Source organism: Ambystoma mexicanum, chromosome 3p (genome assembly GCF_040938575.1).
Source record: "Ambystoma mexicanum isolate Mex_15411 chromosome 3p, UKY_AmexF1_1, whole genome shotgun sequence".
In the NCBI taxonomy this organism is placed as follows: Eukaryota; Metazoa; Chordata; class Amphibia; order Caudata; family Ambystomatidae; genus Ambystoma; species Ambystoma mexicanum.
This window is the reverse complement of record NC_090925.1, coordinates 645,692,587-645,764,675: the sequence shown is the minus strand read 5'-3', so window position 1 is coordinate 645,764,675 and position 72,089 is coordinate 645,692,587.

Here is a 72,089-nt window from a genome sequence, read left to right as displayed (position 1 = left end):
ATAAGCTAGCTGTAACAAGCCCCGCTCAGAGGACAGCGCTGCTGGGTGCCGTCAGAGCTCCAATTCCGGGCACTTGATCTTGCTCGAACCAAGTCCACAGGACGATCTCCCACCTGAGTCATGTGAGCATGCATATTTTATAATCTTGTGCTGCCCATCCATGACGCACAGTTCCAGAACTTTCCCTGTGCAAAATATAGGCTGGCTCATGGAAAAAACCCAACTCTGTTAATTTCCACTGTGCTTCTTCTGAGCCCCTCCATGGCCCATCTGCGCGAAAGCTCAGGAATGTCTTATCAGTGCCTTCCCAGAGAAAAGGAAGATTAGCTTGGGGCCATGCAGGGCTACCGTTAGTGAGGCAGAATATTCTAAGGGAAGCAGGGATGTATTAACCCCATCTGCAAGCTCTAAAAGGCATGCACTCATAGCTTAGTGTTCATAGCGCTTAAGACTGGCTATCTAAGCGCTATATAGGTGCCATAATGTTCCAAACACTCCAAAAATGTCTATTAGCTACAGAGCTAGGGCCCTCTCCCTGCCTGTCTATCAACAATGCATAATGTGACCTATCACTCATACTAGGCCTGCATATTCCTTGTAGCTCACTACTGCATAATGGAAGTGCTACAACAGACTACTGTCAGCATTTTTGGCACATACTTTGAATACACTATTGGCTTTCAGCGGCTAATGCTGTCATCTAAAGCCCTGATTGGCAAGGTTGCAATTTTGTGTATCACTACAGTGGGAAAGGTGGGTGATTGGAAAGAGGGGGGTTCATAAACCATTCTGTGTGGTACAATGACTGAAAGTAAAGGTGGTTGTTTAAGTGCCCTTTTCTTTCAGTGTGTTTCTTTCAGTTTTGGTTGTACAGCTGTAAAACACAGTGATGTGGGTGAAGTGGAGGAAAGGAAGGACACAGTTATGGGGTTTGCATTTCCGCAGGATAAGGGGATGTAGGTGGGTTTAGGGTCAGTGGGAGAAGGTTGGGAAACGAAAGGAGAGGGAGTGTGGGACATTAAAGGGCTCACTTTAAAGGGCCTCATTACAATGTCAGTGCCTACCGCTGACCCCATAATGCTGTTTTCACTGCCTGATATCCCGGTGCTACCCGGATATCAAGAGCGGTGGCAGAATGGTAGATCCCCATTCCCGTGAAGGGAATGGGGACACTGCAGCACTAGCACTATTACTAATGGGGCCAGTACTTGAGTGAGAACTCTCTCAGTAGGGGCGTGAGCTCCCGACAGGTCACGCCTGCCAGGAGTTCTGTGGACTCCACCGGCAGAATCGTAGTTTGGCGGTCTGGAAAGGGTGTTGGAACGTTGCTACCCGCACCTATATATATATATATATATATATATAGTCAAACCGAGATATATATACATATATATTCGGTCAATTGTGAAAAGGTCAATTGTGACCCTTTAAATTCGGTCAATTGTATATATATATATATATATATATACATATATATATATATATATATATATATATATATATATATATATATATATATATATATATATATATATATAGGGGTTTTGGGGGGTTTGGCGTTGGGTGGGGGGTTGTGGGGGGATGGTACAATTGACCTTCACAATTCGGTCAATTGTAAAAAGGTCAATTGTCATTCGAACAGTTGTAAAATGAACAATTTGTATACAGCCGAGTCCAGCAACCCCTTGGGAGAGAACGGGATGTTGGGGGTCCGTGGCACACACTGGAAAGCAGTGGAAGAAAGGAAGGAGGATGTAGAGGCCAATTAAGGGCAAGCTGGGGGGAAATCCCCAGTGGAGAGTGAACACACGACACAAGTATCTTTTTGGATGCCAAACCTGCCACATTTTATTATCACAGTAAACATAAATACACTCCAAAAATGTGACAATGATCAAATATAAACAGTTCTTTAATAATCAACACATATTTACGACACTTCCACCTGGTAAGTTGTGCAGGCAGACCATGGATCTTTGCCCCTCCTCACCATGCCCTACTCGGGAGGGGTTACCGGGAGGCAGCCTCCTTTCTTACCAGATCCAGCTGCCATTTGCACCCCCACCCCTGTCCTTCCTGGGAGCCTCGGACACTGTGCCTCATTCCCTCTTCTGAGACCCCCAGAGAGGGATCTCAGTGTTCCCATGGTTCTCCCCCACCTGCACCCCTCTCCCCTCCTCCTTAAAGAAGGGTGGGTGGGATGGGAAAAGACCTTCAATGTGGTCCGGGATCCCCAGACAGGCAGGGCAGGCACAGTTGCGACAATCCAGAGGGGACCAGGCAGAGAACTGAACTCTCCTCGTCCCCAGGGGCTCTATATAAGCCCCAGATTGGCTCCACCACGCCCGCACCATGCACTGCACAGAGCCTGTGAAACTGCCCCGTGGCACCCCGCTGGGGGGCTGGTTACAACCGGCATCCACCTGACCCCACCACTCCAGCTGCCACCAACCCGCCCAACCATGCAACCCTGTTAGGCAGCGTTTTGCCTTTGTGGGCTGAGCAGGGGGCAATCCCCAATGGAGACTGAACAAACAACACAAGTAGATTTTTGGATGCCAAACTGGACACATTTCACTATCACAGCAAACATAAGTACACTCCAAGAATGGTACAATTTTCAAATATAAACAGTTATCAATAATCAACACATATTTATAACACTTTCTACTGGTAAATGTTCCAGGCAGATCATGGCTCTCCGCACGCTGGGGCGCTGCATGGTGAGAGGCTCTGTCCCCTCCCACCATGCCCTACTCGGGAGGTGTTACTGGGAGGCAGACCCCTTTCTTACCGTGCATAGCTTCCCTCTGCTCCCGCCACCGCCTCCCTCGCTGGGAGACTCCAGACACTGTGCCTCATTCCCGCTCTGTAGTCCCCCGAAAAGGGATCTCAGTGTCCCCATGGTCCTCCCCCACCTGCATTAATAGTTCCATCCCAAGCAGGGATAAATGCATGCCGTTCTTGTAACAAACTCCCAGACCCCTCAGCAAGCCGTTCTTGATGACTTGAAAGTGTCCATGGCCCGCGGATATCGGAGCTAGATCATTGTTCATTTTTCGTGCCAACATGTGTAAACCACGTGCCAGCCCCCCAATTCAATCTAAGGATAATCTGAGACCCGGCGAGCACCGCCTGCAGGCAAGTCCGTCCCAACCAGGAAAGTACAGACAACAAGCTCCTGATCAGCTCCCTTCTCCCCAGCTGCATCAGATTGTTACCCCCGATGTGGAAGATCACCAACACAGGGCTAGGCATCCCCATCCTTTTTCGTCCTTCCACCAATGAAGGCACCTTCCACACTTGCAACCCCCTACGATAGATAAATCTAGTGGTTATCAAAATCTGTCATGTTTTCCAGCCATCTCTGCCGTTCTAACACCTTCTGCTCAGTCCTACTTATGAAAGAGTGTTCTACGACCCACAGCCCCGGTTTCACATTCTCAAAAATTGACAAAAGAACAACACGTTAGCCATCTCATGGTAAACTACCTAATTATTAAAACCAAAAAAGTGATAGGTGGAATGTTATGAATGAATTTGACCCACTGGCATTGCTCTGGGCAACCATCCACACCACTGTTTTTTTAGCCTGTCCGTGCCATTGCAAAAGGGGCCCAGCCTTATACAAATCAGTCAGGTACTGCCACCAATGGGAGCAGCGCTGCCTGAACTGCTAGGCCAGGTCCCCTCTGCATGGAAACACAAGCAACCCCAGACATGTTTCGACGTTGTTGGGCCTCCTCAGTGAGGTGCAGCTTGGTTGTCTATGGTGCAGCGAACAAGGGACCCATCTCTGGGCATACCCTCTCCCACATAGGGAGACAAACTGAAACCAAAAAAGTATTTACATTTTTTGCATAGTCATCACTCTTGCTCTTCTCCCCCTCGCTGTTCTAACACAATAAGTGTGGCCTGATGTAGCCCTTATAAGCATGAGATTTCCAATGCCCCATTGCCTCGATCTGTCTTTCACTGTACCCGTAACCTACAGCTGTGGTAGCTTCCCAATTTTGAAAGAGTGTGGGACTAATCCCATCCCCCCAAACCCTGCTTTTTCTAGTGTTTTCTGAAAAATCTTCTTCTGGGCAGATGTCTGCCATGGCATGTATCAACATGATCACCCTGGCCCCTATTCCCTCGTGGTACGTTGTTGGCCTCCTCAGCAATATGTGGGCCAGTCTGCCCCCTTCAAATGACAAGTTGTCCCTGGCCATCCCTCCCACAATGTTGGTTGTGGCTGCCCCCACCATCTCCCCTATCCTGAAGGCACCAAAAAATGCTGTGACAAAGACGGCCCTGAACAGAGCAAACTCCCAATCTTCTCCGCATATCTCCCTGAGTGCCCGTACTAGTACTGTTAGTTTATTCAGGTCTAATGGTCTCCTACTAGTCCCTCCTGCTACCAGCGTCCTCATCCAACATGATAATACCTTCTTGAAGGCAGAATTAGCGGATGGCGGTAACTTTCCTTGTAATCCTGCGAAAAACCCAATGGCTGACATCTTTGTTCTGGCCATCCCCATTGTTATCCCCTCTGTATGCAGCTGACCCAGGAATTTCCTCATTGCAGTTTCTATTAGAAATTTCTTCCAGACCCTGTCACTCACAGAATTCCCTGAATTCCCCAAACGCTCTTTCATAAGCCCTCTTTGTCTTTTGTGACACCGAGACCTCTATTAGAAAGGCTAATTCCTGGGCAAAAAGTTCCCATAATATCTCGAGGAATGAAGATATTGCTATATCCGCCCCTTGTAGCTATCACTGGAAATCCTATAGTTTAAAACTCGACAAAGCACCAGCTGATTTGTTAATTACACCTGGTACATGTTTAGCCTGAAAGTACAAATTTCCTTTTAAACACAGTGGGCCTCATTACACGGATGGCGGTAAGGATTTACCGGTACCAGTAAAATACCGGTACCGGTAAATCCTTACCGCCTTACTACGAGGTCCCTTTGCGGGTTGGGGGATTTAACGCCTGCTTTTTGCGGGCGTTAAAAACCAACCCGCAAAGGGACCCAGGGAGCTAATTACGGTACCGCAATTTGCGGTACCGTAATTAGCGCCTTCCCCATTCCCATTGAGCTCTATGGGGCAAAAATGGGAATGGGGAAGGGCAATGGTGGAAGGGGGAATTACTTCCCCGCCAACCTTGGAATGGGGTGGTAATTCCCCTTTCCGCCAAGGCGGTGCCCATATTTTACCGGCATGAACCATGGCGCTAATAGCGCCATGGTTCTCCGCCATCCGTGTAATGAGGCCCAGTAACACCAATCTCTTGAGTAATCTCAGCACCATTGGGCATGCCGCCCTCTGGCTATTGATTGAGCAGACCACAGACACACTGTCTGACTGAAAACTACACGTCTGCCCCTCAACTCATCAACCCCAACTAGTTAAATGCCACTATTATTGGAAAAAGCTCTTAAAATGTTATGTTTCTGCACAGGCCCTCCACCTTCTGCACAGGCCCTGGAACCCTCACCAGTCCTCTCGCACTTGCCTCCAGTCCTGCACTTGCCTCATCGCTACTGCACTTGGTCAATGACCCACAAGAGTGGCATCCCTCAGCAGTTACCTGTTAAGTATTTCAATCAGGCAATACACCCTGGTCTCAGCCTAGTATGCAGTGTACAAATTAAATACATATTTTATTATGTCTATAGCTTCAATATTCTGAGTGATATACCATTAATATCACACCCCTTCTCAAAATACCCTCAGGTCACAATTGACAAGGATTCGGGCTGGTTGGTAAAGTTAATATTTATTTATTTATTTACAATTCAAATCACACATATATTTTGTAATAGGGAGCAGCAATCACCAATGTGGTGACAATAACAGATAGGTAGGTATGTAAGGCAGTTAAATTCACTTTTAGCAACACAGAATATAAAACACAGAGAAATTAACAGTTTTGGGTTGTTTGAAAGATAGCACTTAAGTTAAGATTTCCCCATGCAAAATTCCTTAACCCTCAAATAAGCAATTCTAAACAGATGTGAGAAAGCAGCAGGTATCCAGGAATAAAGAACAGGAAACAGAATTAGAATGTAACCTCCCCCCAAACAAGAGAGAAAAATGGGATGCAACACCTTTAAAATGACATTCGAAAATGGCTTAGTAAAAAATGAAAAGTGTGCAAAAATCCTTAAGTCAGTATACATTTCTATGGGAGCAACAAAGACACGATTCTAACAACCATAAGCTATAGGATGAGCAAAAGTAAACAATTTGGATCTGAATGGAAGTTTGCAAATAAGTGAAATTGAAAATCGCACATGTAAAACTTTGCAGAAATACGAATTCCCGCCTAAAATTCACTAAACTGTTTTTAAGATTTTAAGAAAAACAGGTGAAATATACAGATACAATGTTGTGTTGGGATGTAGCCATGGGTCTTATGTATAGGTCAGAGTTGAAATGAAGGCTCTAGCTATTAAACTGAGGAAGATATGCAATGTTGAATGAGAGGAGTTTTTGGAAAATAAAGGCGCGAAAAATAAAACAGAAATCAACATTTACAAGGATAGTTTATTCTACACTAGGGCATTCATGTTAGGTTACCAGATTGAAACACAGTAAGCTCTAGAGTTGATCCGAGGTACCAACTTCAGCACCTCCATGCCCACCCTGGCTGACTCAGTCCGATTACCCGAGGGAGGATTTAAGGGTTTGGGATTTCACAAGGCAAAATTATTTAAATTAATTTAGCACTAGCACAAATAATCAAGGCAAGGTTTCAAGAATGGCTGTGACAATATTACAATTCTAAGGTAAGGATAGGATGACTTAGAGATTGGGAAGGAACAAAACAACGTATAGTATGATTTTCTATGCTTCCTATTAATACTTACAGTCCACTTTAATTTAAGATTTTGGACCGTCAAGGGTTCTGGTCAGCACACAGATAAGTCTAACCAAGGACAGCAGGGCACATCTGGTGGGATCGGGGTCAGCTGGGTGGTTCTGGTCACCGGACTGGCACCTCGGACTGGAGACTGCACTGGTTACTGGAGATGGGAGATCAGTGGGATGGCGAGTTTGCTGCAGGCAAGCCTTAGTAGTAGGAAGCCAGACTGGATCAAAAATGCTTCCCTTGGATTTTTGGGATTGCTTCAGAATTTGGGCCTAGCTGAAAAAGGAGTTCAGCAATGCTGAAGCCTTAGCTTGGTAAGGAAAATCAGGACTCAGGAACAAGGATGGAGAATTCAGGAACAGGGTGCCACGCCGAAATCAGGATGAAGTCAGGAATCAGTACATATGTGCTGTGAGGTTCCCTTATTTATCATGTCAAATGACATCACTAAATTATATGACAGGGGCAAGCCTAGTGTCCAAACCCCTAGTGCTAGGATTTGGTCAAAGCATAAAGTCTGCCTTGCTTTTCACCGATTGGATGACAGAAAGGGATGTCATGTTTTATGAGATGATCTGGAAACCTCCCATAGCTATTGGGACCAACATCTAACTTTCACACTAATACATATTTATGTAGTTATGACCTCTAGGAAAAGCAGATGCACATGTTCCATATCTCGTGGGTCACATTTTACTTCAAGTCCCAACTCTGTGAGACGTGGTTTAGGCTTTCTGAGACATTTTGGCCATTTTAACCATGAAAGATTTGGTCTAAAATTTCCCAATTGTGTACATAGATGTGAAATTACCCCAGGGATATGTGTACAAAATGTCAATGTCATGTGTCCATACTTTCCCAACAACGGTTATTCTTCACAACCTCTGTTCCTTATGCAGTACAGGGTTCAATCACATCTTCAAAGAAAGAGCATAAAATTAGAGTTAAAACTATCAACTTTCGGATTTCTCCTCATTCTTTTGGCAAAGTTACATGTCTTTAAAGTTCAATTACAAATAGGCACTTAAACACCAAATTGTCCTTATCAGTTTTTTCTTCTTTTCTTTTAACTGGCAGCAGCTGTCAAATTCCTTTGAACAGGATGGAGCCTCTCTCTGTTACTTGAAGTTTCCTGTCCCTCCCACTTGAAGGGTGAGTGTCTTATCCTGCTATTGTTTTGGCCTGGGGCAAAGACGAATGTATAATGAAGTCTCTTTGTCCTGGGATTCAAACCCCCATGCTCAAAATTAGCATTTACTGTTCCAGCAGTGGAGGTGTCATCCTTTCTCAGGGTCAGCAATGACAGAGCGAGTTTTTTTATACAGTTTATTTAACTCAGACTGAATTTAGCTTTGAGTTTCACCTTTAAATCTTTCCTTTAAACATATCAAATTAAAACAGGTTATAAGTGTGTCTTTACCATTACAAATCTTTTACAATTCTAAGTAATCAAGCCTTGACACAATAATGTACTTTTAAAATAGGTGATTTTCCCCCTTCAGTCAGAAAAAAAGCCCATTTGACTTATTTCTTTTAAATTTGGTTTCCATCTGCAGCAAATACCCATTTTAGTCAACTCAGTCCCTCCCTTGAGTGCTGGAATGGTTTGCAGCATGGATACATGTACCATGCCTTTGTTTAGAGTCTCTCTTTGCACAGCTGATTCTGATATTTGTTGCAAAGTTTTAGCCACTTTCCCATGGAAAAATGAAAACACAGTCCCTGGTTTGCTTTTACAAAGATACTGTTGTCAGGAAGCTTTCATTCAATGAGGCCTGGTTCCTCTGAGCCATAATGGATGATCCTGAGCATTTTAGAGCCTTTTTGATCATAGTGGTTTATGAGAAATGAATGGATTTGGTACAAAAACAGCACTTTGAAGGTTGACAAATGACATTTAAAAGAGGTATTTTGGGTTTTCAGTACAATGATGCTGTTTCATTCACTTTGCACCATGTTGACTTGGCAGAGCCCACTGGCATGCTCCTGCAATGAGGACTCTGTTTTCACCCCACCTGAACTTTGTGTGGCAGGGTGTACAGCCTTTTTCCGGTTGTGACTCAAATGCAGTTTTAAAGATTTTGGCACGCATAGGAGCCAGCGTGGTCATTTTGAGCTGTTTCTTTCACCATTGCAGTGAAGTGATGTAGTGAGGCACATTGGAGTGGGTCAAAATATCCCACATACCCCAGTTCTTGACCAACTGGGTGTACCTGGACTCCCCCCCTTGCACTTGTCCTCCCCCTTCTCCTGTACCATCTGTGCACTTGCACGAGCTGAACGTTCCATGCCCTGAAGATCGTTTATCTATCTTTCATGTCTCCCTTCCCTGCATGGTGACACATCAATGCACTTGGAAAAACTGCTGAATCGTTGTCAGACCTATTTGCTGCTATCTACACTGGTAACTTTATTATATGCACTTAATGCGGAGACTTGTTTCCTTCATAAATTCAAGCGCTTTGAAATACTTGCCTTGTATATAGGCGCTTTACAAATAAACATTATCATACTATATTAGACCTTCCAGCTGTTACACCATTTTTGGGCCAGAATGGCCCCGAATCATATACTCCCTGCTGCAACAGTGAACTGTACCAACTGGTTGTAGTTCTCCATTTCCTTTGACCAAACTTGTATGTTGAAATCCTTCAAAAACGTATCCCAGATGACTATGAAGACAAGGGCTCAACTCCTTCCTTGATGGCATCTGTGGATCAGGCATGCAGAGACTGGAACCAGGAAGCAGAGGGGGAGACAGGAACCTGGAATGGATTTCAAACATCCGTTTTATTCAAACACCAGAAAACAACAGCTCCGAGTTCCCAAAAATACTGCTTTTTATACATTTGCATTTGGCACAGTATTACATTTCCTGATGCAGTTCATTCGGATTGGGCTAGATAATTAAACACAAGCCCTTTCCCCTTGCAGGATTGGATGGCTGTGCTGCCACTCACCAGGTCCCTATGTCATAACTAGGCATGCTAGCTAATTGAATTTGTGTGAGATGCTCTTGACCTTTATTATGATTCCTTTGATGCCTTGAGAAAGAACATCCTTGGTATCCTCCTTGAGGTAATTTTGGCAGGCAATAGCATGCTTCTCTGCCAAGAAAATCTAAATATGGCATCAGCTGTAGTGGGCTGCCCTTGCGCTCAACACAATTGTTGCTATTTGAACAGCTGTCTGCTCTAATTACAACCTTCCTGGAACACTGCCTTGTCTCCCCCGGCTTATCAATGACAAAATTGCTGCCAGGAAGTCTGAACAAAATGTCCAAATATGTCTTGGTCTATTGCAAGAGATATGGCAGGGCTGACAAAAACCCATCACGACACCAGGCTGTCTAAAGATCAAAAGCAGGACCTAGTTGTAGAGTAGGGGCTATACTTATTTTTCCAGCAATATGGCTGCAAATATTGTGAACCCAGCTACCCAGTTGTCAAGAGATGTTTCCACAAATAATTTGTTCTGTTTCCCTTAGCTCTTACCTTCCTTATTTTTGAAATTATGGTTCTTTAGTTTCGTACATGCAATGGTTGGGGGTTGCAGAATAACTCTGACTCCAGATAATCAAGCCATCTCAGGAAGATGGCAAAGCTTGCTGTTTTATTAACAATGATCTAAAACAGGGAGGTTACAACAGACAACGGACATTCGCCCAGTTCTCAAAAAATGTCACTTAAAAACATCAGTGTATGTAAAAAATACGCCAGGATTGATGTTATACTATGTGGCAAATAAGAAAAACCTATGAGGGATTGTGATACGTTCAAGGGGAACATCTAAGTATACTTTCTATAAGGACTGGGGGTGTGATTGCCTGTCTACTGTCAGATGGACAACTTATGTCTACTGCTAAAATATGTCATCTTCAACACTATTAAGTAAACAGGATATCATTGGCTCTCAAACTATAAGACCCTTCATTATACAGCCCTCTACAATTGGTTGGCATGCTTGTGCCATGTCAGGAACATTTGGTTCACTTAGCAGCACATAAGCTCATACCCAGGTTCCAGGAGGTGGACTTGACTTCACCTCCCCACCCAATAAGCCCAACACCTCCCATCACACATGCCTTCTGCCATGCAGATTGTCTTTGAACTTGGCCTTGCAAAGTATCCTTGTCTGTGGGAATGTAAGGGAGTACAGGCGTTCATTATCGTTGTTATTTGCCCCTTGATAAGTGATGATTCACCCTGCTAATATGTATTGCTTTCAAGAATAGCTAACCAACATTTGTTAAACCATATTTGCATAATAACATCTGATGATTATGAACATTGGCCTAAGCACATTTGCATTGTACAGAAAACCGTGTTTAAAATGCCCTGAATAGAATTCACTAAAGCCGCCATTTAAGAAACATCTGCCATTTTTATTCTAACTCCTGCTTTCTGTTCTGAACTGATTAACTCTGTTTCCAGCTGCCACTGAGCAGAGTGACCTTTGAGCCCATGTCAACATTAAGGATGCCAAGAGCAGGATGTTTGTTCTGTGCAAAGAGACCTTGTAATCAAGATGAACTGCCATTCCAAGTGTTATCTGTGTCTACAGCCTCATCCTTATTCAAACAGTGGCACACAATGCAACAAAACTAAAGCAGTGTGCTCTGGGAGGAATCCTTTGTGCACATCTCTTGGGACAGGACTTGCCCTAAAGCTCAGTGAACAAGGAAAGATCCATACAGCTGACTACAACAAAGTTTGCCAGCATTGTATCTTTAAGGGCAAGACAACATGTCAAAAATGTAAACCAATATTGTCATATTTGCCATGTGAACTGGGCATGGACCCTATTTTGTAACTTATTAGTTTGGAGATGGGCTGGGCAATGACCAGGACTGGGTATAAACAAGGCATACTTTTTAATGTTTAGACCTCTCTCTCCTCACGGTATCTGCTGGTACACACTGCAAGGCACTTGAGAGCCAGATAGCTATCTGCTTTCATATTTGTATCTGTACAGAATAAAAGTTATACTTATATAACTTTGACTTTGTGACTGGCGGATTTCATTTTTGGTGGCACTAAGCCTCGATATTCCTTGCTGATCTATCAGATGGCGCCCGGATAGAGACCCTGAAGATTGATGTCACCTCGCTGATCAAGGACGCGGCTACCGGAATGGGATTAGAGTGTGAAAAGAGGCCCCTTTTTGTATGAGATGTGAAATCTCAACAGTACTGTACGATCCGATCCTTGGACAGTGAGCAAGCAGTTTGAGAGGACATTTTGACGAGGGTCCCCATATCGAGGCGGGTATTTTTGCCGAAATCACCAGCCACGTCGATCCTTTGTAATCCGATCGGACCACCTTTGTTTGAAATCAGGTGAGTCATGCCCCGATTCCTAAGAATCCACATATTGGTTGTAGATATGTTCTCGCGAGTACAAACAACACCAGGTAACACCAGTAATCTGACATGTCTGGGAAATTGTCTTTCTGTTTCAGGGTTTATTCCGAAAAGAGATAAACAATCTTTGGGACGAGGTCAACCGCCGCCACCCGTTGGGTCGCTGGCTTGTTTAATGTACTGTAAGTACAGCCTAAATAGAATTGTATTTAATGATATTTGGCACAGACAAACTAGACAAGCTCCCGAATTCCAGTTGCCAGGCTATGGTAGTTTTGAAATTGCTCACATAGAGTATTTCGAGTCTATATTGTTGAAGAAAAAGGCTAGGCCTGCAGTATTTGATGTAATTAAAGATTGGAGAAAGGAAGTTATGTAGCAATTTAAGAGTAAAGAAAAACATGCACGTAGACACATGTCCAATACTGAAAAAGCATAATTGTATGATCAACAGAATTGTATGATCAACAGAAACAGTCAGAATCCATTAGAAGTATGGATAGGGTTTTTCAACTTGGAGTACAGAAAATATATCCGTCTCAGGATTTTCATACCTCAGATGAGCTGACTAATAAGCTATTAAATGAGCATAGAACTGTTGCAACTGCACCTCCTCCTTCTGTGTCTCCTCCTGCTGTTGCACCTCCTCTTGTTGTTCGTCTTCTTCCTGCTGCTACTCCTCTTCTTGTTGTTATTCTTCCTCCTGCACCTCCACCCTTACCGATAGTTACCATTCCCATAATTCCGTCTCCACCACCAGCGGTAGCGTCTCCACTACATATTGAACAAGATTTGTCTGAACTTTCTTTTCCAAGTGGTTCTGCTCCACGTGTAGTGATTGAAGGGTGTTAAGTATTTCAATCAGGTGATACACCCTGGTCTCAGCCTAGTATGAAGTACACAACCAAAATGCTTATGTTATAATAAATATAGGTTCAATATTTTGAGTGATACACCACTCATATAACACCCCTTTTCAAATACCCCGGGTCACGATGGACCAGGAATCAGGCTGGTTGGTAAAGGTAATATTTATTTATTTATTTAAAATTCAAATCAAACATATGCTTTTCAATAGGGAGCAGCAATCACCAATGAGGTGACAATAACAGTTAAGAATGTGAATAATGTACTTAAATGAACCCTTTAGCTGTGAAAACAGAGAAATTGATATGAGGCCGGGGAGCCCAAAAGAAACACACCAACACAGGTTACAAAGAACATACAAAGTGCTATATTCAAAAAGCTACAACAATTACCAAAAAGTCAATTGACAAACGGATAGCTATTCGGCTCTCAGAGTAACAGAACGAACTTCAAAGAGAGTTCACTGCGTTAGTGTGAGAGCCCGTACATTGGGATACTCGTGTTTTTATACTTTTTATCCTGCTCTGGCCAACCCCCCTCGCGGGTTAACCATTCTTAGGACCAGGCCTAGGGTTCCTTGCCAGGTCAATCCCATAATGTATGCATTTTGATCAGTTCCGCTGATTCAGTTGTTCATTTACACATAGGTCAGGTATAGGACAAGGTCTCAGTTTGCGACCCCAACAAGCGGCCTCCAGGCATATTATTTATTCATGTGTGCGGAGGTCACAACGGCCAGAATCCCACTCAAAATGTCATTCGGCCTCCATGTTGATGTTCAGGGTGACTTCCACATTACAAGAGAACCTAAAATGGCAGCTAAATCCAAGATGGTGATTTACACAGTACATTAAGCTCAAGACCTTGCCGCGGAATCTATTTACACAATGTTTTTAGACAACTTGGCGTAGGCCAACACAATTCAAACAATGCAATAGGAGGTATAATATTATTTCGATTCCAACAGACCCTCCTTTTGGCCTATGCCAAGTGCTAACATCATTCCTAATACTTTTGAAAATAACTCCATGTGTTACCATACATAGATTCCGCATCATTGTCTGTAATGTCTATAGCCATTAGGTCGTTCATGAAAACCTCTTGTAACATGAATTCTTTAGATGCTGTATCTGGGGCATATATGTTATGCCCTATTGTGCTCACTGTTTGGGCACAACATCCCCCTAGCATTTCACATATACTTGGGAGGCATTGAAAACAGCAACAAAGGAATAGCAGGATCCCTAAAATAACCAGAATAACAGAAAGCACTTTCCAACCCCAAGATCGTAGAGAATCCCAGAACCAAGTGCTAAGATTCCAATCTCCTACAGGGATATGTATTTCAGAACTAAGAGTATGTAAGTTCTGTATTGCTTTAAAAATTGTTGGCGAGGAGTCTGGAACGAAAACACAACAAGCGGACCCCACTAATTTGCATACTCCACCTCGTTCTGCCAAAATGACATCTAATGCCATCCGATTTTGGAGTGCTACCAATCTTATTGCTTTTTGCTCTAAGGTCATATTGTAGAGTATGTCCGTGGTCCGGTTGATCGTTCTCTCCAGTACCCTTGATAATCCCCTAATGTTCTCTGAGTTTGTTATTTGTCCCCAAAAGGGCACAACTGATTTTGCTATGTCTCCCAATACTTGCCCAGGGGTATCTCCGTTCTCGTCTCGCCGTGGGCAAGCCTTAGAAACCTCCAATGTACTAGCTACAAATCCCCCGGGTAACAATATTCCTAAATAACAGGTTCCCTGCCAATCCTGGGCAAACAGGGAACTGCTAAACTACCACAAACAAAATAAACAGGCCCCCCTAAGTACAGAGGCCTGTTTTCCCCAATCAAATTTACAATGTTTTTACAACCTTCAAAATCTCCCATTGGCCTAGTGCCATTTCTCTGTACACAGAAGGGAACCGAGTCAGGACTATGGTTTATAGAATAAGAAGGAGGTACAGCTTCCTTATTGCCTTTCAGAGCCCTTTTAAAGGAAATCAGAGTTTGAAAAGGAAGAGATAATTTATCAGACGGCCTAATAGAAGCGACGTTAGGTTTACTCCTATTTGCGAAAAGCGAGCATCCCAGGGGAGTCAATTCACGTTTCCAAATTCATTCAGATTAGTTCCATCAAAGTTCCCTGAGATGCTATCATTCCATCGGCCAAAGAACAGTGCTCTAAGAGAGGCATAGCAAGCAGTCGTTAAAGGTAGAGGATGTATATACCATCCCAGTCCCTTGTTCCCATGTTGCGGTAAATGAGTACAAATCCAACAATTACTCTTATTAAAAATGGCATGAGTAGCATTCATTACTATCATCAGAGTGTTATTATGATACTTTTGTCTATGTTGGGAGTCTCTAGGGGACAGAGTGTGAAGGTGTACAGAGGGAGTCAAAGCAGTTGGTACAATCTCGGTCGGTAGTAAAGGTTTCAGAGGATAGATTTCTTCGAAATACCAAAGTCCTACAGCAGCGGTTGCGAAAATAACAATTATCATTATCAACACACAGCAGTACTTTTTCGGGGCCCAGGCACATTGTTCATTGTTCGATTTGGTCACCCCCTTATTTACAAGTCCGGTGCGGGGTGCAGCGGTGGAGGTGGCAGGCATCGTAGTTTCTCAATCGACGGCCCCAATGTTCGTTGCTGGCGACACTACGGTCGCGTGATTTCTTAGTCCTTCCCAACCCTAGCCAGCAGAATCCCTTTTGTTCAACAAACCTTTCTCATACCAAGAGAATTTCCAATCACTTCCTTTTTTCCAAATGCACGTGAAACTTGTGCCGTAGTTCTATTTCCTTGGTCGAAGGTTGTACCTGGTGGTACCCAAAATTGTCTGGTCCGGAAATAAAGTGTCGTCACTTCCTGAGGGGAGCGACGTCTCGGAGGCGACGGAAGTCGCAGAGCTTGAAACAGTGCTTTCCGGAAGTGATTTTTCAAGAGAGTGTGGAGACGAAATGGACTGTTCCCCAAGCTCCTCAGGCTCAGAGAAATTCTTCGACGCACTCACAGCGCTGTTTGCTACTCCAAGATCACAGACTGTAGCGTCAGCGAGGGGTTCTGCTTTTTCTGTAACGTGTGGCGTCGGGTGAGGAAGTTTCTTGACATGCGTCGCGTGGATCCAATGCTTCTTTCAAGCCACCCGCACTGCTGTCCTGGTGACCAATAACACCTGGTGGGGTCCCCGCCAGCGAGGCGCGAGACAGGAAGACCTCTCGTAGGCCTTCACTAGGACCCAACTTCCAGGCTGTATATCGTGTCCTGGGCCCGTGAACCGTACAGGTAAAGCTGAGTGCACCTGGTGATAAATGAAATACAGGTTTTTAGTTAACTGGTTACAGTAATCTACAAGCAATACATTTTCCACCTCTCTCAGGGCTTTAGGTTTTGGGAGACCCCAAATGTTAGCAGGTCTCCCCATCACTACCTCAAATGGAGAAAGCCCAGTCTTAGACTGAGGTGTGGTACGCATAGCTAATAATACAATAGGTAAGGCATCTGGCCATTTTAGTTTGGTATCAGAACATGTTTTTGCAAGTTTATTCTTTAAAATACAGTTGTGTCTTTCCACCAAACCAGCGCTTTGAGGATGTCTAGCTGAGTGAAATCGTTTCTCAATACATAGGGCTGTGCATATGTGCAAAATTACTGCTGCAATAAAGTGAGGACCATTATCCGACCAAATTACCCTCGGGAGCCCAAATCGAGGAAAGAATTATTTTACCATAATCTTTGCAGTGGTCATGGCGGTAGCATCTTTAATGGGGAAAGGCTCGACCCATTTACTGAAGGCACAAATAATTACAAGAACATATTTTAGATTATTACATCGTTCCATCTCAATAAAATCAACGTGAATGACCTCGAAGGGAACAGAAGGGGGCCCAAAGCTTCCCCTTGGAGTCACTGTCCCCTTACCCACATTGTGCTGTAGGCAGATCATGCAGTTCTGGACATGCCTCTTTGCAGTCTCCAGAATCTTGTGATTTACCCAAACGTGTTCTAACATTTTCGTGATCTGCTGGGCACACACATGCGTAGGACCGTGTGCCATCGTAACCATTGCCAATACATATGAATCAGGGAGCAACCATTTCCCTTCGGATGCATCCACCCAACACCCTTCATCATCCAGTTTCCCCATTCCTTCAGCCCACCTTTTAGATTCTTCTATAGTGGCATCAGTTTGAATATCTCGCACAGACCCAATACCTTCATCCATTATGTAAGCATCTCTCATTTCCCTCGAGGCATACATGTCCGCGCTAAGGTCTGTGGCCGTATGTCTGGCTATCAAGTCCACAAAAACGTTCCCTTTGCCCACATCATCTATTACCTTCCGATGTGCTGCACATTTCATGATCGCTAACTGTTTAGGGAGTGAGAGTGCCGAAAGTAATTGCACTATCAAGGGGCCGTGCTGGATCTTGGTCCCATGTGAGGTCAGGAACCCTCTTTCCGACCAGAGCCTTCCAAAGTTGTGAGCCACCCCAAATGCGTACTGGCTATCAGTATATATATTTACTATTTGCCCTTAGGAGAGTTCACACGCTCGGGTCAACGCTATTATCTCTGCGGCCTGCGCAGAGTTATGCGAAATTCTCTTAGTTTCGACAACTTTGCTCAATGTAGTAACTGCATAAGCAGCTGTAGATGTACCATCCGAAAGTTTGAAGCAGGAGCCATCGCAAAACAGCTCCCCTTCTGCATTCTCCAAAGGAGTATCTATGAGGTTTATCCTGCCCTTCGTTTCTTGTTCAGTGGCATACAGGCAGTCATGTAATTCCTCGTCACTGCAAACAGTGTTTTGCGGGAAAGGTAAGAGTTCAGCCGGATTAAGAACACAACACCTCTTAATTTGGATGTGTGGGGCAAACAGAATTAGTTCATACCTTGTTAACCGCGCAGAGGTGAGGTGTTGCGTTTGAGTTTTGTTTAATAAAATATCAACAGAGTGAGGTACCATCAAAATCAAATCATGGCCTAGGACCATCCCCTCACTCTGTTTTACAGACGCGGCAGCAGCAGCGACAGCGCGCAAACATCTTGGCAAAGCGCGTGCGACAGGATCAAGGGCGGAGGAGTAGTAGCCGCACGGCCTATTCTTCCATCCTTGTTCCTGTGTTAACATAGCCAAAGCACATCCATCACATTCATGCACAAACAACACAAAAGCCTTGTCATAATTTGGAGTACCCAGAACCGGTGCCGAACATAGCGCGGTTTTGAGAAGCTCAAATGATCGTTGATGTTTCGATTCCCATGGCAGTGGCAGAGAAATGCCTTTCTTCGTCAGAGCCAACATCGGTTTTATCACTGGTGAGAAGTTCGGGATCCACAACCTACAGTAAGAAGCCATGCCTATTAGGGCTCTGACTTCCTTCTGTGTATTTGGAACAGACATGCCAGAAATGTGTTTTATTCTTTCAGGTGTCAATCTTCTCCCCTCCTTTGACAGGAGGTAGCCTTAATAGGCAACCTCCGGACAACAATATTGAAATTTTTTAAGCGAAGCTTTGTGACCATTTTTAGCTAGATGAACAAGCAACAGTACAGTGCCTTCTTTACAAGCACTCTCAGATTCTGCAGCCAAAAGCAAATCATCAACATATTGGAGCAGCGTACAAGTAGGTGGCAAGTCAAGGGTGTCGAGCTGCTCTTTCAAAGCCCTACTATAAATGCTGGGACTTTCAGTATACCTTTGAGGTGCCCTTGTAAATGTAAATGAGCGTCCCCCCAAGGTGAACTCAAACAAATATCTACTTTCTTTATGTATAGGAATGCTAAAGAAAGCGTTTTTTAAATCCACAACGCTAAAGTGCGTAGCCGTAGCAGGGATCATTGTTAATATCGTCGTCACATCGGGCACAATTGGAAATTGTGGAGTGACCACTCTGTTAATAGCACGAAGATCAATTATGAACCGGTATGGAATTGCATTGTCGCCTTTCTTATATATAACTATTACACAAACTACCTATAATCTCCTCGATCACCCCACGATGCACAAAATCGGAGACAATGCATTTCAAAGCACGTTCGCCCTCAGCTGATATTTTATACTGCGGAATGCGTGGCAGTTTCACCCCATGTTTCAGTACTATTTTAACAGGCTCAATCTGTAACACTCTGACATCATTGTCGTCCACCGCCCACAAACATTCCGGGACAATGCTAAACTCAGGAGGTAAAGGTCGAATCAAAAACTGAGAATTAGGAAGTTGCTGTGGTGAAACCATCAGCCGTACTGCATCAGAAGAACAATGAATTACTGCGTTGAATTTCTTTAACAAATTCAACCCCAGCAAGTTCTCTCCACAGTTTGAAGTGAGAAGAAAAGGACAATGGTCCGTAAAGGGACCCAAAGAAACGGATACCGGTGCAGAAACCGGGCAGACAGTTGGTATACCAGAAAACCCTATGGAAACATTTGTTTGCCCTGACAGTGGGATGTTTGGAACCCGAGAATGATCAATGGAGCACTTCTGCGCTCCAGTGTCAATCAAAAACTGGTGTTTCCTATTCCCTACTAATAATTCAACGCAGGGGCCTTTCTGATTAACGGGAATAGGTGAAGGTTCCAAACCCTGCTTCGGGCAATCCTAATAAAATAGAGCCTCATTAGAAGGAAGCTCTTCAGAAAGGTAGGCAGCAGAAGGGTGATCAAACATGTTCCTCGAGTCCACACTCGAGGTCTGATTTTCCCGTGAAAAAGGTTGCTGAGGATCTTGTAAAAGCTGACCTCTATCAGGGCCCCCTGCTCCAGGGTGGCGTCTACCCATACCCCCAAACGCACTGTTTGACCTCTGGCGAAGGACGGGGCACTGTGCCCGCCAATGACCTTCCTGGCGGCAATAAGCACATTGATTATTATTCACAGGGCCTAAAGGAGCATTTCCTTTCGGGACATACTGACCTCTAGTCTTTGGCGTGCCTCCTCTGGGGTTTCTAACAATTTGCTGTAATAATACTTTGGTTTTCAAATCTCCCTTCCTCTTTTCAATCTTTTCTTTCTCATTATTAACACGGTTCTCATAATACTGAGCCATGTGCAAAACCTCAGATTGAGATTTTGCCTGCCAAGCGCTCTCAGAGGACATAATCTGTGACTGGATGTCAGGTAACAATCCACGTACAAATTTGTCCACGAACAACCTTTTCCCCGACTCTGTACCTAAATCCTGTCCACTGAAGTCAGAAAATACCTGCTCGAATCTATTAAAAAATTCGGTGGTGCCTTCAGTTTTTCCTTGGACACAGGCCGTAAGCTTGTCCCAAATAATTCTTTTCTCTGGAATTATAGTTTTTAGTTTTGCAACAATTTTATCAGGCAAAGTAAGTATTACCTGTGGTGGTTTCTCACCAGCTGGTCTTTCCCTGTCAATTCTAATCATATTAGCCCACGTATCTCCCAACCCCGGCACATTGTCTATTGTCCGAACCTGTTTCCATACATCTACGGGCAGGAGTACAAGAAATAACAAGTCAACGTCACTCAAGGTGAACACAGAGGACTGCAAGACGGACTCTATTTCTTTGTAAAACCCCGTCGGGTTTTTCCTGATATCGGGAACTGATTGTCTAATTGTGTTCACTTCCTGACGTGAAAACGGGACGTGAACGAATTGCGATACATAATGTGCAGGGATATCCACAGCGGGGGCACCAGTCCCAGCTTTGGCGGGGATCTCAACTTTCGGGACAAAGGTCAGAGGAACCTCTCTCATAGGCAACTGAGATATTGGTACCTCCGGCCGCTTACTAAGCAACAAGGCCAGGTCGAGCGCTAAGGCAGCTGTAGAAGTATCGGGCGAAAAAGCCCTTTTACAAATCCCCAACAATTCTATGGGACAACTAACCCTCTTTCTTACACATTTTTCTTGCAGGTGCTGTACCATCACCTGAATTACCTTTCTTTGCATTTCTACTGTATACTGACTATACGTGTCATATACTTCATCTGGCGGAATCGATGAATCCGAGATCCATCGAACCGCATCTTTAGTACAAATTCGTATTTCCTCAGGTGCCGATCTACGGCACGGAAGGAACCGTTTCTGTACATATATTCTATCGTCTTCGTCATCCTCATCTCGTGACTTTTCAAAGTCTTTCCTAAACTCAAACAATTTTTCAACATGCCCATATACTTTCTGCTCTGTGTCCCTCGAAAGTGCCAAAGCATTCATATTTCTCACCCCTTGTGGAAGATCCGAATTTTGTAATCTACCCCACATTACACACAAATGAGTCCCCAACCCTTCGATAAAAACATTTTTCTCGGGAAAACTATTCAAATTAGATAATGTGGAAAAAACATTAGCTTGATCACCTTTCTCCATGCAATGCTTAGCCCATGCAAACAATTCCTGTTTCTTATCTGCAGAAACAGTACTACGAGTGACAATCTTCGATCCTGCACCTGGATCGACTTCAGTCAATACGGAGCCACTCGGGAGCGGAGGTATAGGTAAATTTAATAAAGGTGCAACTATCGGTGTAAAAGGAAGGGGCAGTGCGATAGGTGGAGGAACTACAACCAGAGGACTAGGAACAATAGGTTGTACAGGGGGAACAGGAATAACAACAGGAGCAACAGCAGGAATGGGCAGAGCGGCCAAAATAGGAGCATACGGAGGTAGCGCTGAGGCATCAGGCCTGTGTTCGTTTAATAACTTTTCGATAAATTCCTCAGAAACATGGAAATCTTTAGAGGGGTACATTTTCGGATTCCGAGTGAAAAAGCTCTATCCATATTTTTAACTGATTCTGAACGCTTTTCTTTATCATATAATAATGCTTTTTCGGCGTTTGTTTTATTACGACGTGCATGTTTATCCCTACTTTTAAGCTGCTGTAATGCTTCTTTTTTCCAATTCTGTAACACATCAAAGGCTGCTGGCCTAGCCTTTTTCTTTAACAAGATCGATTCTAAGTATTCAATACGGGGGATCTCAAAACTACCGTTGATTGGCCAATGAAATTTGGAGGCATTTCTGGTCTGTCTGTGCCAAATATCATTAAATAGTATACTTCCAATGCCATACTTACAGTACATAGTACACGCCGGCGACCCCTCCTGTGATGCCGGGTGGCCAAATTCCAAGGATTGTCGATCGCTGCGGAACAGAGCCCTAAAGGAGCTAGACAATTTCCCAGGCATTTCACAAAAAATTGGTGTTACCTGGTCAATAATTGTGTCTGCAGATACAATACGCCAAATTCAAATTGTCAGGGTTAAATTAAGAGCCGGGTCACGACTGCACCTGACCAAACCTAAGGAGGACTGTACGGTTTATCAAAGAACTTACCTAACGAATTTTACCTTGTGTTTGGTGGTTTCGGCAAATCTGCCCGCCTCAAAATTTGGAACCTTGTCAAGATGCCGTGTCAGACCACACGACTATCGTCCAAGGATCGGATCGTGCAGCGCTGCCGAGGAATCGCGTCTCGATCAGTTGGGCCCGCAGAATCACACCGTCCGATCCCGGTTCGATAGTCTGCGTCAACCTTCAATGATCCGGCATCAATCTTGAGGGTCCCTGTTCGGGCACCAACTGTGAAAACAGAGAAATTGATATGAGGCCGGGGAGCCCAAAAGAAACACACCAACACAGGTTACAAAGAACATACAAAGTGCTTTATTAAAAAATCTACAACAATTACCAAAAAGTCAATTGACAAACGGATAGCTATTCGGCTCTCAGAGTAACAGAACGAACTTCAACGAGAGTTCACTGCGTTAGTTTGAGAGACCGTACATTGGGATACTCGTGTTTTTATACTTTTTATCCTGCTCTGGCCAAACCCTCGCGGTTAACCATTCTTAGGACCAGGCCTAGGGTTCCTTGCCAGGTCAATCCCATAATGTATGCATTTTGATCAGTTCCGCTGATACAGTTGTTCATTTACACATAGGTCAGGGATAGGACAAGGTCTCAGTTCGCGACCCCAACAAGTGGCCTGCAGGCATATTATTTATTCATGTGTGCGGAGGTCACAACGGCCAGAATCCCACTCGAAATGTCATTCGGCCTCCATTTTGATGTTCAGGGTGACTTCCACATTACAAGAGAACCTAAAATGGCGGCTAAATCCAAGATGGCGATTTACACAGTACATTAAGGTCAAGACCTTGCCGCGGAATCTATTTACACGATGTTTTTAGACAACTTGGCGTAGGCCAACACACATTCAAACAATGCAATAGGAGGTATAATATTATTTCGATTCCAACATAGCAATACAGATGGAAAACACCAGAGAAATGAACACTTTTGGATTGTTTGGAAAGATAGCACTTAAGTTAGAATTTCCCCATGCAATATTCCTCAACCCACAAAGAAGCAATTCTAAATAGATATAAGGAAGCAACCGGTAATCAGGAATATGGAACAGGAAACAGAATTTGAATCCAACCTTCCCTCACCAAACAAGAGAGAAAAACAGATGTGAAAGCCTAATGTTTAAAATAACATTCGGAAATGAATGTGTGCAAAAATCCTTAAATCAGTACATATCCCTATGGTAGCAACATTGGAAAGATACTAGCAGTCATGAGCAATAGTTTGAGCAAAAGTAAACAATTTGAATTTGAATGGAAGGTTGAAAATAATTTAGAATAAAAATAACACATGTAAAACTTTGCAAAAATGTTGATTCGCACCTAAAATTAAGGAAACGGGTTTCAATAAAAATGGGTGAAATACACTGAGTTTGGTTTGGGATGTAGCTGTAGGTCTTACGTATAATCCAGAGTTGAAATGAAGCCAATAGCTATTAAACTGAGGGAGATATGCAATGTTGAATGAGAGGCATCTTTAGAAAAATTGGGTGGTTAAAACAGAAAAGAAACTCAGTTTGGACAAGAAAATATTTACTATAGTTTACTCTAAACTAGAGCATGCAGGCTAGAATACAAAAGAGGCACACAGTAAACTCTGGAGTTGATTCATGACTTCAACCCCAGATCCCCAGCGCCCACTCTGGCGGAACCAGACCAACCACTCGAAATAGGATTGATAGTTTAAGATTTACACAAGATAAAAATGACTAAAGAAATGGCGCTTAGCAAGATAAATGCAGAAAAGGATTGCAATAAGGATTCTGACAAGTTTACAAGTTATTAAGGCAGGATAGGATGGTTTAGAGATGGGGATAGGGCAAGGGAAGGTATGCTATTGTTTTCTATAATTCCTATTAATACTTACAGTCCACTTTAATTTAGGATTTTGGACCGTCAAGGGTTCTGGTCATCACACGGATCAGGTCTAACCAAGGACAGCTGGGCAAATCTGGCGGAACAGGATCAGCTGGGCAGTTCTGGTCACCGGACTGCACTGGACTGGCCCTTCTGGTTACTGGATAATACAGATCAGTGGGATGCCAAGTTTGGAGCATGCATGTATCTATTAGTAGCAAATTAACAAGGGGGGTCCTGGGAGTCCATCTGCCAGACATTAGTCCTGGTTACGAGAGACTTACCCAGAGTCTTTAGCTCACTATCTTTCACAGAGAAGAAATATCCCAAACATATCAATCTTTGTCCTGCCCTGGGGCAGTCCAACACTGAAATGCTAGGCAATTCTCCTCTGAACAAGAGTACCAACAGAAACCACAGACACGTGTTTCAGTCTGGTTGGACCTCATCAGAAGGGTGGATCTGTGCCTCTCTAAGAATAGTGAGCAAGGGGTCCACGTCTGGATTCCCCTAGTAACTTAAGGTGAGACCCAAAGCTACTTAAATATGCAAATTAACAAGGGGGGGTCCTGGGAGTCCCTCTGCCAGACATTAGCTCTGGTTACGAGAGACTAACCCAGAGTCTTTAGCTCACTATCTTTCACAGAGAAGAAATATCCCAAACATACCAGTCTTTGTCCTGCCCTGGGGCAGTCCAGCACCGAAATGCTAAGCAATTGTCCTCTGAACAAGAGTACCAACAGAAACCCCAGACACGTGTTTCGAACTGGTTGGACCTCATCAGTAGGGTGGATCTGTGCCTCTCTAAGAATAGTGAGCAAGGGGTCCACGTCTGGATTCCCCTAGTAACTTAGGGTGAGACCCAAAGCTACTTAAATATGCAAATTAACAAGGGGGTCCTGGGAGTCCCTCTGCCAGACATTAGTCCTGGTTACGAGAGACTTACCCAGAGTCTTTAGCTCAATATCTTTCACAGAGAAGAAATATCCCAAACATATCAGTCTTTGTCCTGACCTGGGGCAGTCCAGCACCGAAATACTAGGCAATTCTCCTCTGAACAAGAGTACCAACAGAAACCCCAAACACGTGTTTCGGTCTGGTTGGACCTCATCAGTAGGATGGATCTGTGCCTCTCTAAGAATAGTGAGCAAGGGGTCCACGTCTGGATTCCCCTAGTAACTTAGGGTGAGACACAAAGCTACTTAACTATTCAAATTAACAAGGGGGGTTCTGGGAGTCCCTCTGCCAGACATTAGTCCTGGTTACGAGAGACTTACCCAGAATCTTTAGCTCACTATCTTTCACAGAGAAGAAATATCCCAAACATATCAGTCTTTGTCCTGCCCTGGGGCAGTCCAGCACCGAAATGCTAGGCAATTCTCCTCTGAACAAGAGTACCAACAGAAACCCCTGACACGTGTTTCGGTCTAGTTGGACCTCATCAGTAGGGTGGATCTGTGCCTCTCTAAGAATAGTGAGCAAGGGGTCCACGTCTGGATTCCCCTAGTAACTTAGGGTGAGACCCAAAGCTCCTTAAATATGCAAATTAACAAGGGGGGTCCTGGGAGTGCCTCTGCCAGACATTAGTCCTGGTTACGAGAGACTTACCCAGAATCTTTAGCTCACTATCTTTCACAGAGAAGAAATATCCCAAACATATCAGTCTTTGTCCTGCCCTGGGGCAGTCCAGCACCGAAATGCTAGCTAATTCTCTTCTGAACAAGAGTACCAACAGAAACCCCAGACACGTGTTTTGGTGTGGTTGGACCTCATCAGTAGGGTGGATCTGTGCCTCTCTAAGAATAGTGAGCAAGGGGTCCACGTCAGGATTCCCCTAGTAACTTAGGGTGAGACCCATAACTACCTAATTATGCAAATTAACAAGGGGGGTTCTGGGAGTCCCTCTGCCAGACATTAGTCCTGGTTACCAGAGACTTACCCAGAGTCTTTAGCTCACTATCTTTCACAGAGAAGAAATATCCCAAACATATCAGTCTTTGTCCTGCCCTGGGGCAGTCCAGCACCGAAATGCTAGCTAATTCTCTTCTGAACAAGAGTACCAACAGAAACCCCAGACACGTGTTTCGGTCTGGTAGGACCTCAACAGTAGGGTGGATCTGTGCCTCTCTAAGAATAGTGAGCAAGGGGTCCACGTCTGGATTCCCTTAGTAACTGAGGATGAGACCCAAAGCTACTTAAATATGCAAATTAACAAGGGGGGTCCTGGGAGTCCCTCTGCCAGACATTAGTCCTGGTTACAAGAGACTTGCCCAGAGTCTTTAGCTCACTATCTTTCACAGAGAAGAAATATCCCAAACATATCAGTCTTTGTCCTGCCCTGGGGCAGTCCAGCACCGAAATGCTAGGCAATTCTCCTCTGAACAAGAGTACCAACAGAAACCCCAGACACGTGTTTCATTCTGATTGGACATCAGTAGGGTGGATCTGTGCCTCTCTAAGAATAGTGAGCAAGGGGTCCACGTCTGGATTCCCCTAGTAACTTAGGGTGAGACCCAAAGCTACTTAAATATGTAAATTAACAAGGGGGGTCCTGGGAGTCCCTCTGCCAGACATTAGTCCTGGTTACGAGAAACTTACCCAGAGGCTTTAGCTCACTATCTTTCACAGAGAAGAAATATCCCAAACATATCAGTCTTTGTCCTGCCCTGGGGCAGTCCAGCACCGAAATGCTAGACAATTCTCCTCTGAACAAGAGTACCAACAGAAATCCCAGACAGGTGTTTTGGTCTGGTTGGACCTCATCAGTAGGGTGGATCTGTGCCTCTCTAAGAATAGTGAGCAAGGGGTCCACGTCTGGATTCCCCTAGTAACTTAGGGTGAGACCCAAAGCTACTTAAATATGCAAATTAACAAGGGGGGTCCTGGGAGTCCCTCTGCCAGACATTAGTCCTGGTTACGAGAGACTTACCCAGAGTCTTTAGCTCACTATCTTTCACACAGAAGAAATATCCCAAACATATCAGTCTTTGTCCTGCCCTGGGGCAGTCCAGCACCGAAATGCTAGGCAATTCTCCTCTGAACAAGAGTACCAACAGAAACCCCAGACACGTGTTTTGGTCTAGTTGGACCTCATCAGTAGGGTGGATCTGTGCCTCTCTAAGAATAGTGAGCAAGGGGTCCACGTCTGGATTCCCCTAGTAACTTAGGGTGAGACCCAAAGCTCCTTAAATATGCAAATTAACAAGGGGGGTCCTGGGAGTCCCTCTGCCAGACATTAGTCCTGGTTACAAGAGACTTACCCAGAGTCCCAGGACCCCCCTTGTTAGTTTGCATATTTAAGTAACTTTGGGTCTCACCCTAAATTACTAGGGGAATTCAGACGTGAACCCCTTGCTCACTATACTTAGACACAGATCCACTCTACTGATGATGTCCAACCAGCCCGAAACACGTTTCTGGGGTTTCTGTTGGTACTCTTGTTCACAGGAGAATTGCCTAGCATTTTGGTGCTGGACTGCCCCAGGGCAGAACAAAGACTGATATGTTAGGGATATTACTTCTCTGTGAAAGATAGTGAGCTAAAGACTCTGGGTTGGTCTCTCGTAACCAGGAATAATGTCTGGCCGAGTGATTTCCAGAACCCCCTTTGTTAATTTGCATATTTAAGTAACTTTGGGTCTCACCCTAAGTTACTAGGGGAATTCAGACGTGAACCTCTTGCTCACTATTCTTAGAGAGGCACAGATCCACCCTACTGATGAGGTCCAACCAGACCGAAACACATGTCTGGGGTTTTTGTTGGTACTCTTGTTCAGAGGAGAATTGCCTAGCATTTCGGTGCTGGACTGCCCCAGGGCAGGACAAAGACTGATATGTTTGGGATATTTCTTCTCTGTGAAAGATAGTGAGCTGAAGACTCTGGGTAGATTACTCGTAACCAGGACTAATTTCTGGCAGAGGGACTCCCAGGACCCCCCTTGTTAATTTGCATATTTAAGTAACTTTGGGTCTCACCCTAAATTACTTGGGGAATTGAGACGTGAACCCCTTGCTCACTATTCTTAGAGCGACACAGATCCACCCTTCTGTTGAGGTCCAACCAGACCGAAACACGTGTCTGGGGTTTCTGTTGGTACTCTTGTTCAGAAGAGAATTGCCTAGCATTTTGGTGCTGGACTGCCCCAGGGCAGGACAAAGACTGATATGTTTGGGATATTTCTTCTCTGTGAAAGATAGTGAGCTAAAGACTCTGGGTAGGTCTCTTGTAACCAGGACTGTCTGACAGAGGGACTCCCAGGACCCCCCTTGTTAATTTGCATGTTTAAGTAACTTTGGGTCTCACCCTAAGTTACTAGGGGAATTCAGACGTGAACCCCTTGCTCACTATTCTTAGAGAGGCACAGATCCACCCTACTGACGAGGTCCAACCAGACCGAAACACGTGTCTGGGGTTTCTGTTGGTACTCTTGTTCAGAGGAGAATTGCCTAGCATTTTGGTGCTGGACTGCCCCAGGGCAGGACAAAGACTGATATGTTTGGGATATTTCTTCCCTGTGAAAGATAGTGAGCTAAAGACTCTGGGTAGGTCTCTCGTAACCAGGACTAATGTCTGGCAGAGGGACTCCCAGGAACCCCCCTTGTTAATTTGCATATTTAAGTAACTTTGGGTCTCACCCTAAGTTACTAGGGGAATTCAGACATGAACCCCTTGCTCACTATTCTTAGAGAGGCACAGATCCACGCTACTGATGAGGTCCAACCAGACCAAAACACGTGTCTGGGGTTTCTGTTGGTACTCTTGTTCAGAGGAGAATTGCCTAGCATTTTGGTGCTGGACTGCCCCAGGGAAGGACAAAGACTGATATGTTTGGGATATTTCTTCTCTGTGAAAGATAGTGAGCTAAAGACTCTGGGTAGGTCTCTCGTAACCAGGACTAATGTCTGGCAGAGGGACTCCCAGGACCCCCCTTGTTAATTTGCATATTTAAGTAACTTTGGGTCTCACCCTAAGTTACTAGGGAAATTCAGACGTGAACCCCTTGCTCACTATTCTTAGAGAGGCACAGATCCACCCTACTGATGAGGTCCAACCAGACTGAAACACGTGTCTGGGGTTTCTGTTGGTACTCTTGTTCAGAGGAGAATTGCCTAGCATTTTGGTGCTGGACTGCCCCAGGGCAGGACAAAGACTGATATGTTTGGGATATTTCTTCTCTGTGAAAGATAGTGAGCTAAAGACTCTGGGTAGGTCTCTCGTAACCAGGACTAATGTCTGGCAGAGGGACTCCCAGGACCCCCCCTTGTTAATTTGCATAGTTAAGTAACTTTGGGTCTCACCCTAAGTTAATAGGGGAATTCAGACATGAACCCCTTGCTCACTATTCTTAGAGAGGCACAGATCCACCCTACTGACGAGGTCCAACCGGACCGAAACACGTGTCTGGGGTTTCTGTTGGTACTCTTGTTCAGAGGAGAATTGCCTAGCATTTTGGTGCTGGACTGCCCCAGGGCAGGACAAAGACTGATATGTTTGGGATATTTCTTCTCTGTGAAAGATAGTGAGCTAAAGACTCTGGGTAGGTCTCTCGTAACCAGGACTAATGTCTGGCAGAGGGACTCCCAGGACCCCCCCTTGTTAATTTGCATATTTAAGTAACTTTGGGTCTCACCCTAAGTTACTAGGGGAATTCAGACATGAACCCCTTGCTCACTATTCTTAGAGAGGCACAGATCCACGCTACTGATGAGGTCCAACCAGACCAAAACACGTGTCTGGGGTTTCTGTTGGTACTCTTGTTCAGAGGAGAATTGCCTAGCATTTCGGTGCTGGACTGCCCCAGGGCAGGACAAAGACTGATATGTTTGGGATATTTCTTCTCTGTGAAAGATAGTGAGCTAAAGTCTCTGGGTAAGTCTCCCGTAACCAGGACTAATGTCTGGCGGAGGGACTCCCAGGACCCCCCCCCCCTTGTTAATTTGCATATTTAAGTAACTTTGGGTCTCATCCTAAATTACTAGGGGAATTGAGACGTGAACCCCTTGCTCACTATTCTTAGAGAAGAACAGATCCACCGTACTGATGAGGTCCAACCAGACCGAAACACGTGTCTGGGATTTCTCTTGGTACTCTTGTTCAGAGGAGAATTGCCTAGCATTTCGGTGCTGGACTGCCCCAGTGAAGGACAAAGACTGATATGTTTGGGATATTTCTTCTCTGTGAAAGATAGTGAGCTAAAGACTCTGGGTAGGTCACTCGTAACCAGGACTAATGTCTAGCACTGGGACTCCCAAGACCCCCCTTGTTAATTTGCATATTTAAGTAACTTTGGATCTCACCCTAAGTTAATAGGGGAATTCAGACGTGAACCCCTTGCTCACTATTCTTAGAGAGGCACAGATCCACCCTACTGATGAGGTCCAACCAGACCAAAACACTTGTCTGGGGTTTCTCTTGGTACTCTTGTTCAGAGGAGAATTGCCTAGCATATCGGTGCTGGACTGCCCCAGAGCAGGACAAAGACTGATATGTTTGGGATATTTCTTCTCTGTGAAAGATAGTGAGCTAAAGACTCTGGGTAGGTCTCTCGCAACCAGGACTAATGTCTGGCAGAGAGACTCCCAGGACCCCCCCTTGTTAATTTGCATATTTAAGTAACTTTGGGTCTCACCCTAAGTTACTAGGGGAATTCAGATGTGAACCTCTTGCTCACTATTCTTAGAGAGGCACAGATCCACGCTACTGATGAGGTCCAACCAGACCAAACACGTGTCTGGGGTTTCTGTTGGTACTCTTGTTCAGAGGAGAATTGCCTAGCATTTCGGTGCTGGACTGCCCCAGGGCAGGACAAAGACTGATATGTTTGGGATATTTGTTCTCTGTGAAAGATAGTGAGCTAAAGTCTCTGGGTAAGTCTCTCGTAACCAGGACTAATGTCTGGCGGAGGGACTCCCAGGACCCCCCCTTGTTAATTTGCATATTTAAGTAACTTTGGGTCTCATCCTAAATTACTAGGGGAATTGAGACGTGAACCCCTTGCTCACTATTCTTAGAGAGGCACAGATCCACCCTACTGATGAGGTCCAACCAGACCGAAACACGTGTCTGGGATTTCTCTTGGTACTCTTGTTCAGAGGAGAATTGCCTAGCATTTCGGTGCTGGACTGCCCCAGGGAAGGACAAAGACTGATATGTTTGGGATATTTCTTCTCTGTGAAAGATAGTGAGCTAAAGACTCTGGGTAGGTCACTCGTAACCAGGACTAATGTCTGGCACTGGGACTCCCAAGACCCCCCTTGTTAATTTGCATATTTAAGTAACTTTGGATCTCACCCTAAGTTAATAGGGGAATTCAGACGTGAACCCCTTGCTCACTATTCTTAGAGAGGCACAGATCCACCCTACTGATGAGGTCCAACCAGACCAAAACACTTGTCTGGGGTTTCTCTTGGTACTCTTGTTCAGAGGAGAATTGCCTAGCATATCGGTGCTGGACTGCCCCAGAGCAGGACAAAGACTGATACGTTTGGGATATTTCTTCTCTGTGAAAGATAGTGAGCTAAAGACTCTGGGTAGGTCTCTCGTAACCAGGACTAATGTCTGGCAGAGGGACTCCCAGGAACCCCCCTTGTTAATTTGCATATTTAAGTATCTTTGGGTCTCACCCTAAGTTAATAGGGGAATTCAGACGTGAACCCCTTGCTCACTATTCTTAGAGAGGCACAGATCCACCCTACTGATGAGGTCCAACCAGACTGAAACACGTGTCTGGGGTTTCTGTTGGTACTCTTGTTCAGAGGAGAATTGCCTAGCATTTCGGTGCTGGACTGCCCCAGGGCAGGACAAAGACTGATATGTTTGGGATATTTCTTCTCAGTGAAAGATAGTGAGTTAAAGGGCCTCATTACAACTCAGGCGGTAAGGGGTTTACGGCGCCGTAAACAGCGCCGACCCTTACCGCCTGAGTACGAGGTCCCTTAGCGCCATGGCGGATTTAATCCATGGCGCTAAGGGACCATGGAGTTAATTACGCCACCGTAATTTACGGTGGCGTAATTAACGCCTTCCCCACTCCCATTATGCCCTATGGGGCAAAAATGGGAATGGGGAAGGGTAAATGGGGATTGGGGACTTACCGCCCCGCCAAACTCGGAATGGGGCGGTAAGTCCGCCAACCACCATGGCGTAAACATTGTTTACGCCATGGTGGTAAAGTCACGGCCCAGGCGGTAACTTACCACCTGGGTCGTAATGAGGCCCAAAGACTCAGGGTAGGTCTCTCGTAACCAGGACTAATGTCTGGCAGAGGGACTCCCAAGACCCTCCTTGTTAATTTGCATATTTAAGTAACTTTGGGTCTCACCCTAAGTTACTAGGGGAATTCAGACGTGAACCCCTTGCTCGCTATTCTTAGAAAGGCACAGATCCACCCTGCTGATGAGGTCCAACCAGACCGAAACACGTGTCTGGGGTTTCTGTTGGTACTCTTGTTCAGAGCAGAATTGCCTAGCATTGCGGTGCTGGACTGCCCCAGGGCAGGACAAAGACTGATATGTTTGGGATATTTCTTCTCTGTGAAAGATAGTGAGCTAAAGATTCTGGGTAAGTCTCTCGTAACCAGGACTAATGTCTGGCAGAGGGACTCCCAGAACCCCCCTTGTTAATTTGAATAGTTAAGTAGCTTTGTGTCTCACCCTAAGTTACTAGGGGAATACAGACGTGGACCCCTTGCTCACTATTCTTAGAGAGGCACAGATCCATCCTACTGATGAGGTCCAACCAGACCGAAACACGTGTTTGGGGTTTCTGTTGGTACTCTTGTTCAGAGGAGAATTGCCTAGTATTTCGGTGCTGGACTGCCCCAGGTCAGGACAAAGACTGATATGTTTGGGATATTTCTTCTCTGTGAAAGATAGTGAGCTAAAGATTCTGGGTAGGTTTCTCGTAACCAGGACTAATGTCTGGCAGAGGGACTCCCAGGCCCCCCCTTGTTAATCTATTAGTAGCAAGACAGGCTGGATCAGGGTGCTTCCCTTGGATTTTGGGGATTTTCAGAATTTGAGGCCTAGCTGAAAAGGGGTTCAGCAATGCATAGGCATTGGCTTTGCAATGAAATCTAGAATCAGGATCAAGCAGGATGAAGAAATCAGGAAAAGGACACCACACAGGAATTCAGGAAGAAGCAGGGATCAGTGTGTTTTGTGTGGTGTCAAGTGCCCTTATTTATCCTGCCAGATGACATCACTACAGTATATGGTATGGGCAGGCTTACTACCCACACCCATAATGCTAGGATTGGGCCATAGCATAGTTTCCTCCTTGCCCACGGCTGATTAGATCACAGAAACATGACAACATGTTTATGGGGTTACTTTTACAATGTCTATAAACCTCCCCTAACTACTGGAACCACAATCTAATTGTGCCACAAATATATATTTATGCAGTTATACCCTTTGAGAAAATCAGATACAAAGGTTACATATTTTGTGTGTCATATTTCAATCCAAATCCCAAGTCTGTGGGACCTGGTTTTGCCTTTCTGCTACATTTTGGTAATTTTAACCAAGAAAGATTTGACCTAAAATTCCCCAATGTTGTACATGGATGCACATTTACCCTGGGATATGTGTACAAAATGTTATGTTTGCAACATCAATACTTTCCCAGCAATCTGTCATTTTTTACAATTTCTGTTCCTTGTGCAGAATGAGTTCTACCAAATTTTCAAAGAAAGAGCATACAATTAGTTTTAGAACTACACACTTTTCATATTTTTCCTCATTCTTGCTGCAAAGTTAAATGTCTTTAAAGTTCAGTTACAAAATAACCTTTAACACCAAATGTCACTTGATCAGTTTTTTTGCTTTCCCCCAATTGCAAGCAGCTGTCAATTCCATTGAAGCAGAATGAGGGGCCTCTCTCTTGATTGAAGGTGTTATTGCCCCTCACACATGACAGGTCAGAGTCTCAGCCTGCTATTGTCACAGCCTGGAGCAAAGACGAATGTCTGATGAGCTTGGGAAGTCCCTTTGTCCTGGTGCATTCAAAGTCCTCCAAGCTAGCAATTGACACTTTCCTGTTCCAGAAGGTTATGAGATGTCACCCTTTCTCAGGGCTAGCAGCCAGCAGAGCATTTTTTTTATATAGTTTGCCAACTTATCCTGAGTTTTAGCTTGTATTTTCTCATTTTACATCTTGACCTCAACCTATGGAATCAAAACAGTTTATAGGTGCACTTTTACCAGCAACAAATCATTTTACATTTCTAATTAAGCAGGCCTTTACCCAACACATTATTTTTACATAGGCGATTTTCTCTCTTCAGTCAGAAATAGCACATTTTCCTATTTCTTTAAATTTGGTTCTCATCTCCAGCAAATACATACTTTCTGCACCTATACTTGTTTTCTTGAGTGCTGGAGTTATTTTGCAGCATGGATACATTTAACAGGCATCTATTTAGAGTCTTTCTGTGAACAGCTGATTCTTGATACTTTTGCCAAGAAAATAGATGCATTTCCCATGTAAAATGAAAACAAAGCCCCTGGTTGAATCTTCAAAGATACTTTTGACAGGAGCTGTCATTCAAATCAGGCCTGGTTCCTCTGAAGCCTAATGAATGATCCTGCACATTGCAGGGCCTTTTTAACCACAGTGGTTCGTGTGAAATTGATGGATTTAGCGCCAAACAGCATTTTTAAAGTTGAAAGATGTCATTTTAATGAGGCATTTTGGGTTTTCAGCAAAGTTATGCTGCCTCTTTCACTTCACTCCATATTAAATGTTGCAGGGCACACCGGCACATTCCTGCAGTGAGTACTCTGTTACACCCCACCTGAAATGTGTGTGGCAGGGTAGTGCAGCGACTTTATGTTTGTTGCAAATATTCAGTTTAGAGATCTTGGCGCGCACCGGAGACAGCACGGCCATTTTGCTGTTTCTTGCCCCAATGCAGTAAGTGATGTGGTGAGGCACATATGAGTGAGTCAATATATCCCACAGATTCCCCCCCCCGACTTCGTCTTGGACATTTTATCAACACTCTGAGGTCCTCTTTACCAATGCAATCGGTATCCATCAGGGGAAAGTTCTCAGGGTCCTCGATGTGTTGATTAAACTTACCAATGATTGGATCCCCTTTTTGAGCCGTGATTAAATCAGTATCAGGGGTCTCCTTACTCCACTGGGCAGTTGAGAGTTCATTGTGAGCATTTGTCTATTTGTCTGGAACCTAGTGATAGTAGTGACCTGGATTTCCCCCAACAGGGACTCGATCTCAAGGATATTCCTTTGGATGGCTCCGGTTATGGCCAGTTGATCAGCTAAATCATTTCCAGTTTTGTCTGGCCCCTCTATTCTGGAATGACCCTTGATCTTTTTCCAGGAGATGGTCATCCCACTAGAGGTGACCAGATCATCAATATTTTGTATTAGCTTGCCATGCTTGATTGGCTTGTTGTTAGCAGATGGCATGCCTCTGGTTTTCCAATTTACCAGGTGCACCATGAACCCTTTCCAGACATAATCTGAATCAGTGATTATGACCAGTTCATGGAGTTGGTGTTGGACGGCAGTGAGGGTGGCTTGATGAACTGTCATCAGCTCTTCCACCTGACTACTATGGGGACAGATTTTGTACCCATGTACCCAGCGGAGGGGTCCAGGGCATCATTCACCCAGGCATTCCCAACGCCGGCCACTAGTTCCTTTTCCTCATTGTTGTCAACAAGGTAGGAGCAGCTGTCATGATTCCTGCCCCTCATGTCCCAAGCCCTCCATCACCTACATGGCTCTCAAGGGCCTCTCCATCCCTCCAAAGACCCACTTGGAGTCAGACTTGGCGTTTGTGCCACCAGACTCACTCACTCCCATAGGATAACATTGGGGATTGGACTTGTAGTGCATTGATGGGGACAAGATGGATGCCCCCACATATTTGGTTCCCAGAACTGCATGTGCAGTCTAGTCTTTTGGGTGTGGTTCAGCCCAGAGACTATTTAAGCCATGCCCAGGCTGAGAAACATGCTTTGTGTTTTCTGCACCTGCAGCGTGACACTCACTGTGCTCGGATCGGTCTCCAGTAGGCCTGCATCTTTCTTCTGCGCTCAGCTCCTGCAAGAACAAGAACACCGTTAGGAACAGCCTTACCTTGCGGCGCTTCTGCCCATCATTCATCGCTCCTTCTGTTCTGCGGGCATCTTCGGCGGTGTCATTCCCATCCTGGCACACCGCTTCCTCAGGAAAAGGGAAAAGAACAGAAAAAAGGCATTAGTAAGCATTCAGCAAATCTTTGCTTATTTTTAAAGACTGTACGAGCTTCAAACGCTTACCTGAATCCCAGCCGCTCTGGGGGAACTCTGTCTCCGGAACTTCTCATCCATCTCCAAGAGGGAAAAGACACTCCAGGTTAGCGTGGAAACATCTAGAGGTGCCGCATACCGCGCTTACTCACCGCATTTCTTCTTCGTAACCGGCATCCATGCTGAAAACGTCGCGGCACCTAAAAGACACAGAATACAAATACAAATGGGTCGCATCGCGAATCGTGCTCTCACTCACCTTCAGCGCTACTCATCTCAGCAGCACGTCGCCTTCCCCGGACGCCGGCCATCATCTAAGGAAGGAAAGGAACGAAGTTAGAGAACTGTTCAAAAGACTCATTATACTTACCTGTTGGACTCTTGCCAGTGAAGTAACTAGGCAGCAATGAGCCTGCATCAATCAACACGCCCCTGCGCTGAAAGCAGGGCGGAGAGCACACTTTCCAAGAAAACAAGGTGAGCTGTGGATCAAAGGGAAGGATTGGACCCCGGGGAAGAAGGGGTTCAAGCACACAGAGACAATAGGGAGTTAAACTCTACCAATCCTGTGTTTCAGGCCCAGTCTCCAGTCGAGTGGGCTCCAGGGAAGGGTTCGAGGTCATAAGAGGTCAGAACAGGCTGAGTGACGTCCTTGTGGATACCAGGTGAGCGTTACACACCCATCCACATAAACAGTGAGCGTTCCCTTGCACTTGTCTTCTTCATAGATTTTGAGTGGGAAATTCAGGTACGCCTCCATGTTGTCCTGGGTTTTAAGACTTTCGTCCTCGAGACAGTTTTCTCTGGCACAATCATGCAAGTCAGCCAGACCGTGCGCAAGGGGACTCTTCTCGCTTTGGCCATATCTGACCTCCACAGGAAAGCCTTGCATTGACAGAATCCAGGAAGTAATTCTGAAATTACTCACATTTCCGTGCCGGATTCTGTCACTTTGGAGATATTGCAGAGGCTGGTGTGGAGTCTCCACTATGATGTGTTCCTCCTGGATGAACGGGCAGTAATTTTTCAATGTCCACATTGTTGCCAGGAGTGCCTTCTCACAATCGTTGAATTTGGCCTTCCTTCATATGTTCTAGGGGGACCCCTAGTTGTGCTGCGTGATAATACAACTGGAAATCTGGGAGACTGAATCCCCCCTCCTCCCTTGGAAGAGTCAGGGTGGCTCTTCCGACCCCGGGGGTTTTCCCCTGCCAAATGAAGTCTCAGACCCCCTTATGCAAGTCTATGAAGGTTTGAGTGGGGACCCGGGTAGGGAGGGCTGTAAAGAGGTATAAAAGCCAGGGCAGTATATTCATTTTGACTGCCGTCATCTGGCCATACCATGAGAGGATCATTTTTCCCCATCTCCTCAGGTCAGAAGTGATCTCGGACAGTATGGGCTCGTAGTTGGAGGTTCCCAGTTCTGATAGGTCCCTGGTAAGGCGGACGCCCAGATATTTTATGTTGCTCTTGCCCACAGCTATCCCATGAAACCCGGTCAAGGGGTTCAGTACCAGGTCCACCAGGCACATTGGAAGGAGAACAGACTTAGGTGTGTTGATTTTTAGGCCTGAAAAACACCCAAAGGAGCTAACCAGGGACAGAAGGGGAGGGATCGAAGAAACCGGGTCCACCAGGTATACCAGGTTGTCATCGGCAAACAGGGAGAGCTTGAATTCCACCTCTCCCCTTCTGATACCCCTGATGTCTGGGTGGGATCTAACCGCTATGGCCAAAGCCTCCATTGTGAGGACATATAGCAGGGGGGAGAGGGGGCAGCCCTGTCTAGTCCCTCGGGTGAGAGGAAAGGATTCTGACAGCAATCCGTTCACCTGGACCCTTGCTCTAGGGGCTCTATAGAGGGTGGCCACCCAACTCAGGATGTGCGTCCCGAAGCCCATTCGCTGGAGGAGGAGGGTCATGTATCTCCACTCTACTCTATCGAAAGCTTTTTCCGAATCCAGGGACAGGATGCATGCATCAAGATTTGAGTTTTTGGCGAAATGTATCAGGTCTATTGTTTTGTGGATATTGTCCGACCCTTGTCTACCCCTAATGAAACCCACCTGGTCCCCGTGGACTAGCTTCTGCCTTATCCCCTTCATCCGCCTACCCACCACCTTGGCCAAGATCTTGACATCGATGTTGAGCAGTGATATGGACCTGTAGGACGAACATTCCCTTGGGTCTTTTCCTTCCTTGGGTAGGACCACTATGATGGCTCCCATAATGGAGCCGGGGAGGGTGCCCCCTTCCAAAACCGAGTTGAAAACCTTTGCCAGATAGGGAGACAGGGAGGAGCGAAACCTCTTATAGAAATAGACCGAAAAAGCCGTCCTCCCCCGGGGAGGTCCCCACCTTCATCTCGCTGATCGCCTTCTCCACCTCTTCCTCGGTCACCCGACCCTCCAGCCCCTCTGCCAGCTCCTGGGGAAGGGACGGTATCTGTATGGAGTCGGGAAACTCCTCAATCTGGGCATCGCCACCGTCATATTCTGAGGCGTATAACGACTCGTAGTACTGGCGGAAAGCTTCACTTATGTGGGGGGTGTCATAGCCTAGTGTTCCCCTGTTGTCTCTCACCTCTTTCATCATCCTGCTTCTCTGACCCTCCCTCAATTTCCAGGCCAGGATCTTATCCGCTTTGTCCCCCTTCTCGTAGTATTTCTGTCTGACCATTTGGAGGCTCCTTTCCGTTTTATGAAGGAGCAGGTCTTTTAATTGGAGTGTGTAGTCCTCCAGGGTGGCCATGCGGTCCCGGTCTAGGGTCTGTACCGGGGAACCCACCGGTTGAAGGCGCGCTATTTTTCCCCTCAAAATCCTCTCCTGGGTCTCCCTTTCCCTCTTCTGGCGAGAACCCATTTTAATGAGTACTCCTCTTAGGGTCGCCTTGAAGGCATCCCAGAGGGTGTGCGTGCCCACCTCCCCATTATCGTTGAGCTCAAAAAACTCTAAAATGGCATCCAGGACAGCCTCGATGTGTACCTCATCTCTCAGAATGGCGTTGTTACATCTCCAGCGTCCCCTCCGTTCTCTACACCAGTCCCCTGCCAAGGTGACTCTGACCAGGTAGTGGTCCGTCCAGGGCACGGGGTCTATCCTGTAAGCCGCTACATGTGGGCGGAGCACCTCGTCCGCGAGAATATAGTCTATCCTGGAGAAGGCTTTGTGAGTGGAGGAATAGTATGAGAAAGAGGGAGTCCCCGTTCGGGGGGTGGGCATCGTGTCCACCAGGCCCTCATTCACCCTCTGAAAACAGCATGACATGGCGTCTCCTGCGGGTCTGGGGTTTGAAGCTCCCACCCTCTGTCTATCTCTGGATGGGTCGAGGACCATATTAAAATCACCTCCCGCCACCAATGGGCCCTGGACAAAAGTTTTCAGCCTTTCCCCCACTCCCTCCCAGAATTGTGCCTGGCCCTCGTTTGGAGCGTATACTACTGCCAAGGTTATGGGCGCGCCCTGTAGGGAGCCCCGCACCAAGAGATAGCGGCCTTTGGGGTCCCTGAGGATGGAGTCTTTCTCGAATCCCAACCCCCTAGCGATCAGAATTGCAACCCCTCTTTTCTTCCCTTTGTGGGATGCACAAAAAATTTCCTCGATACTGCCCCCACGCATCCTGGGCTCCCTCCCCCTCGCCCAGTGCGTCTCCTGCACGAAGAGTAGGTCCAGCTTAGCCCTCCTAAACTCTCTGCTAATTAGGGATCTTTTCGTGGGGGTGTTCAGGCCCGCACATTCAGGGTTCCCACCCCTAGGGCTGGTCGGTCGTCAGCCATAATCGCTGTCACCTTCCCCCTTGGTCACTGATGTCGCATGGTCGCTCCCTCCCTGCATTCTGTGTTTCCTTGTTTGGACATTTTTGAAACCTTTCCCCAACTTACCCCCCAAACCATTCCCCCCCCGAGACCCCCAACTTGTGTACTAACCCCCATCCCCCTCCCCGGCGTCCAACCATGTAGTCCCTCCATTCCTGGATTCTTGGCTGGACCACCAGCCGGTTCCCTACGGCTAGGCGTCAATAACAAAGCATGCTAACGTGAGCCCCCCTCCCATCTCGCCCCCCCCCCGAACTCCCCGGCTTGGGCATTGCTTGAGGGGGAACTAGAAATGTCTTCCCCTCCCGATTGTCTGGGCCCGATCTATGAGTCTACCGGGCAGTACCCCCCACCCCATTGGCGACCGACCCCTGGGCCCAGGATGGTATTTCTCACAGCACCCATGGTTGTGACCCCCCCGATACCCCCTTATACTTGCAGTTCGAGGGGGTGCAGCAACCGAAGCGTCCCCAGAGTCTTCCAGTTGTCTGTTCCCGATGATCATCGTAGGGTCGCTGGTGTCACCCCTCCGAATCGGCTCGATCTTCTCCATCGGAGTTGGTGGTGTGTTCAATTTCTTGAACTTCCTAGCGCTGGTTTTCCTTCTTCTGGAGTTAGACTGGCCGGGGGTGCCCCTGCTGAGCGCTCCCGGACCCACCGGCCCCCTCCTGGGGGCGGGTTCACCCACGTAGTCCTGGATAGCACCCTTGATGTCCTCCTCCATTATCAGAGTTGTGCGTTGGCCTGAGTATTCAAAGGACAGGGAGAAAGGATATCCCCACCTGTAACAAACACCCTTCTCTTTCAGTTGTTGTGTCAGGGGGCGGCACATCCTTCGTTTGGCAAGGGTGTAAGCTGAGAGATCTTGAAAAATAGAGATTTGGGCGCCGTTGTAAGTTATCATCCCCGATTCCTCGCAGCCTCCTGAACTTTGGCTTTTTCGGCGTAATAGTGAAAATGGGCTAGAACCGACCTGGGGCTCCCCGACCTTCCCCCGGCCCTGTGCACCCGGTCAAACGTGAGTTCCGTTGTCATTTCTTCTGCAAACAGGAGAGTGACAATGTCTCTCACCACTCGGATCAACTCCCTCTCCGTTTTGCCCTCCGTTTCCGGGATCTCAAAGAACCTAAGATTGTTCCATCTCTCCCTATTTTCATGGTCGTCCCTTAACCTGGCTCTCTCTTCATCCCTCTTTTCCAGAGCCGCGAGCCGTGTGCCGAATTGGACTTCCAGAGATGTAGAGGACGATTGATAGTTTTCCACTTGTAGGACTCTGTCCTCGATTTTGTCGACTCTTTGGTCCAATTTCTCGAACTTCTGGGCGATATCAGATTTCATTTCTCTAATCTCCTGGAGGATGGAGGCAAAGCCTCTTTCCATCGTCATTGCGGGCTGGCCAGCAGGTTCAGGGTGGGCCATGGTTCCGGAGAGAGTAGGGACCTCGGTAGTGATCTCTGTTTCTTGGAAGCGAAACGTTTGTAGGGTCTTCCTCCAGCTTATGGGGTGTTACTGATCCTCTGTCGCGGGGTCCTCTGCGGTGTGGGGGGGCTCTAGGGGGAATGCCGTGCCACCCCAGGGCCAGACAGGTTCGCGTTTCACCAGTGGGGTTTGTAGACAGTGATTTATCCCATGCTGGGGGTGGAGCAGCCCACCAGGCAGACACTCGCCCTGCCAACCGAGGACGGGGGCCTCTCACCTGGGTCGTGGGCCGTCTGCTGGCTCAGGGTAGGCCGTGGGCCCGATGAAGTTGAGAACGCTAAAGGCGCTCTTCAGTTTGCGAGAGCGGGAGCTCGTGGGGTCTTCCTTCCATCCGTGAGGGCGTGCTGACCCCCAGCTGCGTGGTCTGTTGCGGCCTAATGGACCCTTGAGGGTGTGCTGCGCTGTCCCGGGGTCGTATCATTGCGCGTTTCTCAGGTGGGGGTTGCAGGAGCGATGTTTGACCCCTTAGGTGGGTGGGATGGGCCCTCAGGTGGGCACATGCCCCGCTGTTGCAAACGGGGGCCTCTCACCTGGGCTGCCGAGTCGCTGTCATCTGCCGGGGTAGTCCCCCCGGGGTCGTCCGTCGTCTGGCAGGTCCTCACGCCGGGGCCCGGCCTGGGGCCTCCCCCTGCTGTGCCCATGGCCGTGGCGGACCTCGCCGTCGGTACTCTGGCCGGAGGTTGCTGTCGTGGCTCTGGGTGGGACCCGGGTTGGGGCAGCTGCTGGGGGCCTCCTCTCCTGGGCCTCCTCCGGAGTTGTCTTCCCGGGCCTGCGACGCCGTGCCATGGGACCCGGAGCAGGGCCAGAAAGATGTCAGTTTCCTCCGTCCCAGGTCGGGCGGGTGGGGCTGCTGCTGGTCCCTGCCCGGGGAGCGTCACCCCTCCGACACTCGTCTCCACCACCGGGCTCCTTCTCATCCAGCGCTGTCACGCGCGGCGTCTGCCTAGTCGCACACCGTCACTCCCAGATCTCCGGTTCCACTCGGAGTTGGAGGTCCATTCCTTCGAGCGGGGGCGTCACGGGGGGGTTCACCAGCTCCTGCCACCTGTTGTGCTCGCTCGGGTGGGTGTCGGGGGGGCTCAATCCCCTGAAAAGGCACAGCCTCGGCGGGAACTTCGCAGTCAGGCAGCCATTGCCTGTGCGCCCCCTGGTGGCCTCCCCCGTTCCCCTCATTTAACTGAATAGCGATGAATAACTGTTCTCTTATTTTCTGAATGTCAGATAAACTTTGAGCTGGTTTCACATCACTCTTGACTATGGAGTTGGGATTTTCCGATTGTGGATTAGTATAGAATTTCAGAGTATTTCCTTCCAGTGTGGAATGCCACTTGAAACTGGTAGGAAGGTTGATTTTCAGAAATGGAGAGGAGTTTCCATCACCAGTTTTTTGTCCTACAGCAATTACTGTCACATCAGGGATTTGGTTGTTCAGAAAATGGAACTCAATATGACCATGTTTTTGTTCAACCATCTGGCATGTGCCATTTAAACTAACATGGTTGACACTATGTTTTAGTTTTATTGGCCGGTTAGTCTGGGTCCAGAGACCTTGTTCACACAGTCTATTAGGGGGGACAAACTTTGCAGGATCTCATTCCCCAGTAGACAGGGTGTGCCCTCCGGAGTCACGACTATGACCAGGTGTTTCACCTTGTGTCACCCAATCTTAATTTCCAGATCCGCAGTCCCTTCGACAGGAATTTAATTCCCATCAAAATTCTGAAGTTGTCCAGGAAGAGGGGGAGAGGGATCTCCCTCTTCCTGAATTCAGCTGATCAAAGGCCCTCTTTGACAGAAGAGTTGCTTGGGATCCAGTGTCCACCAGTGCCGACACTGTACACTACCCTTGTACTTGGACCGGGGCATAAAATCTTCCCTTCTTCTCCTCAAGGGGGCAAAGATAATGTGCACTTTGGGCAAGTTGGTTGGTCAATTTCTTGATTCTTGACTCCGACACAGGGGTAGTTTGCGCATGAATCTGTCTGGGAGCTTGGGGATCTGCAAGAAAAATGTGACAGTTGGATATTTGGGGAGTTTTGGGCTCCCCTTTTTGTGATTCTGGCTCCCCCCCCTTTTTGGAGGCAGTCACCAGAATAGGTTTGGACAGTGTAGTTTCCTTGTTTATCATTTTGGGGTTCAACAATGGGCGATTCTGACTCAGCCCCCACATCCCCCCAGTCTTCATTAGGATCTCTTGGGACACATTTTTCTTTGGGAAGAGATCCCCCATCCCTGAAGGAGAAGATCTTTTCCCCAGAACCCTCTAAGGATCCTTCCCCCTTCAAATTGGAGGACACTAATCTCTTCCACAAAATGGGCCTTTCTGGGTTCTTTATTTCTCCTACCCACCCTCTCTTCCCTGGGTTGCAGAATTCCAGGTGCCGGTGATTTTTGTTCAAGTTCCAGGGTTTCCAGGGGCTTTTCACAAGTGAGGAAGGAAGCTTCCTCTAAGGCTTTACACCTCCCTCCCCCCATGCCTTCTCCTCTGGAACCGGTGAGTTGTCAGGGTGCTCCCCCGTCATTGTTCTGGAGTACCAGACCCTTGGTTTGTGGGGTTCTGAGCCGCCATGCTCATCTGAGGGTTCTGTTAAGCCCTCAACATGCGACCCAGATCCTGGGACAGGTTCTGGACCTGGCGCTCCGGTTGGGACACCCGTTCCGGCTTGTACGGGGGTCTCTGGTCGACCCTGGTTGAGTCACGGGAAGGGTAACTATCCCTTCTACCATAGTACCCTGGGTGTGGAGAACTTTGGCAACCCTCCACCCTTGGCCTCTCCTCTCCCGGATTAGGCTGTCTGGGCTCTGGAAAGTGGTGAAAGAAAGGAGGGTTGTTCTGCAGGTTGTGGTTTTCAGGGTTCCAGGGAAAGAAACTCAACCCGGAATTTGTGGGATTACTGCCCTCCTGGGGAAAGTTAGGAGGGATATTTCCTGGGGTGGTAGCTACCTGGTTGGATCCCCCCTTGGGCTGAGGGAGTCCACACATACCCCAGGATGGGTTTGTTACCTTTGTATCGGGGGCTGATGTAATCAGGGGAGTTACGGGTCCTATTTGTAGGATTACCTCCCTGACTACCACCTGTCTGGGATTGTCCCGAGGACCTTCTGGTTCCTTGATTGGATGGATTTTGTACAGGTATATTTTGAGGCCCTCCCATCTCCAGATCTAAAATGGGGGCAACCTTCACCTCCACCACCTTAGCAGCAGCAGAGGTGTTGGCTGGTTTGGGGTTTTTGTTTGTGTTTTTGTTATCTGCCCGTTTTTGTACCTTATAAATGCGGGTCACCTGTTCTATGACCAAGTCCAGTGATCTCTTCTCATGAACGTCACTCACCAGCTGGGTCATTATATATTTGGGGAGTGCATGAAAGAAGGTGGTGATGAACTTCCGATTATCTGTGCGCATCCTCCTGGTGGTCTGTGCAAAGGCTCGTTTGAGCTCCTGAAGAAATTCTTGTGGGGCCTGATCTTCCCCACACAGTAAATTGTAGGCTGCGTTGCGGGCCTCTTGGGGGTTTCTGTATGCAGAGAAATGTTTTTAGATGGCCGCCCTGTAGGAGGACCATCTTCAGTGTTTCTGATCCTCTTGTCCCGCAAAGAAACTGGAGTATTAATAATAATAATAATTTGGCACTTATATAGTGCTACGAACCCTCAAGTATCTGAGTGCTGATTATTATTATTACCCACAGTGTGTGGTGCTCATTTATCGACCTCAGAAGGATGAAAGGCTGAATTTGGCCCCGCCAGGATTCAAACCTGCGTTAGCAGGCTCTGCACGGATGTCAAAGCAAGCTCTCTACTCGCTGTGCCACTTGACCGGCTGGTGAATTCTAGGTATTCAGGGGAGAATGTCCATTTCACATACTGTATGCAATTCTGGCTGTCGTTCATATGAAAAGTGTTCATCATCTGGTCATATAAATCTAGGTGTTCCCAGACAGAATACTTGGCATTTTTATAATATGGAGTTATCACACTTCTAATGGCCTTGATCTGTCTAATGGGATCTTTTTGCATAGCTCCCTTAATTTTTTTTGCCTTCTTGTTTCTAGTCACCTGAGTCCACTCATCCTCAGACTCAGAGGCACTGCTACTGGAAGTGGCTTCTTGATACTCTAGGCACTCCCTGATTCTGCAAGCTTGTAAAGGGCTTGCAGAATGTTGGGACCTAGTTTCCCTATTCCTGTGGTATCAGAAGGGTCTCCCCTGCTCCCATGATTGGCAGAGTACCTCCCCCCAACTGCCCTAACTGGGTAGAGGTCTTCAGGATACTCTTTTTGGGCTTTATTTCCTAGACTCCCCCAAAACATTTCACAAACGTATATTTTAGAAGGCGGTATTATTGTGGATCCAATTCCCTGACTCTCCCCTCGTAGGAGTCTTCCTGGTCAGATATATCAGGCCTAAAATTTGGGGATCTATACAGGGATGCTCATCCATCCATTTCTGGGGGTGCTGATCTGTCAGTCCCATTTTACCAACCCTATTTAATTCTGCCATCCCCATGACCCCTGGTTCATATGAGCCAGTAGGCATGAAGCTGGCAGTGTTCATGGTATTGAAGGGGTTTGAGTCCCTGAGTACAGGGGTCCTTATGTTATGACCAGGGGTTGCTCTGTCCCTCTCCGCCTTTTCTTTTTCAGCCCCTATTTCCTGGTGATAAGCAAACATCTGAGCCTTTTGTTCCTCTATCAAGGCCTTACTGGTCTCAATGATTCACTCTTGGATTGCTACTTGTTGGTGGAGCCCATCATTCTTGTCACAGAGAGCCTCATTGTCTCTCTGCGCTTCCTGAATGGTCTGGGAATATTGGGACAATTTCTGCTGCAGGAGGCTCACCTCCTGAGTTTTAGCATCTTTGGCCTGGGTGTTCTCTTCCAGAGCATCCTCCACCCGTCTGGCATGCCCCAGTAGCTTCCCATACTCTGTCTTTAATTCATTGAGCTCCTGGAGGGCCACCTTTCTTCCCTCTAACTCGGTTTTTAATTGACTTACTTCCTGGCCTAAGGAGTCTCTCTCTTGACTTAGGGTGCCCCTCTGTTCAGCCAGGTTGTCCCTTTGTTTTTTGATGGCATTGGATTTTTGGCGCTCCTCATCAAATTCTGTTTGAGAGTGTAGGTCTCTCATAATTAATTTATTATTTTCCTCTTTCAAGGTTTGTATCTGTTTTTGTAGGGTTGCTATCTGTTCTGCGCAGGCTCTATTATAATTTAATTGTTACGCCACTTTCTGTTGACTCTGTTCCAGAGAGTCAACCCTTTCCTGACACTCCTCTTTTAGTGCCCGTCATTGGGTCCCTTGCTCTGCATTCTCTTTATGTAGGAGAGCCAGATCTTCTTTTATTTTGATGACATAATGTTTAGATTCTGCCTCCAATTCTTGGCTCTTCTGTAGTTTTTGTTCTGCAGAGTCTAGATCATTCTTGATTCTCTCTAGTGATTCAATTTGATTCCGTGTCAGAACTATGTTTTCAGCGTGCTTTTCCCATATTACTCCTATGTGGATGTATAGGTAGGCCGCAATTCTGGCAATTTTGCTTTGCTCCTCTTTAACTTTTGGGGCCATGTACAATTCACTGAGAGCTTGGTGTAATGGACCCTTGTCCTGCCACATATCCAGGTTCATGGCAGTGACCTGTTCTGTGATTTCCTGCAGCCAAACATGTTCATTCTGTTCTGGCCACTCACCCCTGATGTAAAGCTTGTGCGGGAGGTGCCCCCTAGCCATTTTGATTTCCACTGGGATCGCCATTTTGGAAATATAACTTTCTTTATTAATTATTTTGGGGTTGATTTACTTTTACAGAGCAGCCTGGTTTTGGAGTGCTTGTTTTGGGAGGTGCTTGTACAGTGTAGCACAGTATACCAATCAAGCAAGTTGTCTCTACCCTGCAGGTTAGTCTGCTGTGTCAGACTGTCACGGTTGGTAATCAAACTCAAAATCACAGCACGAGCCCTCAAATCTGTTTAGTCTTTCAATCAGGCAATACACCCTGGTCTCAGCCTAGTATGGAGTGCACAACCAAAATGCGTATTTTATTTTATATATAGGTTAAATATTTTGAGAGATACAACACTCATATCACACCCCTTTTCAAATACCCTGGATCACGATGGATCAGGAATCATCAGGCTGGTTGGTAAAGGTAATATGTATTTATTTATTTAACATTCAAATAAAACATATGCTTTTCAATAGGGAGCAGCAATCACCAATGTGGTGACAATAACAGATATGAATGTGAATAATGTACTTAAATTAACCCTTTAGCAACACAGATGGAAAACACCAGAGAAACTAACACTTTTGGCTTGTTTGGAATGATAGCACTTAAGTTAGATTGTCCCCCTGCAATATTCCTCAACCCACAAAAAACAATTCTAAATAGATATAAGGAAGCAACAGGTAATCAGGAATAAGGAACAAGAAACAGAATTTGAATCCAACCTTCCCTCCGCAAACAAGAGAGAAAAAAACAGATTTGAATTTGAATTTGAATTTCTTTATTTGTAAAGCATGCCTGGTCCTCGGGCATCTGGGCACATATCTTAGGTTAGGTTACAAAGACATATAATAAAATAATACGACATGTACTATATCAAAGTACAAGAGAGAGATATAATCACAATTTACAAAATTTACAATAGGAGGCATATGCAGGTCATATGCATAAGAGGTTTACTTTAGCAGGTAAATATAGAGATGAATCAGGGCCGTTGCTAATTGTCACTATCATGAAGCCACAGTTTAGTTTTTCATTTGAAGGCATGCAGGGAGGGTTTGGACCTGAGTGTGGAGGGCAGTGAGTTCCATAATTTGGTTGCTAGTACTGGGAAGCTGCAACCACCCGTTTTCTGTTGCTTGAACCTGGGGAGGATGAGACAGTTGGCTTGGGCAGATCTCTGCAGGCGAATGGAGGTGCAGGGTGTGAATTGATTGGAGAGGTATGAGGGAACCTGGTTAGAGAGAAACTTATGGGTGAGTGTGAGGGTTTTTAGTGAGATACTTTGGGCTACTGAGAGCCAGCCCATGTTGAGTCTGGTGTCTGAGATGTGGTTGTTTCTAGGAATATTAGGGGCTGCTCTGATGGCGTTGTTCTGGGTGACCTGCTTCTTATTTAGGTTCTGTTGACTGGTTCCCAGGTAGAGAGTGTTGCAATAGTCAATATTGGACATGACAAGAGTTCTGGCTAAGATAATGCAGTTAGTTGTGGGGAGAAAGGGGCGACAAGCGGTAATCAATTTGCACGTGTAGGCATAGGCAGATGTAACTAAGTTGGTTTGTCTGGAAAGAGACAGGGTGGAATCAAGGTAGATACTTAGGGTTTTGGTGTCATTAGAGACCTTGATGGTGTTGCCATCAATGATGAAAGACCTGAAAGCAGGATCAAGTTTGCTTAGGTGGTGTTGTGAGCCAAGGATGAGGAGCTCAGTCTTATCATCATTAAGACGGCTCATGTTGAGCCATCCAGGCCTCTATGACCAGGTAGACATCATTCAGTGATTTGGTGTCAGCCAAATAGTCACCAGTGATAAGGATGAGTATCTGGGTGTTATCGGCATAATTTGTGTAGGTGACACCCAGATAGTCAAGAATATCAAAGAGAGGTTTGGTGAACACTTTGCATAGTGTGGGGGATATGCAGGAGCACTGGGGCATGCTGCAAGGAACAGGTGAGGGTTCAGCGGCCGTGGAGGGGGAGAAGACTTGCATGGATCTATTGTCAAGGAATGATCTGATCCAAGAGTTGGCAGCATCTGAAAAATTGGCAGCTGACGAGAGGTGTTGACAGAGAATGCAGTGGTTGACAAGGTCGGAGGCTGCTGATATGTCTAATAGGAGCAACAGTGGCAGTTTCCCTTTGTCTTTAAGGTCCTCAATTTGTTTTTTCTAATTGATGTGGGCCGTTTCAGTCCTGTGCCTGAGCCTGAAGCCTGATTGCCTGAGAACAAGGAGTTTATTGGATTCAAGGTATTCCTGAATCTGGAGGTATGCCGCCCGATCAAGGATTTTAAGCAGGAAGGGAACCCTGGTAATAGGCCTGTAGTTGGTGGGTGTGCTAGGGTCTAGAGTGGGATATTTGAGTAAGGGGATGTCCCATGCATCTTTTAGATTGTTAGGGACAATGCCTGTTTTGAAGGATGTGTTGATGATGGTGGTGATAAAAGGGGCTAGTTTGTGTGCCGCTTCCTTAATGGTTGAGGCGGGACAGAGGTTGCCTTGACAGTTGGTTGGTTTAAGCTTGTTGATGATGTTTAAAACCTCAGATGTACTGAGTGCTGTAAAGCTGAAGGGCTTGTGAGTAGAGCCGGGGGAGGTAATGCAAGTGGGAGGAGGGGGCTGGTTATTAGTCCGGAGAAACAATTGTTTGGCATTAAGTTTGGCCTGGAGCGTGGTAATTTTACCCAGAAGGGCAGCTTGTATGTTTGTGCACAACAAGCTGTTCTTACTACATGTATCTGGATGGGATGCGGGAGATTCGAGTTCTTTGAGGATCTTGAAGAGCTATTTGGTGTTGGATTTTGCTTCCATGATGCAGCCGTTGCAGGTGTATTTGTTTGCCTGCAAGATGTCTTCTTTGTAGTTAAGGGAGGCAATGGTTAAGTAGTCTTTGTTGGCGTCAGAGTGGTGACTTTTCCAACCGGAATCGGCAGAGCATTTTACTTTATGGAGTTCTCTTAGGTGAGGGGTGAACCACGCGTTCAGGTGGGCTCTGGGTTTGGGTTTTCTAGATTTGATTGGGCAATTACGTTCAGTGCTTTAAACATGGTCTGGTTGAAGGTGTCAACTAATGCTGTGGGATCCGTGCATGAGGATGCAATGTTCTTTAGTAGCGGGAGGATAAGGGGGAGTAGTTTAGCGTTAGTAATGTCTCTTTTGTTTCTTGTCTGGGTGGCTGGGGCGTGTTCTTGTTTGGGGCATTGGTCAGTAATTTGAAACCCTACTGTTAAAAATGACATTCGGAAATGGCGGAGTAAAACAATTAATGTGTGCAAAAATCCTTAAATCAGTACAAATTCCTATGGGAGCAACATAGGAAAGATACTAGCAGTCATAAGCAATAGTTTGAGCAAAAATAAACAATTCAAATTTGAGTGGAAGGTTGAAAATAATTTTGAATAAAAATGTATGAACACACGTAAAACCTTGCAAAAATGTTGATTCCTGCCTAAAATTAACCAAACAGGGATCCAAGATGGCCGCCGGGATGGGAAGTCGCACATAGGTCGCGCTCCACCCGGGCCGCCGCTGAATTGAAAATAAAGCACTGCGGAACCGTGGATTTGTCCCGAAAACAAACCCGGAAAGCGCAGGGTAACACCCTGCAGCGGCAGACGACCTCACAGCACCGGGGGACACGCAGAAGCGGCGCGCGAGAGCGGTGCGGAGCGGCCGCCCCTCCCCCTCCGGCGCTGCTCACGAGCTCCTGCAGACGAGGGGAACCAGCAAGGAGATTCGGGCGCCCGATCCACGGCGCGGCGCCCGGACAGAGCGCACGAGGGGAAGGGAAGGTGCCAGCACGCCTCCGGTCTCCCCCCCCCCTCCAAGAAGCAGATGAACAGAAGCAAGGGCGAGGGCCGGCAGGACGCCGTGCGGCCCGCGCGGAGGAGGGGAAGGCCGAGCACCAAGAAACTCGCCTTCGGTCGCCCGGAGGCGCACAAGGTGAGCGCACCCCCCCCTCCCTACAATCCCAATAGACTCGGGGGGCCACCCCCCCAAATATTATAACAGCCCAACTCCAGGGCCGAAAAGAGTGAGGGAGCGCCGACGAGGGGGGGAGAAAAAAAAAAAAAAAAAAAAAAAAAAAGGATCAATCCCCCCCGGACCGCAGAAGAGGAGATCCAACAGGGAAACACAGGCGGCCGCTGCAGCACCCAGCCTACGGCCCGGCACCCTGACAGACCAGCCCAACTACTCCAGGGCCGAGAAGAGAGGGGGAGCGCCGAAAAGGGAAACAAGGACACAACAGGCCAGACCACAGGCGAAGCCCCCCCGAGGGCACCCGCCACACACAGGAAGACCCTCAATCCCACCAACAACCCCACATAACGGGGGGTAAACCACCGGGGACTATAAGCAAGACACTCCCCCCCCCGACCCCCCGCCCAAAAGCACACCGCCATTCCCCATACCGGAGGAGAAGAGGATCCCCCCCCCCCCCAAGGAAGACATGTCTAAAACAAAGGGGAAAGGGAACACAGTACTACCGAACTCGCAGTCCTCAAAACAAGAAGCGAACCTTGTCCAAATGTGGTCGACTGAATCACAGATACACACCAGGGGGAGACCCCGGGAAGACTCCCCAGACGACCGCAACCACACCAATGCAACTCCAGCACCTCCATCAAAGGAAGACATGCACACATGGTTTGCGGAACTACAGGAAAGATTTATGACCACAGTCCAGGACCAGTTCATCTCTATGAGGAACGAAATGAAACAGGTAGTCCAAGAAGTCAAGAGAGACATCGCCCAACTGGAAGAGAGAACCGATACGGTGGAAAAAATAATCCAAAATCTAGAAGAAGAGACAACCCAAAACAGTGAGACCCAGGAACACCTAGCACGCCTAACCCACAACCTAGAAATTCAATGCGAGGACTTAGAAAACAGATCACGCAGATCCAACATACGGATCAAGAACATCACGGAGGCAATACTCGACAAGGACCTCAAGAATGCAGTACAGGAAGTCTTTTCAGACATCCTGGAGGCACAGGAAACGGACACCATAGGGATAGACAGAATCCACAGAGTGGGCCCAAAAAGAACAGGGGCGCCCGGAGAAAGACCGAGAGATGTTCTAGTAGCCCTATCTTCATACCCACAAAAAGAACTTATTTTAAGAAAGGCGCGACAACTGGACCACATCAGGATGAACGGGACGGATATACAACTGTACCAAGACCTGGCTTCGATCACACTACAAAAAAGGAGAGATATGGCACCGCTAATCAAGGTACTGGTGACAAAGGAAATTAGATACAAATGGACATTCCCCTTCGGCCTACTGTTCAACTGGGAAGGCAAACAACGAAGAGTGACAACGTGCGATGAGGGCCTGAAGATAATGGACATTCAAACAGAGGAAGCGGCGGAATCGCACGATAAAACAAGGGGCGGCTGGCAGAAAAGGCCGAGAAGATGGGAAGAGCTACGGAAAAGAAAGAAGCAAAATGGGTAACCGTACAACTCTACTTTAGCCCACGGAAAACCATAATTGGCGGCCCGGGAAGGGCCCTCTTGGGATCGCAACTCAGCAAAGTCTGAGACCATGCGGGGTTTAGGACCCCCCGCGAAACTGTTACCGAGCACTTCGAGGGCCGGGAGCGATAGGCGCAACGCCCTAGCATCCTTAGGTACCCGGGCCCTCCTCGGGAAGTTATTCGTTCAAAAGTTGGAAGTTGGGGAGTTGGTGGGGGGGGGGGGAAAGATTCCGGAAGACGCAAAGTTCTCACATCGTAAGGAAATGGGACTCGCCCAATCTCACAGTACGAAATGGGAAAACTTAGAATCCTAACATATAACGTACGAGGACTGAACTCCCCGATAAAGAGAAAGAAAGTGGAGTCCCTGCTGAAAAGAGAAAAGGCGGACATCCTTCTGCTACAAGAAACGCACATCAAAGCACAGGACAAGCAGAAAATACGCCTCAGGGGTTATCGGATATGGGCACAATCGAATGCCACGGACAAAAAAGCGGGAGTCCTCATAGCCATTAAAGAAGGAGCAAAGGTCACTCTAACGGACAGGCACACGGATAAAGAAGGCAGACTAGCAATGGTCAACGTCCGCCTGGATGTGGCGCTGGAGGCTACCACCGGATATCCTACAGGATCCAGCAATGGGAGAATCGATTAGGGACAAGATAACAGAATACTTCTCACAAAATGACACTGGCGAGGTCCCGCTGAACATTGTGTGGGAGGCATTCAAAGCTGTGACCAGAGGCAACATCATAGCCCTAAAAGCCTCCAAGGACAGCCAAAGACATCGCTGGGAAAAGGAACTCGAAAAGAAAATCTCGGACATACAGGAAGAAATTATATCCCACCCTACGAGAGCCACAAAAAAGGCCCTAAAACACACACAGGGGCAATTGGAAATGCTTCGAACAAAAGCTGCGGAAAGATCCCTACTATTTCTAAAACAACGGTTATACATAAAAGCCAACAAGGCGGACAGACTCTTGGCAAGACAGCTCCGAGAGAAACAAAAGTCAACAAACATTATGAACATCCAAGACAAGCGGGGTGGACTACATACACGAACCCCAAGCATAGGGAGAATCTTCAAAGATTTTTACCAAAATCTCTACACCTCGGAACAACCGAACGAAGCAGACCAGGATGCCTATTTGCAATCCCTCCCCATAAAAAGAATCCCTGAGGAAGACAAACTAGCACTAGAGAATCCGATCACGGAGGAGGAAGTAAAAAAGGCAATCGCGGCACTCCCAACAGAGAAAGCACCCGGACCAGATGGTTTCACCGCCCCATTCTATAAAAAATATGCAGATGTGCTTACCCCCGTCCTCACGAGACTTCTAAACACCTTTAAAGAACAGGGCAACGTGACCCAATCAATGAACGAAGCAAAGGTCCAGGTATTCCACAAAAAAGGAAAAGACCCATCCCTCCCCAACTCATACTGCCCCATAGCTCTGATTAACATAGACGCAAAAATATACACTAAAATTTTGGCAAACAGGCTATCCCCACTTCTCCCGTCCCTAATAAACCCAGATCAATCAGGATTTATCCCAGGGAGACTTACGCATGACAACCTGAGAAGAATCATACACCTGGTAGAGAAGTCAGAGATCACCCAAACACAAGCTGCCCTGCTCTCATTAGACGCCGAGAAGGCTTTCGATCGGGTGGAATGGTCAATACTGTTCAAAACACTAAAACATATGGGTTTCGGAGATCAGTACATAAAGATGGTGAAAGCCAACTACACCTCCCCATCCATCAGGATAGCCATTAATGGGGCGGTCACGGACAAAATAGAAATAACACGAGGCACAAAACAGGGATGCCCACTATCCCCTCTGTTATACGCCATTTTCCTGGAACCACTTCTAACAAGAATTAGGGAGACAGTAACCATTACGGGAATAGAAATGGGAGGCACACAACACAAAGTCATAGCATATGCAGATGACATGCTGCTAGCCCTTACGAACCCGGGAACTGCACTCCCCCAAGCTATTAGGGAGCTAGAAACCTTCGGGGCGATATCGGGCCTCAAAATTAATAAGAACAAATCAGAACTCCTGCTCTTGTCCGGAGGGGGGCAAGATACGGAAAGAATAGCAATCTCGCAAAACCTGAAGATAGCCGATAAAGGAATAAAATACTTAGGGGTCACACTAACTAGTAAGATAGAATCATTATATAATGAGAACTACCCCCCCCTACTGGGAAGGGCAATGAGAGACCTGGAGCGCTGGAACCCCCTAATGGTATCGTGGTGGGGGAGAATTCAAGCCATAAAAATGATCACCCTTCCCAGAATGCTTTACTACTTTCAGGCTCTCCCAATCAAGGTCCCCAAATCGTTTTTTAGAGCACTGGCCAAAGCCATCTCATCCTATATATGGAACAACAAAACCCCTAGGATTGCTAGAGTGACCCTTACGGCCCCAACAAAGGAGGGGGGAATGGCCCTCCCACACTTTCGCAAATACTATATGGCCGCGCAACTATGGGTCCTGAGAGAATGGCTGGGGGACAAACAACAAACAATATGGGTGTCTCAGGACAGAGCGGTAGCCAGAGCCCCGCTGGAGGAAACACTATGGAAAGCAAAACAACATAGGCACCCAAACCTTCGCATAAGCAAAATTATGACAACATCCCTCGAAGTCTGGGACGAACAGACAAAGAAGGGCATTATGACCACAGTGGAGGGGCCCTTCACACCCATCTTCCGGAACCCACAGTTCCCACCAGGAATGGAACACGGAGCCTATGAGAAATGGGAAGCAGCAGGTGTCACAAAAATAGGCGAAATGTTCCAAGACAAAGAAATAAGGTCTTTCGAAGACTGCAGAGAAATGTTGAATCTAACGGAAGCAGACAAATACAAATACGGACAACTAAGACACTGGCTTACAACCTCAGACATCAAAACAGCGGCCACAAGGGATCTCAAGCCATTTGAGAAGTTTCTGATCACCAACTCAGGAACAAGAAAATTGATCTCCTCGCTCTACACATTCATTAACACCATCGGGGAGGAACTCAAATGGTCGTACATGATCAAGTGGACGAAAACGCTGGGGGAGGAAATCCACAAACGCCAGTGGGAAGACCTATGGGACTCCATACCAAAAATGACCCGATCAGTCCAAAAAAGAGAAATGTGGATAAAAATAGTAACCCAATGGCACTACACTCCAGAGAGACTACACGCCATGTACCCACAAACAACAAACTCGTGTTGGAGAGGCTGCTTGGAGGTGGGCACATGGAGACACATTTGGTGGGACTGCCGGGAAATCAAAGCCTTCTGATCCGAACTAAAGGTGGAAATAGTAAAAATATTTCCAGAAGCCGAATTCCTAGGCGAAAAAGTGTGGCTATGCGGATTCAAGGATCAGGCAGCTAAGAAATTCAGGAAATCACAATGGCGGGGCTTCATGGGCCTACTAATACCTGCCTGGGCCTCAATAGCCCAAAACTGGAAAAAACGAGAGCCCCCTCTTATGTTCACTTGGCTCCAGAAAGTATGGACGCAACTGACCATGGAGAAGCTAACACATACTCTACAAGGAACGAAAGAAACCTTCACAAAGGAATGGGGAGAAATACTTGAATATCTGCAATCAGACTACATGGAGCAATGGTGCCCTCATAATATAAGGATATCGGACTTAATGAGAACATAAACCTGCACAGAAATAAAGGACAAACGAGATTCTTCCGGGGGGGGAGAGGGATGGGAGTTGGGGGGGGGGAGTTGGGGAACGGCCAAGGCCACATTGTTGTTGTAACTGAAAATGTTAAATAAACCTTTAAAAAAAAAAAAAAAAAAAAATTAACCAAACAGTTTTCAATAAAAATGGGTGAAATACAATGATTGGGAGTGCGGGTTGGTTTGGGTTGGGATGTAGCTATAGGTCTTAGGTATAATCCAGAGTTGAAATGAAGTCTCTAGCTATTAAACTGAGGGAGATATGCAATGTTGAATGAGAAGCGTTTTTAGAAAAATCGGGGGGTGGTGGGGACAGAAAAGAAACTCAGTTTGGACACGAAAATATTTACTATAGTTTATTCTAGGCTAGAACATGCAGGCTAGAATACCAAAGAGGGACACAGTAAGCGCTTGAGTTAAATCATGACTTCAACCCAAGATCCCCAGCACCCGCTCCAGCGGAACCAGAAGCAGATCCATAACCCAGGTTCCGAGTGCCAACCAGTCCCAATTGGGACCTTTTGGACCCAGTCCTGGCGCCAGTGGCACCAGGCTCACAAATATGCCCAGTCCCAGCGCTGGAAGCGCCGGGCTCATAATGCTTGGGTGGACTTACCTTCAGCAGACCATGCTGCTTACTTGCCTGCCAGTTGAGCCTCTGATCCTCTTCTGTTTGGAACTACTTTTCCTGTTGGGTGGGGCTGGAGCCACTCCCTAGATTCAGAACACTGGAACTCTTCTGGAAGGCAGGAACTCTTTTCTTACCAGGAACTCTTTTCTTACTTAGGCGTGGCTGTGGAAGGAGACACCTAAGCACTACAGGAGGCTATTTAAACCACACCCGGTGGATGAATCTTGCTTTGCGTTATTCTGCAACCTCTGCAGCAGAACGCTCATCGTGTCTTCTGCATCCGGTCCAGGGCCTAAGGAAAAAGGCTTACCATCCTGAATCCAGTCTTCAGCAACACCTATAAAGACAAGAAAGAACAGGTTAGCATTCCAGCATCTGAAAGGCAAAGGCTTACCATCCTGAATCCAGTCTTCAGCAACACCTATAAAGACAAGAAAGAACAGGTTAGCATTCCGGCATCTGAAAGGCAAAGGCTTACCTACTCTTCGTGCGCTCCGGAGGTCTTCACACTGCATTCCGGCATCTGAAAGACAAAACAAGGTGCGTTTAAAGACATTGGGGAACTTTAATACTCACGTGCCATTACTCCTTTCCACATCTAATCCAGTGGGTATTCCGGCACCCTGCAGCCGCTCCGAACTCGTACCTGCAAAATAAAAAGACAGTTAGAGCGCATAGTGAAGCAGGCAACAAGCGCTTACTTACGTGCTTCCAGGCGCTTCTATTCATCACACGGGCTCCATCTTCAACTCACTTCAGCCCGTCATCCGCCATCGCCGGAACCCTGCAAAACAAGAGACATCATTACTAAAGACTTTAAAGACATTTGAATGACTCGAAACTTACCGTTCGTGCAGTAAACGACGGACAGCAGTCCTCTGAAGTCAAGAGGCCTGCGCTACCTATCCAGTGAAGAAACTGGTTACAGCACCCTGCCCCGAGGCAGATGGAGAGCTCGGCATTCACTTACCTAAGGTGAGAGCGTTAACCTTTGGGGGTCTACAGGAGAGGAGAAGAGGAAAGAGATAGGGACACCCCAATAACCCCAGTTCATTAACCCCATATTTTCTATCTGCAGACATCTTACTCTACACGTCAGGCATACAGTGCACAGAGGTCCAGCCCAAAGAGCCAACCAGGTGCTACACATGGAAACCTCGGATACTGACCCCCTAGCCCGGTTACTTGGGGAACTAAGGGCAGAAGTGCATGCAGCTCGTCAGGAAACGAATGCTCTAAGAAGGGAACTAATTATTTCCAAGGAGAGAACAGACAATCTTGCTAGACAAGTGCTACAGTCACAAGCCGGACAGACCCCGTTACCCGCATCAGGGGCAAATCTTCCTTCAACATCCTCTATGAATCCAGTGCAGATCAACCTACCTGGGAATGTGCCTCTGGCTCCGCCCGAACGATTTTCTGGTGACCCAAAGAGGTTTGCAGTATTTATCAATCAGTGCCGGTTGCACTTCTTATGCCGGCCAGCAGCCTTTCCAACTGATCAAGCAAAAGTAGCTTTTGTACTTTCGTACCTTAGTGGCAATGCGGCAGACTGGTCGATCCCTCTAGTTAATAAAGATAATCCGGTTCTCCATGATTTTCAAGCCTTTCAGCTTAGTATGGAAAAACTGTTCGCAAGACATTCACAGGGGCAGGCCTTGGACAATGAGCTTCTTTCGTTGCGACAGGGTAATCAAGACCTTTTGGCTTATATTGCATCTTTCAATAGACTAATAGTGGAAACTCAATGGCCTGAGGACAAAAGGATTACGCTGTTTTATAGAGGTCTACGTGGAGAGCTCAAAGACGTTTTAGCCCAAGTAGTGAATCCCCCACAAGACTGTTCGGATTATATAGACTTGGTCGTTCAAATAGATCACAGGCTGCAGAACAGGAAGGCCGATCGTTCCAAGTTTGATGCTCGAGTATTTTCCAAACCGCCAACTCCTTCCAAAGGAGTAGACTCCGGGGAACCCATGCAAATAGGGGGTCTGAAAGGTCCTCTAACACAAAGGGAGCGGGAAAGGAGGAAACAGTTGCAATTATGCCTATATTGCGGAAACTCAGGGCACTTTCTTCGAGACTGTCCGGTGAAACCTGCCAAGAAGGCAGTAGGAGCTGCAGTTACCAAAGTTACAAACTCTGAGCAGGGAAACGACCTCGCCCGACAAGAATAGAGGTCCTCTTGCCGAGCGTGAAAACCAGTTCCGTGACCTCGCATTTCGTGATACCTATGGTCCTCATTAGCCCTGATAATCCGGATCGATTACATGCAATTGAAGCTTACGTCGACAGCGGTGCCATCGGCAATTATGTGGATCATGAAATGGTTTTGACAATGAATCTAACTCTTTGTCCCAAGGCTGTAAAGGACGTCATTACTACGGTGGATGGTACGGAGATAGCCTCCGGGCCAGTAACGCATACCACTCAAGAGGTGACGCTAGTAAGTCAAGATGGACACCATGAGAAGATCGTGTTCGATGTGATCAAGGCCCCTCAGTTTCAGATTATTCTAGGAATACCTTGGTTAGAGAAACACAATCCTCTGATCGATTGGCGAGCAAGAACGGTCCAGTTTCCAGAATGTGTCTCTACTTGTCACCCTCCACCTGGTGTTGCACTGGCCGCAATTTCTTCAGAGACTCCCCAGTTACCTCCCGAATACCTAGAATACCAAGATGTTTTCCGGAAGGATCAGGCTAACTCTCTACCTCCTCATAGGTCTTATGACTGCCAGATAGACCTGATACCTGGATCTACTCCTCCTTGTAGTAGAATTTATGCCCTCACCGAGCCTGAGAACCTTCACCTTCGACAATACCTGGATCAATACCTGGCAAATGGGTTTATTCGTCCTTCCAAGTCCCCTGCTTCTTCAGCTTTGTTCTTCGTTCCAAAAAAGGAAGGAGACCTTAGAACTTGTATCGATTATCGCTCCCTGAACCAGATCACCGTTAAGAATAGATATCCGTTACCTTTGATCCCTGAACTCCTGGACCAAGTCAGAAAAGCATGCATATATACAAAGCTGGATCTTAGAGGAGCTTACCACTTGGTACGAGTAAAAGAGGGCGATGAATGGAAGACGGCCTTCCGCACCAAGTATGGGCTATTTGAATATCAGGTCATGCCCTTCGGACTTTGTAATGCCCCGGCCGCCTTTCAATATTTTATGAACGATGTCCTCAGAGAGCTCATAGATGTATGTGTTGTTGTTTACATTGACGACATCCTCGTTTATTCTTCATCGGAATCTGAACATCGGAAACACGTGAAAATGGTCCTCGAAAGATTGCGTCAACACAAACTTTTCGCTAAATTGGAAAAATGTGTTTTCAACGTGACTGAAGTTGAATTCTTGGGATTCATATTATCACCTGGAGGAGTGCGTATGGATTCAAAGAAGGTCGATGCAGTTCTCAAATGGCCATCACCATCCTCCGTAAAAGGTGTGCAAAGCATGTTAGGCTTCGCTAACTTTTACCGCAGGTTTATCCCCGAATTCTCTCGAATAGTCCAGCCCATCACTGCCTTGTTAAAGAAAAACAAACGTTTTGAATGGTCTACTGAGGCGGAACAAGCTTTCCAGGATTTGAAGACTAAATTTATCTCTGCACCAATCTTAAAACACCCTCGCCCCGAACTCCCCTACATCGTGGAAACTGATGCTTCAAGCCTTGCCATGGGGGCAGTTCTATCACAAAAGGACCCGGTAACCAATCAGTTGCATCCCGTGGCATTTTGGTCCCGCAAATTCTCGCCTCCTGAAATCAATTACACGATTACTGACAAGGAACTTCTGGCTATGAAGTCTGCCTTTAAGGCTTGGCGGCATTATCTGCTGGGGGCCCGACACACCGTTACTGTGATTACGGATCACCGAAACCTGCAATATTTGAAGACCGCAAAAGCCCAATCCTCTAGACAACTCCGTTGGGCATTATTCTTTGCCGAGTTTGACTTCATAATTACCTATCGACCTGGTACAAAGAACGGTAAAGCCGATGCCCTTTCTCGGATGGGAGTGGAAGAACACTTGGTCAACCCTAAACCTGTACCAATCATTCCCGAACAAAGAATTCTGGGTGTAATCGCCACAGAATCCATAGAGGAAGTTAAGGATAAAGCCAGGCAACTTGTAACTCCAGCAGACATACAGAATTGGCCTCTGCAGGGAAAGGACTTTGCAGTAAAGGACAACTTATTGTATTTCCAAGAACGATTATACCTACCCAGCACAGATTTACAGAAAAAAGTAATCTCTTGTTATCACGACTCTTTAATGGAAGGTCATCCCGGTATAGCCAAGACCTCAGAAAAGATCAAGCGCTACTTCTGGTGGCCGTCTTGGAAAAAAGATATCAGAGACTTTATAATGTCCTGTGGAGTATGCGCCCAAAACAAGAGTCAAAAGGAAAGACCAGCAGGCCTCTTACGCCCTATTGACATCCCACCTCGCCCTTGGCATACGCTTTCTATGGACTTCATCACCGATCTACCTCCATGCTCCGGATACAATACGATTCTAGTAATCGTGGACTTATTCACCAAGATGGCGCATTTCATTCCGCTCAAAGGCTTGCCAACAGCAGCAACTCTGGCCCGAGAATTTCTCGAAAACATCGTCCGACTGCACGGTTTTCCTTCGGTTCTAATTTCGGATCGAGGTAGTCAATTTATTTCTCATTTTTGGCGAAGTTGCTGTCGGTCGGCTCAAATTGATGTGAGACTATCGACCAGTCACCACCCTCAGACCGACGGACAAACCGAGAGGACCAATCAAACTCTGGAACAGTATTTACGCTGCATGCTGCAACAAACTGAAAAAACTTGGAAAGATATCCTTTGGATAGCCGAGTATGCCTACAATAACTCTGTCCATTCGGGAACTGGGAAAACCCCGTTTTTTCTTTTGTACGGCAGTCACCCTCGAACCTCGGAGTTGGATCCCCTCCAAGATCTTGAAACACCAGCAGTAGACTACCTGCATTCTACAATCACCCAAGCCTTTAAGGAAGCTGTTTCTCACCTTCAAAGGGCTAAAGAACAATACAAGAAAGGAGCAGATCAACATCGGAAGGAAGCCCCTCACTATCAAGTAGGGGATCAAGTCGGGTTATCCACCAAATATCTATCTCTAAAAGGGCCACGCACATTCAACCCAAGATACCTTGGTCCCTATTCCATCACTACCATAGTAAACCCAGTAGCGGTCAAGTTGGACTTGCCCCCGCACATGAAGATACATCCGGTCTTCCACGTCTCTCTATTAAAACCTGTGCAACCTCAAACCCGACTAACCAAATCTCCAAAACCTATCCTAGTGGATGGAGAACTCGAGTTTGAAGTCAAAAGCATTCTGGACTCCAAGATCTCCAAATCTAAACTATTCTACCTAATTGACTGGAAAGGCTACGGCCCCCAAGAGAGATCCTGGGAACCTGCTGAATATGTCCACGCTCCTCGCCTAATCAAAAGATTTCACCGAACATTTCCTGACAAGCCAAAACCCCCGGAGAAGCCCGGTTTGGGAGGGGCCTTGAGGGGGGGTACTGTCATGATCTCTGCTTCCAAAAGGTCAGGGTTTTCCCAACTCCCTTGGAAGCAGATCCATAACCCAGGTTCCGAGTGCCAACCAGTCCCAATTGGGACCTTTTGGACCCAGTCCTGGCGCCAGTGGCACCAGGCTCATAAATATGCCCAGTCCCAGCGCTGGAAGCGCCGGGCTCATAATGCTTGGGTGGACTTACCTTCAGCAGACCATGCTGCTTACTTGCCTGCCAGTTGAGCCTCTGATCCTCTTCTGTTTGGAACTACTTTTCCTGTTGGGTGGGGCTGGAGCCACTCCCTAGATTCAGAACACTGGAACTCTTCTGGAAGGCAGGAACTCTTTTCTTACCAGGAACTCTTTTCTTACTTAGGCGTGGCTGTGGAAGGAGACACCTAAGCACTACAGGAGGCTATTTAAACCACACCCGGTGGATGAATCTTGCTTTGCGTTATTCTGCAACCTCTGCAGCAGAACGCTCATCGTGTCTTCTGCATCCGGTCCAGGGCCTAAGGAAAAAGGCTTACCATCCTGAATCCAGTCTTCAGCAACACCTATAAAGACAAGAAAGAACAGGTTAGCATTCCGGCATCTGAAAGGCAAAGGCTTACCATCCTGAATCCAGTCTTCAGCAACACCTATAAAGACAAGAAAGAACAGGTTAGCATTCCGGCATCTGAAAGGCAAAGGCTTACCTACTCTTTGTGCGCTCCGGAGGTCTTCACACTGCATTCCGGCATCTGAAAGACAAAACAAGGTGCGTTTAAAGACATTGGGGAACTTTAATACTCACGTGCCATTACTCCTTTCCACATCTAATCCAGTGGGTATTCCGGCACCCTGCAGCCGCTCCGAACTCGTACCTGCAAAATAAAAAGACAGTTAGAGCGCATAGTGAAGCAGGCAACAAGCGCTTACTTACGTGCTTCCAGGCGCTTCTATTCATCACACGGGCTCCATCTTCAACTCACTTCAGCCCGTCATCCGCCATCGCCGGAACCCTGCAAAACAAGAGACATCATTACTAAAGACTTTAAAGACATTTGAATGACTCGAAACTTACCGTTCGTGCAGTAAACGACGGACAGCAGTCCTCTGAAGTCAAGAGGCCTGCGCTACCTATCCAGTGAAGAAACTGGTTACAGCACCCTGCCCCGAGGCAGATGGAGAGCTCGGCATTCACTTACCTAATGTGAGAGCGTTAACCTTTGGGGGTCTACAGGAGAGGAGAAGAGGAAAGAGATAGGGACACCCCAATAACCCCAGTTCATTAACCCCATATTTTCTATCTGCAGACATCTTACTCTACACGTCAGGCATACAGTGCACAGAGGTCCAGCCCAAAGAGCCAACCAGGTGCTACACATCACCTTTGAAGATACGGTAGTCGCCCAGTCAAGACCGGCGCCTCTGCGAGAATCAGGTGAGCGTTACACAGACCAACCACTCGAAATAGGATTGATAGTTAGGATTTATACAAGATAAAAATAACTAAAGAAATGGCGCTTAGCAAGATCAATCCAGAACAGGATTGCAATAAGGATTCTGACAAGGTTACAAGTTATTAAGGTAAGGATAGGATGGTTTAGAGATGGGGATAGGACAAGGCAAGGCAAGGTATGCTATGGTTTTCCATGATTCCTATTAATACTTACAGTCCACTTTAATTTAGGATTTTGGACCATCAAGTGTTCTGGTCATCACACGGATCGGGTCTAACCAAGGACAGCTGGGCAAATCTGGCGGAACATGATCAACTCGGCAGTTCTGGTAACTGGACTGCACTGGACTGGCCCTTCTGGTTACTGGATACTACATATCAGTGGGATGCCATGTTTGGAGAAGACATGCAGCTAGTAGTAGCAAGCCAGGCTGGATCAGGATGATTCTCTTGGATTTTGGGGATTTTCAGAATTTGAGGCCTAGCTGAAAAGGGGTTCAGCAATGCATAGGCCTTGGCTTTGCAATGAAATATAGAATCAGGATCAAGCAGGATGAAGAAATCAGGAAAAGGACACCACACAGGAATTCAGGAAGAAGTCAGGAATCAGTGTGTTTTGTGTGGTGTCAAGTGCCCTTATTTATCCTGCCAGATGACATCACTACAGTATATGGTATGGGCAGGCTTACTACCCACACCCATAATGCTAGGATTGGGCCAGAGCATAGTTTCCTCCTTGCCCACGGCTGATTGGATCACAGAAACATGACAACATGTTTATGGGGTTACTTTTACAATGTCTATAAACCTCCCCTAGCTACTGGAACTAAAATCTAATTTTGCCACAAATATATATTTATGCAGTTATACCCTTTGAGAAAATCAGATACAAAGGTTACATATTTTGTGCGTCATATTTCAATTCAAATCCCAAGTCTGTGGGACCTGGTTTTGCCTTTCTGCTACATTTTGGTAATTTTAACCATGATAGATTTAGCCTAAAATTCCCCAATTGTGTACACAGATGCACATTTACTCTTGGAATGCGTCTACAAAATGTTATGTTCGCAGCATCAATACTTTCCTAGCAATCTGTCATTTTTTACCATTTCTGTTCCTTATGCAGTAATGAGTTCTACCAAGTTTTCAAAGAAAGAGCATAAAATTAGATTTAGAACTACACACTTTTCATATTTTTCCTACTTCTTGCTGCAAAGTTAAATGTCTTTAAAGTTCAGTTACAAAATAACCTTTAACACCAAATGTCACTTGATCAGTTTTTTTCTTTCCTTTCCCCCAACTGCAAGCAGCTGTCAATTCCTTTGAAGCAGGATGAGGGGCCTCTCTCTTGATTGAAGGTGTTATTGCCCCTCACACATGACAAGTGAGAGTCTCAGCCTGATATTGTCCCAGCCTGAAGCAAAGACGAATGTCTGATGAGCGTGGGAAGTCCCATGGACCGGGTGCATTCAAAGTCCCCCAAGCTAGCAATTAGCGCTTTCCTGTTCCAGAAGTTTATGAGGTGTCACCCTTTCTCAGGGCTAGCAACCGGCAGAGCAATTATTTCTTTTATATAGTTTGTCAATTTATCCTGAGTTTTAGCTTTTATTTTCTCAGTTTACTTCTTGACTAAAACCTATGGAATCAAAACAGTTTATAGGTGCACTTTTACCATCAACAAATCCTTTTACATTTCTAAGTAAGCAGGGCTTTACCAAACAATTTACTTTTAAATAGGTGATTTTCTCTCTTCAGTCAGAAAAAGCAAATGTTCCTATTTCTTTAAACTGGGTTTTCATCTCCAGCAAATACACACTTTCTGCAGCTATAGTTGTTTTCTTGAGTGCTGGAGTTGTTTTGCAGCATGGATACATTTAACAGGCATCTATTTAGAGTATTTCTCTGAAAAGCTGATTCTTGATACTTTTGCAAAGAGAATAGATGTGTTTCCAGTGTAAAATGAAAACAAAGCCCCTGGTTGATTCTTCAAAGATAGTTTTGACAGGAGCTGTCATTCAAATGAGGCCTGGTTCCTCTGAGGCCTAATGAATGATCCTGGACATTGCATGGCCTTTTTAACCGCAGTGGTTCATGAGAAATGGATGGATTTAGCGCCAAACAGCACTTTTAAAGTTGAAAGATGTCATTTTAAAGATGCATTTTGGGTTTTCAGCAAAGTAATGCTGCCTCTTTCACTTCACTCCTGCTAAATTTTGCAGAGCACACTGGCACATTCCTGCAGTGAGTACTGTTAGGGAAAATTCTCATAAATGGCTAATTTCCCTTACCTAATGAGTCCCTCAGCAGCTTTGCTGGATTTCTAGGGTTTAATTTTTTCACCTGGTACAAGTGTGAGCCTTTTTATCCCACTCTTACATGTGTTTTGCTGTGTGTGTTTTCACTTTTTGTGTGATCTTGGGCACTGGAGTCTCACCTACTCCAATAGCACCACTTTTTGTGTGTGTTACGCAGCCCCTTCAGTGCACTGACACAGGGTTGACTTTGAGACTTCACACTGACTGCCTTTTTCTGGGGCGGACTACTGTCCCCCAGAAACAGGTAAAGTTCCCATTAACTTTATATAGTCACTTTAAACCACAGACCCAGTACACCCCATCTTCCATGGAGTATTGGAAAGGGTTAACTCTTATCCCTTTTTGTCTATGCCTCTTGGAGCCTTGTTTCACTCTCTTAACATTAAGACTTGGCCGGTGGCAGTGGTATCTACCCTAACCTTTCTACCGCGATTATATTATATAAACATGGTTTTGTTTTAGGCTATTATATTAGCCTCGAACATAAACCTGCTTGACCCAATACATTTTATTTTGGTTCCAGCCGGGTTTATTCGCCATTTCTTTTTGTTAAAGTCTTTCACGTGTTTTTCTCTGTGCACCAAAACGGGGATGATTCCTTTGTTCACTGTCTTTTCGCGGGCTTCTGCACAGAAGCCCTCCTTAAGGCACCTGATAGTTTAGGTAGGCAGGATGTGAGGGAGGGATCTTCAGACCCCTGCCATGGGGTCCCTTGGTAACCCAAGTTGCACTCTTGTCTGATTGGCTAAGGGGACTGGCCTTGCCAGGCCAGCCACCCAGCTCTGTGATTGACAGCCAGGCTGTATGAATGGGGGAAAACTGCATAAAAAGCAGGTCTCTGGGACTAGAAGAGCAGAGTGACCACCGGAATGAAGAAACCAATGAGGAACTGGAAGAAGAGGAACCCTTCCATGACTGAACTGCCCGGTGAAGCCCTGCTGCAGGTCCGACTCCCCAAATCCGACGACAGCGAAGATCCTCCAAGAAACTTCTTCCCTTGAGCTGGTGGGACCAACCAGTTCGCCCAAACTACAAGCGAGGACCCCTCCTCTGGTTGAATTTGCTGTACAGAGCTACAGTGGGCCGGATAGCCAGGAAAGTCGGACCCTGCTTGGGGTTTAAGGAGCGCACCTTTTATTTGTTGTTTTGCTCTGCTGCTGGTTTCTTACCCGGGTGGCACAGGACCCTCCAGTCTTCCTACTTCGTGTCAGTCAAACAGTCACTTCAGGAACTGTGAGCCTGCAGGAACCACCAGGAACGTCCGCCTCAGCTACAGCTCCCTCTCCGTTTCAAGGTACTTTGCAAATCCCGTTGTCCATTTCGTTCAGCCGCGTTGAAAGTGTTGGAAATCTTTCTCCAATCTGAGGTTTGTCCTTCTCTTCTCTTTTAACTAACTTTTCTACCAACCAACCTCGTCTGGAATCTGTGCCACAAACTTTACTGCAAACTACACTGAACTGTATTATCTTGAGCAAAAGACTTTTGAACCATTGACTTTGGCCCTAAGCCTCTTCTATCTGATTTTAACCTTGTAGTCTCTCTTGTTCAATTGGCCTGGTTACTTAACTGTTGGTTTAGTGAAATGGTATACAACTGTTGAGTAAATAAATATATATTCTTTTACTTAGAAACTTTGAGTCAGTGTTTGCCTGAATCATAGTAATTGGTGTCCTTTGTGTAACTATTTGTACTGCTCACTTACTCTTGAGATAAGTCTGGCTGCTCCGCTACTGCTACCACTATAAGTGTGTAGTACGGGCTTGTACCAAAGGTGAAATTGTACTGTCATTTGTAGTCTTAATTGTGTGTAGTTTTCCAAAAGGGCACTGCATATAATTCTGCCTAACAAGTACTTTGTTCCACCTCACCTGAAATGTGTGTGGCAGGGTGGTGCAGCCACTTTCTGGTTGTTGCAAATACACAGTTTAGAGATCTTGGCGCACACAGGAGTCAGCGCGGCCATTTTGCTGTTTCTTGCCCCAATGCAGCAAGTGATGTGGTGAGGCACATCTAAGTGGGTCAATATATCCCACAAGCGGCGAGTGCTGATTCAAGAATAGTGACTCGTGGTACAGTATCTAAAGCTAGAAAAAGAGAATTTTGTGCATGGGCTAAGAAATATATAGAAGCGAGTGAAGAATCAGCTGTTTTTATTGTGATTTCTGTCCAAGAAAGTATTCCCAAACAGGCCATTTTGATAGAGGGGATGGGAATGCACTTAGCTGATATTTGGAGTGATTTGACGGACATGAATGTGCCACAGGGGTTGAGGGATTTGAATGCCCTTGCCCATTCAAGGAACACTGCAGAGAAAGTACATGAGCATGTTGAGAAGGTTTTTGAGTTTAAAAGGGACCCAGATTGGTTACAGAATAATGAATTGGATGTTAATAGATTGGAAGCCTCATATGTGCAGAAACAATTTCTTCCTTCATTGAAACCAATGAGTGAAGAAATGCGCATTTTCACAAGGGACGCTCTTAGATGGATTTCGGATGGTTCAATTTCTCCCATTGAAGTGCATGACACGTTTAGTCAGTATGTTCCGGCAATGCAAAAGAAAGTGTTACAGGTGATGGTAGAGTATCTACAAGATGAGTTTATGAAGAGAAAAGTTTGTTGTCCCGCAGATTTGATGGTCATTTATAAGAGAGCATTTTCGCCTGATACTGCTTTGACTACTTTGTCATTTGATTTAGCTTTGTTGCTTAATTAGCGTTCAGAATTGCCTACTTTACAATTGCCAATGAGGTAGGTTCCTCCGACATTTGTTCCTAAAGTAGAAATTCCAGCTAACGCCACAACAGGTGCAGCAGCCACTACTATTGAAGCACATTATGTCTCACAGTTTGTACATGTTCCATTTTCCAGATAGGAAGTGAATACTATTAGACAAACAATTCCAGATATTAGTTATAATCCAACAGGATTTTATAAAGAAATTGAATCAGTCTTGCATTCATCAGTTTTCACGCTGGGTGATATAGATTTGATGTTCCCTGTGATCCTACCTGCTGATTTATGGAAACAGATTAGAACTGTAGATGATCAGGCGGGATGGGTGATACATGGGTTAACTTGGTGCAAATAGATGGGGAAAGGAACGCTTGTGAGAAACCGCGACGGGTGATATTGATGTTGCCTGACAGAATAGAAGCTAAATTGAAAACTTTGATTTCAGAAATAAGAATAGTTTGGGACAAGCTTACAGCTTGCATCCATGGGAAATCTAAAGGTGCTAGTGAATTGTTTAATCAATTTGAACAAGTACTTTCAGATTTCAGTGGTCAAGACTTAAGTAAAGAGTCAGAAAAAAAGACTGTTTGTAGACAAGTTTGTGAGCGGATTGTTGCCTGAAATCCAATGACAAATTATGACTTCTGGGAGCTCTTGGCAAGCAAAATCACAATCTGAAGTATTGCATATGGCTCAGTATTATGAAAATAGGGTTGATTCAGAGAAAGAAAGAGTGGAGAAAAAGAAGGGAGACTTGAAATCTAAAGTACTGTTGCAACAGATTGTTAGAGGGGCCAGAGGTGGGAATACGCAGTTTAGAGGTCAATTTACACCACAGAGTAGTGCACAAATGGGTCCTGTACACATGAACCAATGTGCATATTGTAGACAGGAAGATCATTGGTGAGCACAATGTCCTATCCTTCAGCAGAGATCGAACAGCACATATGGTGCCATGGGTAGACGATCCAGGGGCCGTCCTGGGATAGGAGGTCCTGGTAGAAGTCATTTCACTCAGAATCAACAGTCATCTTCACAGGATATTAAGCAACATAGTGTCAATAGTTGGAACATTTGTGATAATCCTTTTACTGTTGATTTTTCTGAGGAGCTTGCATTTGATGACATACTATTCTGCTAGGACAGCCCAAAGCAGAGTCTGGAACCAGTGCCTATTCCCATTGATCAGAAAGGGCCCTACATTGAGATGCAGGTGGGGAATTGGAGGCATCTATTTTTGTTATATACATGGGCACAGAAGTGTTCCATTGAGCATTCACGGGTTCCGGATATTCCTTTGCAGGGCAGAACAACATTTATGTAGGGTTTTCTGGTATGCCAGTGGCTAGTCCGGTCTCTCAGCCGGTGCCGATTGCACTGGGACCATTTACTGATTTGTGTCCATTTCTTTTGACGAAAGATCGTGGCGAAAACTTGTTGGGGTTAAATTTGTTGAAAGAATTGAATGCTGTAATTTACTGTTCTCCGGATGGAGTGGATTTAACTATTTCACCTCAACAAACTTCTGTTTCACAGTTTTTGTCTAGAACCTTACCATCTGAATTAGATATAGTTCTGACATGTCTATCGGCAGTTAATGACAATGACGTTGGTATTTACAAATTGAACCAGTTAAATTTGTGTTGAAACCTGGTGTTAAATTACCATGTATTCCCGCAATATAAGATTTCGGTTGAAGGTGAAAATGCTTTGAAGGGTATTGTCTCTGATTTTGTACACATTTTGGTGTGATTGAGGAAATTGCAGCCAGTGTGTGTAATAGTCCAATTTTACCTGTGTATAAGAAAGGGGATCATGTGATTCCTTTCCTCTCCATTATTGATTTGCACGCTATTAATAATATTGTTACCCGACAGTTTCTGATTGTACCTGATCTGACTACAATATTGACAATTCCAGATTCAGATACTCATTTTAGTGTTGTGGATTTAAATAACACCTTCTTTAGTATTCCTGTACAGTAGATATATGTTTGCTTTCACCTTAGGATAACGCTCATTTACATTTACTCGTGTACCACAACATTACAATGAGAGTCCAAGCATTTATAGTAGAGCATTGAAGGAACAGATTGATACGCTTGAATTGCCTTCCACCTGCATGTTGTTGCAGTATGTCGACGATCTTCTTCTAGCTGCAGATTCTGAAGTTGCTTGCAAGGAGGGCACCGTGTTACTGCTTATTCATCTAGCAGAACATGGGCATAAGGATTCATTAAAAAAGTTTCAATATTGTCTACAGAAGGTCACCTATCTAGGCTATCTCCTGTCAAAGGAGGGGAGAAGACTGTCACCTGAACGGATACAAAGCATCTCTAGCATGTCTGTCCCAAATACACAGAAATAGGTCAGAGCCTTGATAAGTATGGCTTCATACTGTAGACAGTGGATCCCAAATTTTCCAATGCTGGCATTGACAAAGAAGGGCATTTCTTTGCCCTTACTGTGGAACCTGGATTGCCAGAAAGCTTTTGCTCTGCGCAAAGCTGTGTTGTGTTCAGCGCTAGTTTTGGGCACACCCAATTATGAAAAGGCCTTTGTGTAGTATGTGCATGAATGTGAAGGATGTGCTTTGGCTGTTTATATGCAGGAGCATGGGGAAAGCCTCGACTTT